The following is a 65,369-nucleotide window of genomic DNA, read 5'->3' on the forward strand; positions in this document are numbered from 1 at the left end:
AGGCAAGAACCTCCAAGGTTGTATTTTCTGAAATACTTCCAGTGCCATGCGCTACTGCAGGGAGACAGTCAGAGATCAGGGAGGTTAATGCATGACTAAGAAAGTGGTGCAGGAAGGAGGGGTTTGGGTTTTTAGAGCACTGGGACTCCTTTTCTGAGAGGTGCCATCTATATTCTAGGGATGGATTGCACCTCAATGAAGAGGGATCTTCTGTGCGAGGGGGGAGAATGCTAAAAAGGTTGGAGGAGATTTTAAACTAGGATGGAGGGGGGAGGGGAATGAAACAGATAATGAACTAAATGGAATAGATGAGGATACAAGGTGGTATGGAGGTAGAATGGGGGCAAGTGCAAGTTTGACAAGCAGTGAGACACCCATAGTTAATACAGATAATACTAGAACACTTCTAAAGACTAAACCAAGTGGGAGCAGAAAGGAAGGAGCAGATAAGATAATAGTACAGGCTGAAAAAAAACTTAAATGCATGGTTGCTAATGCAAGAAGCCTGACAGATAAAATGGGGGAGCTTGAATTAATAGCTGCAAGGGAGCAGTATGATATCATAGGCATTACTGAAACATGGTGGGATGAAACTCATGACTGGACAGTTCATTTAGAGGGGTATTCTCTTTTTCGGAAGGATCGAACAAATAGAAGGGGAGGTGGATTATGTTTATATGTTAAACTGGATCTAAAACCTATTATAAGGGATGATGTCTATGAAGGGAATGATGAAAATGTAGAGACCTTGTGGATAGAAATGAGCAGTGGAGATAAAAGTATAAAGAAAATGTTTGTGGGAATATGCTATAAACCACCAAATATCTGTGAGATTGAGGAAGCTAAAATACTTGTTCAAATGGAGAAAGCATCAAAACTGGGTCATGTTTGCATAATGGGGGATTTTAATTATCCAGACATAGATGGGGCAATGAGATTAGCGTTACAACAAAAGGAAACAGGTTTTTGGGGGTGCTTAAAGACAATTATATGACCCAAATTATTTAGGAACCAAACAGGAGAGGGGCAGTTGTGGATTTGGTCATATCAAACAATGTAGAAGTAATAACAAATATTCAAGTCCTGGAACATTTGTGTAGCAGTGATCATAACATGGTCTCATTTGAAATAAATTATCAAAAAACAGATTACTTGGGTTCAACAAAGACCTTAAACTTTAGAAAGGCAGATTTTAATCAACTGAGGTCTAATCTAGTAGTAATACAGTGGGATTATGCTTTTCAGGGAAAAATGTAGAAGATAAATGGGCAGTCTTTAAAACATTGTTAGAAAAGCATACTTATCAGTGTATACCCGTGGGTAATAAGTTTAAAAGAAATAAGTCAAAACCAATGTGCCTAAATAAACAGGTAGGGGAGGAAATGGACAAGAAGAGGAAGGTGTTTAGATTCTTTAAGTCAGAAGGGACAGAGACATCGTATCAGAATTATAAGGAATGTAACAAAAATTGCAAAAGGGCAATCAAATTAGCAAAAAATGGATAATGAAAAAAGGATTGCAATAGAAAGTAAGGTCAACCCTAAAAAGTTCTTTAAGTACCTTAATAACAAAAAAAAATGAGAAAAGAAAATATAGGACCCTTTCAGTGTGAGATGGGTAGGCAGATTATTGGAGATAAGGAAAAAGCTGAGGTATTAAACAAATTCTTTGCCTCTATTTTTACCAGGGAAGAATCAAGTTCAATAGCAGTGCCGCAGGAGGAAGCCACAACCTCCATATTAATGACCAATTGGTTAACTGAGGAAGAAGTTCATAAGCGACTTGAAAAAATTTAAAGTAAATAAGGCACCTGGCCCCGATGGCATACATCCAAGAGTTCTCAAGGAGTTAAGCTCAGTAATAGCCAAACCATTATATTTAATATTCAAGGACTCAATTTCCACAGGCTCAGTACCACAAGATTGGCGTATAGCAGATGTGGTGCCTATATTTATAAAGGGAGCTAGATCACAACCGGGAAATTACAGACCTGTAAACCTGACTTCAATAGTAGGGAAACTACTTGAAGGTTTAATACGGGATAATATTCAGGAATACCTAATGGAAAACAAAATTATTAGTAATAGTCAGCATGGATTTATGAAGGATAGATCTTGTCAAACTAACCTTATTTGTTTCTTTGAGGAGGTAAGTAGGAATTTAGACCAGGGTAATGCAGTTGAGGTGGTCTACATAGATTTTGCAAAGGCTTTTGATACGGTTCCACACAAGAGGTTGGTGTACAAAATAAAGAAAATTGGACTCAGTAATAATATATGCACCTGGATTGAAAACTGGTTAAAGGACAGACAACAGAGGGTTGTCATAAATGGAACTTTTTCAGGTTGGGCTAAAGTCGTGAGTGGAGTACCTCAGGGATCGGTACTGGGACCCCTGCTTTTTAACTTGTTTATTAATGACCTTGAGGTTGGGATCGAGAGCAAAGTCTCCATCTTTGCTGATGATACTAAATTGTGTAAGGTAATAGAATCAGAGCAGGATGTAATTTCTCTTCATAAGGACTTGGAGAGACGGGAAACGTGGGCATTTGAATGGCAGATGAGGTTTAATACAGATAAATGTAAGGTTATGCATTTGGGATGCAAGAATAAAAAGGCGACTTACAAATTAAATGGAGATATATTGGGGGAATCCTTGATGGAGAATGATTTAGGAGTGCTTGTAGACAGCAGGCTTAGCTGTCTAATCTTTTAGTAATGTTATTTTACATGACTAAATATTATATCGTCTCTTATTTGGTCTCCCATCAAAACAGTTTGGCAAAAGAAGGAGATGTAGCTCAGTGGTAGAGCGCATGCTTTGCATGTATGAGGTCCTGGGTTCAATCCCCAGCATCTCCATTCTTTTTCTTCTTTCAAAACATTGAAATTACACATTTACAATGCAAACACATCCGCTAACTGTATTTACATAGCAGTCCCAGTATCTGTTTTAGGGGTACGGTAACTGCTAAAGACACCATGCATCTGTTAGATTTACTTGTTTAAGAGAAGAGCACAACCTGTTGGCAAGATGGTGATTCATTTGAGAAAAACCATATCTTAGAAAAGAAGTACAATTGCACAGTAACTAGTTGTTTGCTTTGGTCTGAACCCTACTGTAAAATGTCTGAAAGGTTAGCTTCAGCAGACTCTCTGGAACTAACCATAGTTATAGGGTCTTCTATGACTAGTCAACTTAGCAGGATAAATGTACAGAATTACTTAGTCACCTTAATTTTGTGAACCAGCTGAATACAAAGCATCACACTATTAGGTTCACACTTACAGTTGACAATCAACAAATACCCTTTTTAGACTTCGTGTTTAAAGTGGATAACACCGTACAAACTGATAAATACATACAAGCTACTGATTGTAACAACCTTCAATAGTTCTCCAGAATTGGTGAACAATTTCCCCTTGAATCAGCGTCTGCAATTAAAGAGGATTGCAAGTGAACCCAGGAATATTGGAAGACATCTAACAGAAATGGCTGGTACAATTGCTGCTAGAGGGTATTTTGATAACATTTTATACCAACACATAGAAAAGGTTAATACACTTGATATCCCCTTATTCTATCACATCAAATCAGATTAGAAACAGTATATTAAGACAGTGGAAGACATTGAATAGCGATCCTAAGTTCAAAACTATTTCTAAGAACCCATCATTTTTTTCTTTTAAAAATATATATATTTGGATTGTTTGGTTATGTTCTGTGTTACTATAGTAGCTCACAGTTATATTTTTATGTTTTTTCAGTGTCTCCCTGGACCTACTAAATGTTTCACCATTGTAAACTATCAGGGATTCATCACGTCTATTTTTGTTTCATTAGATGTCATGTCCTATTTGTGTGCTTATCACTTAGATGGACTCCAGGATGGTGCTATGAAAATTCGGTTGATGGACTTTGTCCAGACTTTTTTCAAAATTTCTTCCAACCAATCCTTGCTAGTATAATTTCCCACCTATCACGCACAAATAGGGGGATTGATTCCCAAACAGGGAGGTCATTTAAATGTTATTTTACATGACTAAATATTATATCGTCTCTTATTTGGTCTCCTATCAAAACAGTTTGCAAAAGAAGGGGATGTAGCTCAGTGGTAGAGCGCATGCTTCGCATGTATGAGGTCCTGGGTTCAATCCCCAGCATCTCCATTCTTTTTCTTCTTTCAAAACATTGAAATTACACATTTACAATGCTAACACTTCCTCTAACTGTATTTACATAGCAGTCCCAGTAACTGTTTTAGGGGTACGGTAACTGCTAAAGACAACATGCTTCTGTTATATTTGCTTGTGTAAGAGAAGAGCTCAACTTGTTGGCAAGATGGTGATTCATTTGAGAAAAACCATATCTTAGAAAAGAAGTACAATTGCACAATAACTAGTTGTTTGCTTTGTTCTGAACCCTACTGTAAAATGTCTGAAAGTTTAGCTTCAGCAGACTCTCTGGATCTACCCTTTCATAGTTATAGGGTCTTCTATGACTAGACATCTTATCAGGATCAATGTACGGAAGGACTTATTTGCCTTGATTTTGTGAAGCAGCTGAATACAAAGCATCACAATATTACAGATGCAGCAGCCGTTATCCGAACATTTCACGATTTGTATTCATGGGCATACCAAGGTCGTGCTGCATGATTTCTTCAATTTTTCCCATGTTAAGATGCGTGTTCACTAGTGTTTTTATCGGGTGTAGAAAATGGCATTTTAGTTTTGTCTGCAATACTGTAGAGAGACTCAAATGGGCGATCACATGTTGTCTTAAAATCTAAAAATCTAAATGCATTTCAACCTGTCTTTTATTGCCGTACAGTTCTGCAAGTGTGTGTGTGTGTAATTGTAATTTGAAGATTAACTTTAAGAGTGCATAATGTATACTGTACATGGGAAATAAGTCCTTTCTGAGGCTCGTTAGCCATACTCAAATCCTTTAACTTTTGAAGATTAAAAACAATAGCACACACAACAAAAATAATGAATTCTTGTATTTGTTCAGGGTAATAAGGGAAAAGGAGTAATACAACAATACAATGTTGCCTCTTCTTGAGTTATATAAAATATTTATTCAATGCATGCATGTGTGTATGTCAAATTGGAACCTGGTTGAAACGCATATGCGTGTCATCATATTTATGCGCATGCGTGTATGACAAATTGGAACCTGGTTGAAACGCATATGCGTGTCATCAGATTTATGCGCATGTGTGTATGTAATCTCCTTACGGAGTCGCTAGACCAAATCATTTTTGACTGAACCACCTGTGCTCAAGCAGGTATATGGTTAAAACCTGCACTGTTGGGGCTCCTTGAGGACTGGATTTGGGAACCACTGTGCTAGACAGTAGTACAGTACTGTTGTTACTGTATCTAGATAGTTAAAAACACTTTTATTTTTATTTTAATATATTTTATTTATTATTATTTATTTTATTTTCTAGATTTAAATATTATTTTGTATATTCTGTACAGTTTATCAATGACACATTTTTATATATTGAAATGCCCAAAGAACTTTAGGTATACAGTAGTACTACTGTAAGTGTATAGACAGTAAAAACATGAACACTCAAAAAAGTATATTTAAAGAATACAAAGTTTTATTTGTACAGGAGAAAAAAGGAAAAAAAATCATACAAAAATACAACGTCACCTCTTCTTCAAAATGTACAATCTTGTATTTTATCTTCCTTGCAATGGCGGCTGCTTCTTGGACATCTGGTTCTGGAAAGACAGAGACAAAATTCTATATTATCAATCGCGCCGTACATTATGGTTAAAGTATGCCTGCATCTTCTATAGAGTTTACAGCATGATCTACTGTGCGCCAAGAGTCACTGATTTATTGTAATTGGCTACTCATACAGGACTTACTCAACCAGTTTGTATTATTGCTGCTACAGTAAACTGAGTGTCAGACTTTCAAGTTAGCATTGCCATAAAATGATACATTCTATTGGGAAAAATGATTCTGCTCGCTGCCTGCCACCGACCCCTGCTTGCCCACGACGATCCTGCTTGCTGCCTGCTGCCTGCCACCGACCCCTGCTTGCCCACAATAATCCGACCTACTATTTACCACCGACTTCAGCCCGTTACCCCACCAATCTTGCCTGCTCCCGCTTTTCCGGCTACCAAGGTCCTACCCGCCACAGGAGTCTCCCATGACACGCAGGAAGCAAGGTGAGCGGTAAACCTAACTTAGAAACAGAAGTCTTGGGGTTAGAACTGGGTACTTCACGCACTGAAGAATCAGGAAAACACGAACACGGTAGGGGGCCTGGGACACTTGGGTGGGTGGGAGGGAGGGGGCCAGGGACACTTGGGTGGGTGGGAGGGAGGGGGCCAGGGACACTTGGGTGGGTGGGTGGTAGGGAGGGGGCCAGGGACACGTGGGTTTGGGATGGGGCTAGGGACACGTGGGTGGGTGGGACGTTGGGAGGGAGGGGGCCAGGGACACTTGGGTTAGGGAGGGGGCCAGGGACACTTGGGAGGGAGGGAGGTTTGGGGGCCAGGGACACATTAGGGAGGGGGCCAGGGACACTTGGGTGGGTGGAGGGAGGGGGCCAGGGACACTTGGGTGGGTGGGCGGGGGCCAGGGACACTTGGGTGGGTGGGCGGGGGCCAGGGACACTTGGGTGGGAGGCAGTGACTGGGTGGGGTGACTTACCTTGCCGCCGGACGCTTTCCCCTGCTGCCCCCGATATCCCCTGCTGCCCGGGACGGGAGGTGGGCTTGGGGGCACGGGAGGTGGGCACGGGAGGGGGTGCCACGGGAGGTGAGCTCGGGAAGCTGGCCGCGGGGGGAAGCGGGCCGCAGTAGGAGCTTGTACTTCCACTCTCCCCCATGTAACGTGCGGGCCGCAGAGGAGCTGGTACTTCCTCCTCCGTCCCACGTTGGGAGCGGGGGGAGGAAGGGAGCGGGCCCTGCTTGCCCTGCGCAAGCGCGCGGGACCGCGGGGGGAATCGCCGCCATTGTTTTTTAACTTGAGCGGGGGGGACGGGAGACACCGCGCGGCCAGCATCGCTGCGACCCGGCAATTTTGGTGCCGTGGCCCGGTGCCGGGTCGCGACCCACCATTTGGGAAACGCTGCTGTAGAGGAATCAGTGCACATTACATCTGTTTTGAACACAGGGTCCTTTGAATCAGTAGATACATTAGGTACCACAGAAACCACAGAAACCATGAGTTTGAGGAAGAAGTTGAGCAGTCAGTAGGGGGTACGCCAAAAATTGTAGAAGAATCAGAGAAATATAACTCCGTTTTGAACTTGGGTCCTTTGAATCTGTAGAAACATCAGGTACTACAGAATGTTCCATAAGAGATAACCCTGAGTTCGTAGTAGCAGCCATGCAGTCTGTAGCGTATACCTCAAATACTGTGGGAGAGTCAGTGAGAGACAGTATTGTCTGAGGAGTGGGAATCCCAGACTCCAAGGCTACATGAGGAATTGTAGGAGGAGTAGAGAGAGGAAAACTATTCTTTGCTGTGAGGGGCTTGGAGGCATTCTTGGTTACAACTGAAGCTGCGGAATAGTCAGTGAAGATTATGTTTGTTCCTGAAATGGATGTATGAGAAGCAGCAATGGTCACATTAGGTACAGCACAGGAATCTGAGAAAGGTATACTGGTCTCTGAAGTGGGTATTTGAGAAACAGCAGGGGCCAGACTAGGTGCTTCAATTGAATCATAGGACATTGTGCTTGTCTCTGAAGTGGATATTTGTGAAACATCAAGGGCTAGACTAGATACTTCAATTGGATTAGAGAAAGTTGCGCTTGTCTTTGAAGTGGGAACCAGAGGGTTAACAATAGGTATACAAGAACCTGTTGGGGTTTTTATGGCATGAGCCCTAGAAACAGAGACAGGTTTATCTAAACCTGCATGGGGCCCAGCAATAGGGGTATTGGTCATGGAGGAATCAGAAATAGGTAATTTTAACAATGTGGAAACATTAGTGAAAGGTCTGCTAGTCACTGAAGTGGGTGTCTTAGAATACATAGTAGGAATACCAGATTCTATGGAAACCTTTGTGGCAAGAGTTTTAGAATCAATCACGGGAATTCTAGATATTACAGGCACATGAGGGAAGGCACCTTTTAAAGTAGGAGTTTTTGCATTAGTGATAGGCATATCACATACTACAGGGAAATCAGAGGCAGGGGAGTCTGCTTTTACATCAGGAGTCTTATAAGGAGCACAGGTTAACACAGGAACTGCTGGAGAATCATTAGATGCAGTGACAAGGAAGTGAAACCTTGCAAAGGGATCAGAGACAGATAAGCTGATCTCTGAAGTGGTAGATTGAGAAGCAGCAAAAGGGGAACCAATTGCTGTGGGAGGCTCTAAGGAAAAAGGTTTAGAGTCAAAGGCAGAAATGTCAAATATCTGAGAAACTGGAGTGATTACACTAGGCGCTGCAAAGGTTTTAGAGACAGGGACGCTGGTCTCTGGAGTGGGAGTGGAGACTTTATGCTAGGTACTACAAAATGATTAGGAAACTTTGAAAAAGAGAAAATTGACTCAGAAACTGGAGCCTTAGGTGCAGTAGCAGTAAACTCAGATGTGTCACGGGCGGAAGAGAACCCTGTCAGACATGCAGGGGCCGGGGGGCCATCAATTTTAGGGAAAGGTTAACTTGTCCAAAAAGCAGGGATCTTGGGGTTAGACATAGGGGGCTCAGACATGGCAGGAGAATCAGGGAGAGCTGAATGTGCCTTGATGTCTAGGGTTTTAGGACTAGCAAGTGTTACAGCAGGCATAGCATTAGAGTCAGAGAAATGGGAGACAGAGTCAAAACCAGGGGTCATGGCAAACTTCTCTTTAGGCTTCGGATATGCAACGCCAGTTTGGTAATTCCAAGGAGAAAGGGGTACCCCAAAGGGTTTAGTAACAGGACTAGAAGCGCAGAGGGACTGCCTCGTAGCAGAGTGACTGGCCGGTATTTCAGAAAAAGTCTCAGGTAACCCAGTAGCAGGAACTTTAGCTGGGGAAGGGCGATGAAAGCAATGAACCCAACAGGCTCAGCAACTTGAGTGTCAAGGGGGGCATAATGAGCAAGGTCTGTGTAGGAAGACATGTGCAGAGGTACGCAACGGAGACTATTTTAAGGTGAAATTATAACAAGGCTTTATTGTGCCTGTCACTTTAAACACAGCAAAAAAAACAACATAAGAGAAATAGTGAGCCAAAAAAAACCTGCTCCACTTTGGCATATATGTATCCTTATATTCCAGCCCTTTTTAACTGGGTGGCTACCCAAGCTATTCATCAGCCCAAGTCATATAGATATACATATAGACAACAGTCATTTGAAAATAAAGTCTTATCTGTTTGCTGGGTTGCTGCCTTTTCTCTGGCTAATCAGCATCCAGGTTTAGAAGTCTTATTTGTCAGCTCCAGACATCTGTGTCCTCTCGGTCAGTCTCACCTGGGAGACTCAGGAACCTCTGCTCTGTCTCCTAGTTCAGCTCACATGTAAGCTAAGGAGTCTCACTTCCTGTCTCAGAGGCAGGCTTTTTCTAACACCTCTAATCAGCCAGGTGCTGGTCAATTAACCAGCACACTGCTGGATTAGAGACAAGTTTTCTGAACAGGGTAAGTCCCCTGTTACAGTCTGCCTTTAAACCTAGGGGTTTAGAACTAGCAAGGATTAAAGCAGGCAGTGCATGAGAGTCAGAGAAAGGGGAACTTGAGTTTGAAACTGGAGACACAGAAAGTTCATCTTTTGACTCTGGGAATTTAACATTGGCTTGGAGATTCCAGGGGCAAATTCTTCAAAGAGACGGTCGATTCTTTGGTCACGTTCAAGGAACTCTTTCTTAGACAGGGCTCTTACTTCAGACGGGGATAGGAATTCTAACGGGATCCGGCTTTCAGACAGGGACTGGTCCAAACTCACCTCAGCGGGGTCCGGGTTTGTGGGGCTGAGCGTACTGTAACAATCGTGCTCGCCACAAACCGGGACCGGAGCGCGGAGCTGAGGTGGGGATGTGAATACACCGACCTTAGACCACGAAGCCGGTTCTGGGTTTGCGCAGTCCGTAGTCAAACGTAGCCGGGTCAGGGTTGGAGAAAGCAGCGTTAACGTTATCCAGGCTGTGGTCAAGGAAGGCAGCACAGGAGTGGTGGTCGAGGATACAAGCGAGAGTCGGCAACGGGAAGGCAAGTGCGTGGTGCTTCAGTGTAGCAGCTTCAGCGTAGAAAACAGAAACTTGGAGCGGAGCCGCTTCAGCGTAGAAAACAGGAACTTGGAGCGATGCCGCTTCAGCATAGAAAGGGACCCTGTAAGGAGGAAAGGGGTAGGACAGCACGAAGGCTTCTGCTAGGAGGATATGTAGCCAGGCCACATTAACTATGAAGCTTAGCACTGGGGATCCCAGCGCTTCAGCACAGGAAACAGGAATGGCTAAGACTGGGTAGCTTGTGGCAAACACAGTTACATTCAAGTAGACTTTGGTTTATGCTCAGCAACTTCCTGGTCCTCAGCAACTTCCTGGCTATATAGTATAGCCAGCGAATAAGGGCTGGGCTGCACAGGAGGCATGCAGGCTGCAGTGATTCCAGAAGCAGGGAGGGTTTATCTGGAAACTCCACAGCTCTAATGAATAAACTTTGTGAAATCCAATGGGCTTCACATGAAAGAATCCCTCTTAATGTGCACTCTACCTACGTATTGGTAAGTATTGCAGAGATGTCCGCAGAGTGAAATACTCAGAACATGTCAGAACAACAAGGGAGTACATGGATCGCGAGAGACCCCACTAATATAAAACAGAATAACACAATTTTATTAACATCTATATCATATATTAAAAGTGACATACAAGTGAATGTGTTCAATGTCACTGGGCTATCAAATACCTATTAGTAACCACAAGGTGGCGCAATGGCCAAATGAATGGTGGCAGTAACTAACAACCTAGTGAATGACCTATCAAACTAACTACATGCGAGTGGATGCCGAGGGTGAATCAGCCTCACAAGTGAAACTGATTAAACTGTTTGTGTAGAGAACTGTGTGTGCTGAATTGAATCAGTGCATAGCACAATATACTGTAAGTGTCACAGTCCACAATGGCGATCCCTAAATGAATATGGACCCCCACACACAAAGAAGAGTATAGCTGTATGTGGTAGACAATAATATCTTGGCTGATATAGCCAATAACCCCAATAATGAGTCACTGATGTGAGGCTTCAAATATAGCTGCTGCTCAGACTGTAATGCTACAATTACTATATCGTGCTATATTTATTTATAAAATATTTTACCAGGAAGTAATACATTGAGAGTTACCTCTCGTTTTCAAGTATGTCCTGGGCACAGAGTTAAGACAAATAATACATGGTTACAAATACAGTTACATAAATGAACAGGGTATACATTATATACAGGACATTGCATGCACAGTTAAAGAAAATATATATAATGGGCGTATGAAACAGTTACAGACCAGATTAAAATGTGAGACAACCTTAGATTTGAAAGAACTAAAACTGGTGGTGGATGTGAGAGTCTTCGGTAGACTGTTCCAGTTTTGGGGTGCACGGTAAGAGAAGGAGGAGCGGCCGGATACTTTGTTGAGCCTTGGGACCATGAACAGTCTTTTGGAGTCTGATCTCAGATGATAAGTGCTGCATGTAGTAGGGGTGAGGAGCTTGTTCAGGTAGCTGGGTAAGTAAGAAGGAGGGGAGGGACAGGGACTTGGAGCACAGCAAAAAACAGCAGGCTGGCGGCAGTGGCAACGTACAAAAACTTTATTACGGCAACATTGCCATCATAAAAACAGGACAGGTTCTCTGACGCGTTTCGTCTAAGAGACTTTTTCAAAGAGTGCTATACTGCAGCCAGGGATGTTCCCTAAATACCCCCAAACACCCACGTGATCAATTAGAAATCCCCGCCCCTGGCCGGTAGAATACAGGCCACTTGATAATTATGTAAATTTGGAGGGAGTTGCCCATAAAATCTAATGGAGGGGAATTTTAACCATATAGTTCCTGGATATATAATAGGAAACTAATACTGCATGGGTAGCAGGTCTATCCTCTGGCTGCCAAAGCAAACTGATATGTGGAGAACATAACAAGACAGAACATTTAATCTTATATAAAATATACATATTAATATACATTAATAGGTGATGCATCATCTGATAATATTATGCATATTAGAATGACCATTTAGCTTGCAAAAGATTATCCCAGAGAGCTAGGTGTACTTAATTCACCTATTGTGCATATAGTTAAAAACATGTTTAAGACATGTAACAAATCTAAACGTCTAATAAAATAAAATAAGAGCAGCCACACAGAGAGAATATAGAATATCACATAATTCTGAGTGAAAATTCAGGCAGCAGACACTGGATAAGAAAAACATAAGAGACTAACCCTATTGCATTCTATTTTGTATAAGAGCAGCAGACCACCCAATAATTTTGGGCATAACCTCATAATGGTATGTTTTAAAAATTGTATTAATGCATCCAAAGTTACAACAATAATTTTGAAGCCTCTAAGTACAATAAAGGCAAGAAAGCAGAAGAGTAGCAGAACAGCAGCAAATAAACAGCATAAGTAACGATTTTATCTTTTATATTTTTGTAGACCCTAAGTATATCAAACAGGGAATAAACAGTTCACCAATATAGGCATATAGGCATGGAGACTGTCCGTGCAGAAGATCCATGACATCTCTTTTTGGTTCAATATTTTAAGTCTGTTACCACCCCTTATCAGACTAGGGACATGTTCAAGTCCCAAAAAGGAAAAGCCTTGTAGGCCACCTTGTCGACAGGAGGAGAAATGCCGAGAGACCGGATGCAACAAGTCCTTTTTCTTAATTAGCCGTACATGTTCCTGTATTCTAGTTTTTAACGCTCTAATTGTACGGCCAATATAGGTCTTGTTGCATCCGCATCTAATCATGTAGACTACATGACTGCTATTGCAGTTGATAAACGTATGTATAGATTTTTTAGCCTTTGGTTTAAGACAATCAATTACCTTTGTTGGTCTGGCATACTGGCACACATTACACCGTCCACATAGGAAGAACCCTTTAGGTATATTCCTAATTTTATCCACACTTTGGGATGAAAAGAGACTGGGTGACAAATAAGATGATAAGGGTTTTGCTCTACGAAAGACCAATTTGGGCCTTTCCTTTGTAATGTTTTCTAGGTCACAGTCTAGTTTAAGTGTTTCCCAGTGTTTGGCTATAATGGACCTGATGTCATTTGATTGACGGCTCTGTTTAGTAATGAACAGGGGTGCATTTTGGGTGCGATCTCCCTTTTTCACTTTTGTTTTTGACAGAAGTTCTTCCCTTGACATTGCTCTAACCATAGTTAAGGTTTCCACTAGATCCCTTTCAGGATACCCTCTGTCCTTAAATCTATTAATCATCAGATTTGCCTGATTGACGAAATTTTCATCGGTTGAACACAACCTTCTGAGGCGCATGAGTTGCCCCTTTGGTATACCTTTCTTAAGGGGCAATGGGTGGTTGCTATTCGCCATAAGGTAAGTGTTCCTAGAGTTGGGCTTCCTGTACACATCGGTCTGAATCTCTCCCCTTAGATCAACATAAATAAGAATATCCAAAAAGTGTATTTGATTACTACTGTGCTCATGTGTGAATTGCAGGTTATAATTGTTAGAATTTAAAGACTGGATAAAAAGCTCCAGAGTGTGAGTGTCACCCTCCCAAATAAAAAACAGATCATCGATATAGCGGCGATAAAACAAAATGTGTTTCCTAAATAAATTTAAATCACTATAAATAAAAAGTGATTCCCAAAACCCCATGAAAAGATTCGCGTAAGAGGGTGCAAAAGACGTACCCATTGCAGTGCCAGTGAGTTGCAAATAAAATTGTGAATCATAGCTAAAGTAGTTGTGCGTGAGCAGAAATGTGATAGATTCGATCAAAAAAATACAAAGTGCAGGGGAGAGATCAGATTTGTTAAGAAAGTGCTGTACAGCCTCTATGCCCTGCCTGTGGTCTATGATGGAGTACAACGACTTCACATCCATAGTCACCCAGACACAGTTGGTGGTCCAATTTATTGTTTTTAAGTCTTCAATTAGATGTCTGGAATCTTTGGTGTAAGAGGGCAGGCTGAGCACCAGAGGCTGTAGAAAAAAATCAACATAACGTGATAAAGCATCTCCCAAAGATCCAATTCCCGACACAATTGGCCTACCTGGAGGTTGCGTCAGGGTTTTATGGATCTTTGGGAGATGATAAAAAATAGGTATAATTGGGTCTGGTGTGTACAGGAAGCCCAACTCTTTAGGATCCAAGATATAAAGGACCTCACCCAGTTCTAGGTGTGACCTAAGCTGGACGAGGTATCTTTGAGTAGGATCTGAGGTAAGTTTTTTATATGTAGCAACGTCTCCTAGCTGTCTGAGAGCTTCTTTGTTATAATCTTCCGAGGACTGAACAACAATTGCTCCTCCCTTGTCTGCTTTTTTAATGACAAGGGATTTGTCTTGTTGTAAATTTATTAGCTCTTGTCGCTCAGTCCTCGAGAGATTATCCCCTTTGGGGTGACCAATCTTGATCCCCTCCGCCAGTACCCTAAGGTCCCTCTCAACAAGTTTCTCAAATGTAGAGATGAAGGGACCCTTAGAGTTATTGGCGCAGAAGATTGACTTTCTTTTAAAATTTGTATTTTCATGTTGGAAGAAATCCATAGAAAGGTCATATGGGGATAAATTACCAGTTTGGTCACCAAGGAGACCCTCCAGATCTGCAACTGCACAGTGCTCCCTGTAAGAAAGAGTTTCTCTGTTAGTGTCACATACATTCAAATCAACATCTACAGTAGAGCCCAAGGTCTCTCCTGGTTCATTTGGTGAACTCTTGTGTGCTGAAAAGAATTTGGTTAGGGCCAGCTTACGAGTGAAACACTGCAAGTCTATGATGGTATTGAAGAGATCAAAGTTACTTAGCGGAGCAAAATTAAGCCCCTTATTCAGGAGTCCAAGTTGGTCAGTGGTCAATGACGTGTTCGAGATATTAATAACATTGTCCTCCGCTAGTGGTACTTTTTTCTCTTCGTGGCCCCTCTTTGGACTTCCCCTCTTCCTTTTGGACCTCCGCGTCCTAAAAAAGCGGGTACAAAGGAGGAGGTGGATGGTCTTGCATCATCCTCACTGGTATATGTGGTGTGGCTCAATCTATCCGAGGTAGTGGACTCGCGAAATACCCCACCTGGGTTTTTCTTCTTCCAGGGATCATCATATTTCTCTTTTTCAAATGTGATTGAGGTAGATCTATTTTCCCCTTCTGAAAGATCTGAGTCTGCACTAGACGCTTCAGCATATTTATTTTTGAGTATTGATTTTTTAGGGGTTGGTTGGTTAGCACCCTTGTTCTGATTAGATCTATGTTGGGGTGATTTTGATCTACCTCTAAATCTATTTATGTTGGGTTTCGGGGGTAGTTCCCAAAAATATACTTGATGTTTAAGATAATCTTGCTTGTCCCTTTCGAACTTGGATTGTTTCTTTTCCAAGATCGTATTCTCTACCTCGTCTATATTCTGGGACAGGATGAGGTCATTATTAGAAAAATGTTCCATTTTGTTAAATGATTTTAATTTTGTTTTCAAATCCAAAATTTCTTTTTCTAAAGCAGATCTCTCTTCCTTTTTGTGAGTAATAATTAGTCCCATGAGCTTGAAGGAACACTCATCTAAGGCCATCCTCCATTTATTTTCAAATTCTTTGCTAATAAATCCGAAGGTGGGAGATTTTTTGATACGTAACCCCCTTGGAATTCTGTTGACTCTCACATAATTATCCAAGGAGGTTATGTCCCACCATAACCGAATATTAAGTGATAATAATTGTTCTAACTTTTGAAAATAAGTCACCAGGTCGGATGATTCCTCGCAAAACACTTTACCGGTTTCATCAAAAACATGCTCAGCTTTTCTGCTTCTTTTGGTGTGGTCGCTGCATCTAAATACAAATGTATCTGCGCCATCCTCTTGGACACAATCCTCAAATGTGTCATCCATAATGAAAGCGTAAGGTACACAAGTCTCTGTGTGACAGTCTTAAAAAAGAACTCCAAATACTCAGCAACTGTATAAATTTAGTTCATAGAAAAAATAAGTTTTAATTATTATGCACAAAAAAGCCACAAGCCAGCCTGTAAGGGGTTATAATATCATTGTCATAAACCACTGGATGCAAAAAATGAATCCTTACCAAACACAGCAATGAGCTACCACAATGCCAGAGACATAGGTAGTTAAGGGAATTAACCCCTAAGGTGGTGCTTCAAATTGGTGTCGGTTTGAGGACTGTTGTGATCCTCAGTGTAACAGTGGTAGGGCAGATTAGCCAGATTGAAAGTTATAAATGGGAGCGGTGAAATAGGTACCCCTATATAGAGAATGGTAGCATACTGTAATAGCATAATACTTCATTCAGGCACAATAAGGCACAATTCGGATAGCCATTTGATAGGGAAAGTGATCTCTAACCTTACCGGAGTGCTTCTCCCATCCGGCGGTTCCTTCTGTGGCGGGTCACGTGTTCCCGGCGGGTCCTCGAGCAGGGAGTGCAGAGACTCGTATAGCTGGCTCGTTGGTGCCTGCTGGCTATCCGTTCCAGAGAAGGGGACCTCACCGCTGCTCTCCTTGAGGCGTGCATCCGTCCCAGAACAGGTAAGTAAGAAGGAGGGGAGGGACAGGGACTTGGAGCACAGCAAAAAACAGCAGGCTGGCGGCAGTGGCAACGTACAAAAACTTTATTACGGCAACATTGCCATCATAAAAACAGGACAGGTTCTCTGACGCGTTTCGTCTAAGAGACTTTTTCAAAGAGTGCTATACTGCAGCCAGGGATGTTCCCTAAATACCCCCAAACACCCACGTGATCAATTAGAAATCCCCGCCCCTGGCCGGTAGAATACAGGCCACTTGATAATTATGTAAATTTGGAGGGAGTTGCCCATAAAATCTAATGGAGGGGAATTTTAACCATATAGTTCCTGGATATATAATAGGAAACTAATACTGCATGGGTAGCAGGTCTATCCTCTGGCTGCCAAAGCAAACTGATATGTGGAGAACATAACAAGACAGAACATTTAATCTTATATAAAATATACATATTAATATACATTAATAGGTGATGCATCATCTGATAATATTATGCATATTAGAATGACCATTTAGCTTGCAAAAGATTATCCCAGAGAGCTAGGTGTACTTAATTCACCTATTGTGCATATAGTTAAAAACATGTTTAAGACATGTAACAAATCTAAACGTCTAATAAAATAAAATAAGAGCAGCCACACAGAGAGAATATAGAATATCACATAATTCTGAGTGAAAATTCAGGCAGCAGACACTGGATAAGAAAAACATAAGAGACTAACCCTATTGCATTCTATTTTGTATAAGAGCAGCAGACCACCCAATAATTTTGGGCATAACCTCATAATGGTATGTTTTAAAAATTGTATTAATGCATCCAAAGTTACAACAATAATTTTGAAGCCTCTAAGTACAATAAAGGCAAGAAAGCAGAAGAGTAGCAGAACAGCAGCAAATAAACAGCATAAGTAACGATTTTATCTTTTATATTTTTGTAGACCCTAAGTATATCAAACAGGGAATAAACAGTTCACCAATATAGGCATGGCAGGAGGGATAAATAATACCTATATATATAGGATCACAACAGTCCTCAAACCGACACCAATTTGAAGCACCACCTTAGGGGTTAATTCCCTTAACTACCTATGTCAGGTAGCTGGGTAGCTTGCCCATAAAGAATTTAAAGGCAAGACAGGAAAGGTGAACTTTGCGCCTAGACTCGAGTGATGACCAATCTAGTTCTTTGAGCATTTCGCAGTGATGTGTGTTGTAGTTGCATTGGAGAACGAAACGACAAATTGAATTGTAGAGGGTGTCAAGTTTGCTAACGTGGGTTTGAGGAGCCGAGCCATATACTATGTCTCCATAGTCAATAATTGGCATTAGCATCTGCTGTGCAATACGCTTTCTGACCAGGAGACTTAGGGAGGATTTGTTCCTGTAAAGTACCCCTAGTTTGGCATAGGTCTTGGTTGTCAGGGTATCAATGTGCATCCCGATTGTTAAGTGGGAGTCAAACCATATGCCCAGGTATTTAAAACTAGTAACAGGAGTTAGGGTGGTGTTAGTGTTGGTTCTAATCTGGAGCTCAGTCACTGGAAGCTTTAAAAATGTAATCTTGGTCCCAAATACCATTGTTACAGTCTTGTCAGTGTTTAAAAACAGTTTGTTTTGGGAAATCCAGTTTTCGAGTCTCAAAAAGTCAGACTGAAGTATGTGTTGAAGGTCAGAGAGGCTATGGCTGTGCGCATATAGGATTGTGTCATCTGCATACATGTGCATATGAAATCAAATATCTCATTTTACAGCACATCCTCTGAGAGATATTTGATTTCAGATTGTGCACTGTTGTGATACTGGTTGCTCTTACCACATTAATGTTATGACACATGGGGGTTTGTCCCAGGTGATGTTACCTATTACCACATAGGTCATTGTACCCACTAGATTGGCAAGGTGATATACAGATGCAGTCTTTGTATACAGAGAGATATATCCACTACTGTCTAAACCTATAGCACTGTATAGTTAGGGTGACCAGATTTTCAGAGAATAGTGCACCAATAATAGGGATTTCTACTAGTGGTAAGTACTCTATAGTTACAGACCGCTATTCTCTGACATTCTGTCTATCTCCCTGGTAGCACACAACCTCCATACGACCCCTTTAGTAAAACGGTGTTTGGTGTGAGGTAACTCAACCTATTTCATATCTGACCAGATTTTCAAAATGAAAAACCGGGACACTTAAAACAATTATTCATTTATTTATTTATTATTTATAAAAAATCACGTCACGCCCCCCATTGCCATGACAACGAGACACTAACGTCAGTTTGTGTTTGTGTGTATAGAGGTGGGGGCTGCAGTGTGTTTGTGTGTATAGAGGATTTCACTCTCATAAATAAATAAAATAAACCACTTTGCCGCCTGAAATGTACTTTCTAATCTCTACTGTAGTTAATAAAAAATTAACACATTAATTAAAATTACACCTGGGTGAAAAAACGAACCTTTCCTACCTCAAATATTCCATAAAACAAGGTCTTTAGGTTACCGGGGGTCTAGCCCGAAAAGTCCTGGAACTCCAATCGGCAGGCAGTTCCAGGCGCCAGCGCTGTAACTCTTCTGGAGATGACAAAATCCCTTGACCGGGATACAGTACCAGAAGTCCTGGTACTCTTTTTGGCGTGTAGTTCCAGCCACGACCACTACATTCTCTTTTCAGAACTTGGCCCCGAAAAGTGGGACTTAGAAAAGGTCTTGCCTTGAAATTTCTGAAGCCGACTCGCGTCTATTTCTCCAAGAGCATCTTTTGGTGATTCTGAATTTGCCGCTGCTGTCTTGGCGCTTAGATTCTGAGGTCCGGATTGGCTGCTGGCTTTCTTATAGTATTTCAGTCCCATTCATGAAATACTCCAGCCAATCCGAGCATTGGAAAACTCCTACCAGCCAATCAGTCTACTGAAGCCGGGCAAGGATGGATTCGAAATCTGACAGGGGCATGCGCAACTTGGCACCTCTGCCACTCATGGAGTTAGGCATCTCAAGTTCTGGGTTGGCGAATGGCAGTCTGATGACCTCCATTCATTCCAGGACGAGGGTACTTGTGTCTAAATCCTCCGCCCAAATGGCTTTAACCTTGGCAATCTCTTTGGCTTTCAAGTCCGGGACTTGAGCAGACTCAGTGAATCCAGGCTTGGTAGCCACAGGGTCTCCCGAAACCACAGACTTGGAAATCCCCAGCTCATATAAAGTGCATAAATATATACCATTATTAACAATGTCAGAAATAAAATATTTCACATTTTTTCTGTCCTTCTTTGCTTAGCTTTGACTGAAAAGACGCGCACGTTCAGTTTCAGGGCACCTAGACCTTCATATAAGAAAATGTGTAAAAAGTTGAACAAAATAATGTTTAGGTTCAATCTCAGAGTTACTTTTCTAAACACATAGGAGTTTGGACTTAGACATAAAATCAGCTTGCAACCTTATCGATGGCTGAAGCACCTCAGAACCTCTATACTTGGTTCTGGTGATCTGGGCATATACTGGTGGACTCCCATTAACCTAAGGACCCCTCACTGTATCCGGGATACACATATCCCTATGCCCTCATTTACCTTTCTGGTCTGTGCTGAAGCAGGGAAACCTGGCAGTGAGTTGCGCAACTGCATTCTAGGGAGGATTTTGCCCAGAGGTCTGTGTCTACATGTCCCTGGGAATCTGACCTGATTCCCGGATACATTTTTGCGGTGGCCAGCAACTCTGGACCCTTCTACCTAGACACGTTCAACCTATGCTAAATTTAGACAACAGATACTTTATCTTATATCTATACTTACTTATTGATCCAGAGGAAGGCAAACAAAAAATCCCAGAGTCGTATCATCCAAGGATATCTTATAAGGGGAAAAATAAATTCCTTCCTGACTCCAAGAATTGGCAATCGGATTAATCCCTGGATCAACATCCTTCCCATGTATACTTATTTGGTATATCTGCCATCACAGTCTCCATGGGTAATGAATTCCACATTTATTTATTTTTAAACTTAATTTTTATTAAAAAAATTTAGGGAGAGGGGAGGAATGAAGAAAATATAAAATGGGGGGGGAGGGAAGGGTACAAAAAATAGAGATGGGAGAAAGTACACATTAATTTACAATTTTACCTAACAAGACTTCTTAAAATATTCTATCACACATTTAATATAAATATCAATTTTTTTTTTATTACAACAAAATTAAGTGGGTATTAATTTCTGGTTGAGTTTCACTCAGAATCCAAGGTAACCACACCTTCTGAAAATCTGTGTAGGTGTCGTTATTAAGACTAACCAGTTTTTCCATGTAGCAAATCTGCCAGATTTTATTTTTAACTTTGGGAATTGAGGGAATAATTGTGTTTCCATACTGCCGCTAATTCGCGTCTTGCGGCTGAAGATATGCGGCGCAGTAATTTATTTTCATGTCTCGTGAGGAGGTAATATGGTTTGTTTAAAAGAAATAACCAGGGATCCATTGGTAGGTCCAAACCGAAAAACCTTTGTGACCACATTTTGATTTCCAGCCAATAAGCTGCTATGAATGGGCATCCCCGCCACATATGTATAAATGTGGCTTGTGCTCCACATCCTTTTGGACATGTAGTTGGGTACTCTGGGATGAATTTAGCTAGTCTCATGGGGGTTAAATACCACCTCATCATAACTTTATAGGCATTTTCTCTGATTGTGATACACATTGATGATGTGGCAACCTTTTGAAAAATATCATTCCAGTCTTCCATGTCTAATACCTCCCCCAGGTCATCCTCCCATTGTAGCATATATTTCAATTTTTGATTCATTTGTGGAGGGGGGCTAACAAAGTATCCATACAATTTAGATATCAGTCCAGATGTGTTACTATCTGCTAGACAAAGTGACTCAAATCTAGTTAGCAATTCGGGGGGTCGGATTTTGTTATAAAAGGCTTTCCATTGAAGGTGTTGGAGGAACTGATTGTTAGGGATAGCCTTTTCTTTGTGGAAATATTCAAATGTTCTGGGAAATCCTTCTGAACCTACATCTTTTAATCTTGTGATACCTGCTATTTTCCAGTCTATAAACCTATTACGGCCTATTCCTGGACCAAATTCTGGGTTATCATATAGTGGAGTCATAAGTGTATTCCGTGTTGTAAGGAAGTGTCGATTTGCAACTGAGTTCCATAATTTGAGTGAATGGGCTATAATTTGGCTGGATTTCAGTATTTCGGGACTCTTTCTCACTGGGGACCATAGAAGATTATTTAAATCGACTGGGGCAACTAAATCAGTTTCCAATGATACCTAGCGTCTGTGGACTGGATTAGAGTGCCATAGTATTAGTTGGCTTGTGTGGGCTGCTTTGTAATAGGACATAAGGCATGGTAGTCCCAGCCCTCCTGTCTTGTTTGGTATATTTAAGATTTTCTTACCAATTCTTGGTGTTTTATTTTTCCATATAAATTTGTTTATTATAGACTGCAGAGTTTTAATTTCCTCCAATACCAATGGAATGGGTAGAGTTTGGAAAAGATACAGAAGACGGGGCAATATGTTCATTTTTATACTGTGTATTCTGCCTATCCATGATATAGCGTGGCCGGACCACTTCCCAATATCAGACTTAAGAGCTCTTAAGACCTTTGGATAATTCTCCCTATACAGAGAACTATAGTTTTTTGTGATAAATATCCCTAGGTATTTGATCGTATTCGGTTGCCATTTAAAATCAAAGTTTAAAGTAATCAATTAAATTTGATCTTTAGGCAGATTTATATTTAGTGCCTCAGATTTGTTACTATTGATTTTGAAACCTGAGATATCCTTAAAAGAAGACAGAGTGGAGTATAAATTTGGAAGTGAAGTTAGAGGTTTGGTTATTATAAGGATCACATCATCTGCATAAAGTGCGATTTTGTATATCTGACTCTTCACCTGAACTCCTGTTCCATTTGGGTTGTTTCTTATGTTTGCAGCTAGTGGCTCCATACAGAGGGCGAATAGCAGTGGAGATAACGGACATTCCTGTCTGGTTCCATTTTTTATAGGAAAAGTCTCAAAGGAGAAACCTTGGGAGTATATTTTTGCCGATGGTGTAGTGTATAAAGACTCGATGGCTCTAAGGAAAGGGCCTTCCACTCCAAATGCCTGCAATGTTTTTGACATGTATTTCCAATCGATTCGGTCAAACGCCTTTTCTGCGTCAAGGCTCAGGACCATCGATGGTATTTTATTTTTGGTAGCTAATGACACCAACTCAATAATGCATCTGGTATTGTCCGCAGCTTGTCTTCCAGGGATAAATCCCACCTGGTCCGGATGAACAAGAAATGGGAGAACTTTATTTAATCTATTTGCTAATATTTTGGAGAATATTTTTAAGTCAGAGTTTATTAAAGAAATTGGTCTGTAGTTCTTACAGTCTGTAGGGTCTTTTCCATCTTTATGGATTAGTGTTATGGTTGCCTGGAGCATACTGTTGGGAAATTGGGAGTCTATTAGTATAGAGTTGAACATATTTAATAGTACTGGGGCGAGGATATTAGAGAATTTTATATAGTATAAGTTCGAGAAGCCATCGGGCCCCGGAGCCTTAGCCGGTTTGAGATCTTTAATAACCCTGAGAACTTCTTAGAGTGTGAAAATTTGGGCTAATTTGTCTTTATCGTCTGGAGTAATTATGGGGAGATTAGCTGAATCTAGGAAGTTTTCCATTTTGGTTGTTAATTGTTTGCTTTGTTTAGTCTTATTACCGTCATATAATTTGGAATAGAAGGCCTGGAATTCCTTAATTATAAGTGTCGGATTTGTTGAGAGAATACCTGATTTTTGTCTGATTGTGTGGATATTACGGTTTGTTGGAACTGATCTAAGTCTAGCGGCCAGCCTTTTATCAGGTTTATTTGATTTCTCAAAAAAGTTAGCTTTAGTAAAGGTGAGGGATTGTTCTGCCTTAGCCATGAGAAGGAGATTCAGTTCAGTATTGGCCTCCTTTACTTTTTTAGATTTACATGTTGATTCCCTCTTTGGTGTAATTTTGTTATTTCTTCCACTTTTGTTAGGGCCCTCTTTATATTGGCTTGTCTTTCTTTCTTTCTTTCTTTCTTTCTTTCTTTCTTTCTTTCTTTCTTTCTTTCTTTCTTTTTCCTGCAATACTGATTAGCTTTCCTCTAAGGGTGACCTTATGGGCCTCCCAGAGAACAAAGGGGGATGATACAGAGCCTGTATTGGTTTTGAAAAAGAACTCTAGTTCTTCATCCAGTATTTTTTTAATCTCAGGTATTTTGAGTAAGGACTCATTTATTTTCCATTGGGCTGAATGTGGGGGCATGTTAAGATGTGAGCATCTCATCTCCACCTGGGCATGATCCGACCAGGCCACAGCACGTATTTTTGAATATGCACAGTATGGTATTGCTCTAGAGGAAATAAAAATATAGTCTATACGGGAATGTGAACCATGAGGAGAGTAGAAATTTAAATTCCCTATTTGTTGGGTTAAGTTCTCTCCATCCATCTGCCAAATGGAGTTCCTCCAGACCTTTGATCAGGGCCCTACGATCTGCCTTTCTTCGAATGGTTACAGGCCCAGTCCTATCAGTGTTTGGGTCCATCAAATCAAATCACCTCCAATTACAATCCTACCCCTAGCTACTTTTTTAGGGTACAGAAGAATTTAGTGAAGAATTTAGCGCTGGTTTCATTAGGGGCATAAACACTGGTGAAGGTCAGGTTTTGACCATATAGTGATCCTGTTAGGATTAGATATCTTCCATCTCCATCTGATTTACATTGGGAAACTTTAAAAGGAATTTTGTTATTAAAAGATTCGTAACTCCTCTTTTTTTTGCTGGTGCAGTCGAATGAAAAACCTATTTGTATTGTTTATAAATGAATGAAGGGATATTGTTCTTCTTAAAGTGCGTCTCTTGTAGGAGGATTACATCGCTCTTATATCTCTTATATTCTGTCATGGCCATTTTCCTCTTACAGGGTTCGTTAAGAATTCCACATTTTAACTGCCCTTACTTTAAAGAACCCTTTCCTTTGTTGCTGGAGAAATCTCCTTTCCTCCAACCTTAAGGGATGGTGAGTCCTTTGTACTGCTCTTGGGATGAATAGTTCATTTGAAAGTTCCTTGTACTGTCCCCGAATATATTTGTATATTGTTATCATATCCCCTCTTAGATGCCTATTTTCTAATGTATATAAATCTAACTTAGCTAGCCTCTCCTGATAAGTTAGATTGTCCATTCCCTTTATTAATTTGGTGGCTCTTCTTTGCATTCTCTCTAGTTCCATAATGTATTTTCTAAGGTGTGGTGCCCAAAATTGTACTCCATATTCAAGGTGTGGTTTTACTAATGCTTTGTAAAGGGGCATAATTATGGTTACTTCCCTTCCATCCATTGCCCGTTTGATGCAAGATAAGATATTGTTTGCCTTTGCAGCTACTGCATGACTTTGGGCACTATTGCTAAGCCTGCTGTCTACAAGCACTCCTAAATCTTCCATCAAGGATTCCCCCAATTTATCTCCATTTAATTTGTAAGTCGCCTGTTTATTCTTGCATCCCAAATGCATAACCTTACATTTATCTGTATTAAACCTCATCTGCCATTTATCTGCCCACGTTTCCAGTCTCTCCAAGTCCTTCTGAAGAGAAATTACATCCTGCTCTGATTCTATTACCTTACACAATTTAGTATCATCAGCAAAGATGGAGACTTTGCTCTCGGGAAGGGAGATAGCAAAGAGGTGGATGGATGCCCCCCCAAAAGGATTGCTTTTGTGCACGTACACTCTCCCAAGCTTGGCACTTGGGGAGACAAACAAAGTTGACTTTAAAGCACGCTCAGCAGCTGTCAATGCACACACACACACAAACACACACAAAAATAGCCCCGATCCACGCCCCCCGCTCGTGCTTGCAAACTTATGCAGGACACCCTGCGCTCATGCTTAGAGAGTTTGTGATGTCACCGCTCTCAGCAGCAGCGTGGACGCAGCCTAATTTTGCAAGCGCAAGCTGTTGAAATTTAGACATATTTGTATTTACATTGTATACCGTTTAATCAAGGTTTATTTTTTCATTTTGATTACATCAGACAGGGGGGGGGCGAGAAATTTCATGGATGAAAAGGAGGGCTCGGCATAAAAAGATTGCTCACCCCTGCTCTACAGTATCTCGTGAAACCATTAAGTCTGGGACTTCCGTTCCGAAGTCAAGTTCGTGGCTCCCTGCATCTTCGTCAGGGTTTAAAGTACCCAGTTCCAACCTCAAAACTCTTACTCCTAGGTCAAGTTTTCCGCTCACCCAGCTTCCGGCTGGCCCTGGCATAATCGGCACTGATCCAAGTTCTCCCACTTTAAAGATGTATTCACAACCCACTACTTCTAGTGTATTGCCTGAGGTGCCCGTCCTGTTTCTTGTGCTCCTATTGAGGGCACAGGCTTGTTTCTCTCTGTTGACTCTTTGGTGCCCAATGCTACATCCAATTGACAAAACATATAAAGTAATAAGTATAAAGTTTAAATACTTCAATAATAATAATATTATCGGTTATCCGACGCAATGTGTTACTCAAAATGGCGTCGGATAGCGAAGCATCGTAAAGCGAAACCCGTTTTCCCATTGGAACACTGTTTAAATCTAACGTTCCTTTCCTGAAGGCATTTTTAATGCTAAAATAAACAGAAAATGTTACTCAAGCAATAAGATATGCAGCACACACATAGATTATGATGTAAACATTATATTTATTGATTCCAGAAATAAAACAAAACTATAAAAATAAAACTATACTGTATTCTATACAGTAATGTACATGAGCAAAAAAACCCATCAATTATTGGAGGAAGATGATTGGGGGGGATCTTCAACAGACAACGGACTTTTTGGAGGTGATGTAGGTGGACTTGAAGGTTTGGGCCTCTTGAAGAATTTCTTCAATGAAGTCTGGACAGATCCTTTTCTGCGTGTGGATCTCTCTATAGCAGCTGATTTGGTTAGACACTCCACGACTGACTGTTGAACTGAATGTTAGGGTCATTTTCCTCAAATATGGCTAGTGCACTATCAATGTGCTTCAATGCCGCAGTCAACATTTTGGTTGAAAAAGATTTTCGTGGCTGTGCCACTTCAGCAGATTGGTGGGCCTCCTCTTCAGCAATTTTTTGCTCTTCTAATTGCATCAGGTCTTCATTGCTTAACTCGTTAGATTGTGAGGCGAGCAACTCCTCAATATCCTCGGTTTCCACCTCCAAGTTGAGATCTCTGGCCATTTGCACAACAGTTTCTGTAACCTCTGCAACAGTCTCTGTAAGGCCTTGGACATCTGACACAAAATCAGGGCACAAATTACGCCAAACTCCATTTAAATTGGATTATTTGACCTCATTCCATGCCTCTCCGATGTTTCTTACTGCATGGAGAATGTTGTAACCCTTCCAAAATTCTTTCAACGTTGGACCTCTTTCCACATCAGTTGCTCTGATGGCCTGGGCAAATGTTTGCCTAAGGTAGTAGGCCTTGAAGGAAGCAATAACCCCCTGGTCCATCGTCTGTATCAATGAGGTGGTATTGGGAGGCATGAACCATGACGTTTGGATGATGGTCATCCAGGTACACGGGATGGCCAGGAGCATTGTCCAGGAGCAGCAATGCTTTAAAATCAAGGTTCTGGCTTATGCAATATAATTGCACAGCTGGGATAAATTGATGCTGGAACCAGTTCTCAAAAAGGCTCCCTGTTACCCATGCCTAACGGTTGGACTTCGAAATCACTGGAAGTGTGCTCTTTGCATAACCAAAGAATGCCCAAGGGTTTTCTGCATTATAAACAAGCAAAGGTTTTAGCTTGAAATCACCTGCAGCATTTGATCCAAGCAGAAGAGTCAGCCTGTCCTTTGCAACTTTAAAACCAGGCATAGATTTTTCCTCTTTTGCAATGTAGCTTCTACTGGGCATTTTTTTCCAGTAGAGCCCTGACAAAGTGAGAATATGACGTACGTGGGGGAGGTCTGGCATAAACAGCACTGGGATCTAAGCCGCCATTTTGAGTCAGCATCCATCTTAGGTGCCTGATATTGTCTATTGTCTGTATGAAAGTTGGTATGGAAGTTAGTTTAAAAGACATTTTTTTCTGCTGAAGTTCCAATTGATATTGAGTGGTTCAGCTAAGCCACAAGACCTTGAAGAGAAGTGCAATGTGCCAATGTTATGAAAATAAGAGACAGATAGGCACTGTTTCGCATTCCGAGGGAGGTGCCCATGAAGTTCTGTATACGGCTTGTATAAGGAATATTAGCTGAGTCATTTCATTTCATTTATGCATCCCATAATAATGCTTTAACTCAATGTGTTCATATTCATATTTTGTTTACGTAGTGATGACACGCAACCTCGTATAGGGGGCGTGGGCTTAGTATTTTGTGTATAAATAAGGCCTGTATGCCACCATGTCGTTGGGAGAGTTTTATTTTGAAACTCTCCTCTGCGTGTGCACCGTACACTGCAATAAACTTATTTGTCATTCTGCAAGACATATCCTCAGACTTGTGTTTTTTATTCACAACTTTCACAGCCCAGTCTCATCAACATTGAACACTTGACATGCGCAATAGCCACCGTCCTCTATAATTTTGGCCAATGTAACAGGGAAGGTTTTAGCTGCCTCCTCATCAGCACTAGCAGCTTCACCGGTCACTTTAATGTTATGCAAGTTTGCCCTCTCTTTAAACCGCATAAACCAGCCATTACTTGCAGTGAATGTTTCCTCGGTGGTCCCTTCTCCATACTGGTGCTTAATGTAATCATAAAGACTCAAAGCCTTCGCCTGAATTAAGGCTAAACTAATGGGCACATGATGCTGGGATTGATCTTCCAGCCATATGATGAGGAGTTTTTCTACCTCAGCAATATGCCCAGCACGTTGCCTTATTGTCGTACCTTGCATAGGTGCTGAGACCTTGATCTGTTCCAAGATTCTTGCCTTGTCTTTGATTATTGTCACAATAGTTGTGCGAGGTATATCCAAGTCACGTCCAATTTTTGTGTTCGTCTCTCCTTTCTCAGAGCGCTTTATAATGTTTTGTTTGGTCTCCAAAGTAATAGATTTTCTAATCCTTTTTGGAGTAACAGCACTTTGCTTTTTGCTTTTATCAGACATATTTAAAACCAGAGACATAACATAAAACACAGACAAAGCTCAGTGCACATCCAGAAAAACTTATATACGGTACAGTGCCTAAATATACATGTATAAATAACTAATAAATAAAATGGTCTTTTAGTTTAACATTTTGGCCAAATTGTTGTAAGCCCTTGAGCCAAACTTCACGGCAGACCACGTTCAAGGGTCCCTACACTAATATAAATTCTTAATAACCTGTGCATTGCCAGGAAGAATGATTTATAATAAATCTGTCAATATGAGTTGCAAAAGTTCTAAGTCTGATTGAAGCTTTTATTAACCTGCTTTTCCTGGTAATGTACAGGTTAATAAAAGCTTCAATCAGACTTAGAATTTTTGCAACTCATATTGACAGATTTATTATAAATCATTCTTCCTGGCAATGCACAGGTTATTAAGAATTTATATTAGTGTAGGGACCCTTGAACGTGGTCTGCCGTGAAGTTTGGCTCAAGGGCTTACAACAATTTGGCCAAAATGTTAAACTAAAAGACCATTTTATTTATTAGTTATTTATACATGTATATTTAGGCACTGTACCGTATATAAGTTTTTCTGGATGTGCACTGAGCTTTGTCTGTGTTTTATGTTATGTCTCTGGTTTTAAATATAAATTGCCATGCTCAGTAGCACTCCTCTGTGAAACTTATATGCTTATATATATGTTGTGGGTATTTTGGGGGTTCAATTTGAGCTTGTAGGTGTTCTGTATGTTTTATCAGACATAGTTAGGGCCTAAAATACACCACTAAACCTTCACACAGACTGTTCAGAATGATTTCCCTAACCTGCAGCCTTCTGATTGGGCAATTATAGCAATTTTGTAAAGCATCCTAAGAGCGACAGATAAGCTGTTTGGGGCGTCGTAAAACGGGCCACAGGGATGCATTGACTAGCGTTGGATAAGCCGTTCATCGTAAAACGAAACGTCGTAAAACGAGGACCGCCTGTATAACCAAAATGAATGCAGGTCCTACACTACACTGTGACCCCTTCCCTTTACCTCTGTATGAGGGGAAAGAACCATCGTAGATCCTGTTCTTTGCAGCAAGCACTGTTGCTGGGCCCGCTTTGCCTTCTTGTACCGCAGCCCCTGTGCCAAAGTTCCCTGCTCCTAGCAGACTTTGCCTATAACGCGCTGAAGCGTCTACACTGAAGTCCTCAGTGTTTCCGTGGCCGTCTGCATTCTTCCTGCTTCCAGAAGCCTCTACTACTCACAGCTCCTACCTGGCTAGGGAGAGCTGTTCTGTGCTGAAGCGCTGGATACTCTGTCCTTCTCCAACCCTAACCCGTCTATGCATGACCACGGAATAAGCAATCTGGACCCGGCTTCCTGGTCCAAGGTCATTGTTTATCTTTCCCCACCTCAGCCCAGCAGTCCGGTCCAGGTTTGAGGTGAGTATGAATGTTACAAGTTCTAACTGAATCGAGTATTGGTTAAAAAACCCTCTACAAGAAATGGGGTCCCCTCCATAACGATGAGGCTTCGGGATCCGTGGTTCCCTGGGCATAGCTGGTAATGGGACTGGTGCCGGAGAAGCTTCCGGTAAGGGCAGTGCAGTGGTATAACCCACCTGGACTGTGTACAGCTGGGTAATAATGTCCTGAAGTCTGCTTGAAATAAGTGCCAGCTGTTGGTTTTGCAGGGTGAGGTGTGTCTCATGATCTCAGAGTAGTTCCCCTTGGAGAGATACGCTCGCTCTACCACAGCGGAGCCCATGTTTGGCCGAGGAAAATGTGACGGTGATTGTCTCACATCAGGAGGCGGACCCGCAGGGCTGAGGTAGGGATACAAATATACTGACCACAACGCAGGGACAGAGTCCTGTGAGAGTATCCGTAGTCGGTATGGAAGCAGGGGTCAGGGCTGGCGGCAGAGTTGCAAAGTCCAGGGGACAGGCAGAGGGCTGGCGGCAGAGGTGCAAAGTCAAGGAGGCATGCGGAGGTCAGAGCAGGCGGAAGGCAGTGAGGTCGGGGTCACGGTCCAGGGTCTGCAACAGGAATTCAAAACAGGCAAGAGGGTAAGGCGTAACTGCAAAGACCGACAGGAGCTGAAAACACACAGAACTTTGCTCAACGACTACCTATGGTAACTGTAGCCTTATAAAGCAGGCTGTCAGTACCCAAAATGGCCACAGAGAGCAGAAAGGGCAGGAGAGACAGAAAACCTGGACCAAAGGGAAAACCCGACACGGATCGAGCAGAATCCTTAGGCGTGTAATATAGAGTGCGCGCGTTAATTAGAATTGGCTTTTTTAATGTTGTGCAAATCGAGCTCTTAGCAGCTGCTGTTGCAATTTGGGTCCACTCGTCTAAATCTAGGGTCTCCCCTAAGTCCGTTTCCCATTTTAGCATGTAACCTAGCTTGTGGGTGACTTTAATTCCAGAACCGATCACTTCTTTATACATCTGCGATGTGAGTCCCTTCGTGTTAGTCTCTTTCAGACAGAGCTTTTTGAATGTTGTCAAAGGTGGGTATGGGGTTGATTTATTGTAGAAGGCTCTGATCTGGAGGTATCTATAAAATTCTGAATTTGCACAACATTAAAGGAGAACGCATATAAGGTCCTAATGAGGTGGTACCTCACCCCGCTTAGACTATCCAAATTTGTAAACGGTAGTTCTCCACTCTGTCCTAGACAGTGTGGAGAACCCGCTGATCTGTTACATATGCTGTGGTCCTGCCCCCGGCTGATTCCATTATGGAAAAAAATCATTAATTGGCTTCAGAGGCTTTTAGGCCTCGACATCCCATTTGATCCCGGTCTCTTCCTTCTGGGAAGAGCACGACAGGGCTTCTCGAAAGCAACTCTTAAACTAATAGCACATTTTGCTACAGCCGTGCGGTGCGAGATTGCAGCATTATGGAAACAAAGTGAAATTCCTGTTATCCCCAAAATCCGGAATAGAATTTGGTTCGTATGCCAGATGGAAAAATTGACAAGTTTAGTCAATGACACTGGCGAAAATTTCCTAAAAGTCTGGACGCCTTGGCTGGCCCAGACAGACATCCCTGGGGTGGAGAGAGCCACCATTTTGCTTTAATAGTAGTTAGATGCGTTCTCCGGTAATGGAGTAGCCCACCCAGCAGCAACAAATTAATCCAGACATCGGTCCCTGAAGCGTTGATCAGAGTCGCGGCCTCCCACCCTTCCTCTCCCCCTCCCCACCCTCTTCCTCTTCCCCCCCCACCTAATTTTACTTTATGATTATTTATTATTTAAGTTTATGTCATTGCTTTTAACTCTGTTTTGATGACAATGTTTGTGTACAGCTACCATACATAAGAGATATGAATAATGCATGTCACAGTACTGGAAATAAGATGTATATATGCTGTATTTTCACAAAAATAAAAAATACAAGTTATAAAAAAAAAAAAAAAGAATGGCTTTGACCAGGCCTGACGTTCTATACTTCGACCGCGCGCGCATACGGCAGTGAGCGTTGAGCCGGCAGATCGGGGGAAAGACCTGAAAAGTATCTTTTTCTCGCTGCTGCTGTTGCACATCACGCTCTGAAGCCAATCACAGTGCGGCTGCAATTCAGATTGAGAAAAACTAGCTGAATTGCGCATAGATTCGCTCCTATGTTTCCATTAAAATTACAACTATTTGAATAATTTAAAGTTTTAAAACCACAATACACTTTAAATGTTTTTTTTTTTTTATACACAACAACGTCACCGCTTACAACTATATAAACGAAATGCGCGCGCCACGTGCATGCTCAACGCTTGGGCGCGGGTCCGCACACGCACTAGCGCCAACTATAAAACAAGCCTTACAGTCACCAATCCCCAGCTGATTCTGAAACTGTAACGCTTGCGCTGCCCACGAGCAAGACAGGACCTGGGGAAGTACAGAACCACGCACCCACAGCAACGGAAGCGTTCCTGGCAGGCGGATTGTCCACGTAGCCGGGTCTGGGTTGGAGAGAATGGGTTAGTCCAGATACTTGCCAAGGTCTTGGAATGGAGAGGTCAGAATAGTCCGTTAAGCCGTGGTCTGGGGTTGGAGATGTCAGAGTAGTAGAAGTCTGTTTAGCCATGGTCAGGGTTGGAGAGGTACACAGAGTCGAGGGTAAGCCGAGGGCGTTCAGTAGTCAAGCCGGGTCAGTACATGTAGAATCCAAAAACTGCAAGAGAGACTGAGGCAGGAGCAAGGCACAACAGACGCAGGAGCACAAGGCTACAACTAGTTATGCTCAGCAAAGTTTAGAAGTGAGAGCAGGGTATTTAACAGGAACAGGAACCAATAGCCAAGTAGGCGGGGCAGAGGCACAGCCTCTGCGGAGACTGGGATAGGCTGCAGGAGACAAGTGGGAATTAGGAGATCTTGGCATGCAGCTGGGGAGCGGTGCACAGGAGAAGTGCAGCGCCTCCGAGTGGGCAGGGGCGGGGATAAGCTCCATGGTGACATTAGATGAACTGCGTATGCGCTCTGTAAACAGAGCGGGGGTGCGCGCATGCGTTGGTGCCACAGCAGAGGTCCGGGTCTCCCTGTGGGACTGAAACCTTGGCTTTCGTGTAACTGTTTGTTTTTTGAATACAATTACTTTTTGGATTACTCCTTGCTGTATGCTGTCTCCTTTACCGGTTCTTGGACTGGTAACTATACTGTATATATATTGATAGAAGTCATCCTAAACAAAAATTTCTTTAGGTTTGAAAATTCATACTATCTCCAACTCAGTGGGACAGCCATGGGCTCAAACATGGCTCCATCATATGCTAACCTCTACATGGACATGTATGAGCAAACCCACATCTTATGCGATGCGCCCAATGCACACTACATCAGAAAGTTTTTACGCTACATTGACGATATTTTTATTGTTTGGAGTGGCTCTACTGTGGAATTACAGGACTTTGTGAACCGTCTTAACGATATTCCATCAAAGATACGTTTTACGCTGTGTTACAGTGAACTTGAGATTCCATTCTTGGATACGATGGTGTACAAAGCAGGTGACAAATTGGCCACAAGGCTATATCAAAAAATAACTGATAAAAACACACTGCTCTATGCCACAAGCCACCACCCGGCCCCGTTGAAAAAGGGTCTTCCGTATTCACAACTACTAAGAGTGAAGCGAATCACCAGCGATCATAATGAGTTGGAACCTGCTCTTATCAACATGGCTAGTAGGTTCCTTGAGCGAGGTTATAGTCCGGTCGACGTCAAAGATGCACTTGATCGTGTGATCCAATTGGACAATTTAGATCGTGCTAATACTGATCTGGGAGAGCAAACAAATAGCTCAAGATTTAATGTTATAAGCACATTCAGCACTGCATCCCCATGCATACAACGTGGCATTAGAGATAATTGGCACGTCTTGGCAAATGACGACAAAATAGGCAAATTCTTTCGTGAACCCCCCTTGTTTTGTTTCCGCCGTGGTCCGTCAATTGGGGACATGATCACGCAAGCAGATCCAGCTGACAAATATAGCAAGGACAAAACTTGGTTAGCCCAAAAACCTGGGGCCTACAGGTGCAAGGGTTGCACAAACTGCCAATATATGCAGGTGGGGCCTTTCTATTGCCATCCACACAGTGGGACCAAAATCAAAATTCACCAACATCTGAATTGTGAATCAAAATTTGTCATATATTTGATTAAATGTCCCTGTGGCTTACTTTATATCGGGAAGACAGTGCGAATGCTTAAAGAGCGCATAGCTATCCATCGTTCAACAATTCGTAAAGCATTATCTACAGACGCCAAGGATTTGGAGTTTAAATGTCTCCCTGTTGCCAAACATTTCAGGGACTTCAAACATTCATTGGCAACGTTTAGGTGCATGCCAATCTCGCAGATCCGAGCGCCCGCACGAGGGGGTGATAGAAACAGACTTTTATTGCAAAGCGAAGCGAGGCACATCTTGAATTAAAAACAGTGGCCCCTTTTGGCTTAAACGAAGATTTTTCGTTAGGATGTTTCTTATGAATGAAATCAGGACTATGACATTTTGCGTTGCTGAACAATTGTTTACTGTTTTGTTGTTTTGTGTTTTTTCCTGTCAGTGTTCCTTTTTCAATATTTCTTCATCACTTCGTCATGTGTTATTTCTATATGTGCCCTTGTACTGTTATTTTCACAAAATCACCCTATGGTTATGGTGTGTGCATCAGGATTGTTCACAATGTCCCGCTTCGAGATCTTAGATACTGCATGTTGCATTTGAGACTACAAAATATCTGACATGTTGTTAAAATACGTCGTGTCGGTTACAAGCTGTCTCAGGACAGAGATTGCTAACGGAGTGCAATATGCACATTGGCTCCGGGTAGACATACTCTTGTCCATTACAAGTTGTCTTGTTAGGCGTATATGCCATATGCTCATTGGTCCCTCTATTTAAGAATAGATTGGCTTGACCACACATGGTATCTTGTTTTCGATTTTAGACTCTAGTAGTCATTGTAGTTATAGTATTTATTATAGTGGGACATTGATAACAATATACCTCACTGTGATGCACACAGTGTTTCACATGTTTGTTGTTTAATTGGTTTTTGTATGTTTGCTGTGTGTGCCATGCGTTCTCGTGCTGGAACAGGTCCTTTTGCTTATTTTTTCAAGCAAATAACTACACACATAACAATACGCTTTATTGTGCTATCATATTAGAGCCTCCCTAAAGCGGTCCCAATTGCTAGGTGCCCCTCTTCATAGAGCTTGGGCATTCATAATATCAGATCCACATATATGTCCTTTGGGTTGTGTCTGTGTGCGGGCGCCTTGATGCGCGTAGTGGGGGCAGATTTAGGGTTGTAAAGATCCTGCATTCTACTGCATTCTGCTCATTGAGTGGCCTGGGGAGGTTCGCGCATGCGTGAACCGCCACTGTAGTGGCTACATGCATCATTCGGGCCACCGTAGTTGTGTTAGCTATGCAGAAGCATTGGATACAATATGACGATGCGTTCCAGCAGTTCATTGCGGGTCACGGCATAAGGGGCAATGAGGAGTCCGCGCATGCGCGATCCTGCCAATAGGTAGACCATAGAGGCCACCGTAGTTCAATAGGACGATCCACATTAGTAAATCCAAGATGGCGATGCGTTCCAGCATTTGCATGCGTGACACAGCGGCGCAGTTTCGCGGGCAATGTTGCCCCTACACGGGTGAGTTCATTTTAATTTTGATTTGTTTGGGTATATAAGGGGGTGGATTAGCATTCACTTATTGCACGTCCCTGAGGAAGGTCACGTTGAGTGGACCGAAACGTTGGAGGTGGTGCCATGTTACTTTGAATACAGCTTCATTGGAACTACTGGACTGTGTGCTGTCTCGTTTTTTCCGGACTCCAATCTGGTAAAATCTATTTTTTACATGTGCATATGGGGCAAGCATCAGCAACTTACTATTGTTTACAGTGTGCCAACTGAGCGTGATTTTTTCATATATATATATATATATATACAGTGTTCGACAAATCACCCAAAAATCTACTAGCCCAACCAAAAAATCTACTCGCCACCTAGTCCCGCCCCCAACCCCGCCCCTAACCCCGCTCTAGTCCCGCCCCCAAACCCCACTTTAAAATAAAATATATAAATAAAATACATTTAATAAATTCCTAGCCAGAACAACATTCGTTTTTGACATAAATGAATTTATTGTATTACATTATACTACAATTAGTCCTTGTTACGTGTGTGTGTGTGTGTGTGTGTGTGTGTGTGTGTGTGTGTGTGTGTGTGTGTGTGTGTGTGTGTGTGTGTGTGTGTGTGTGTGTGTGTGTGTAAATGTCGATCTAGAAATAAAAGCCAGGTGTGAATGATTAGTTTCCTGAACCCCTTAACCAGTGTCTGGATGCCCCTGCTTCACAATATCTAAAGCAGCAATCCCGCCTGGGATCTTACCTGATCCGCAGTCCCTCAATGTCCAGGTACCTCATTCCCGCAATGTAATACATTGGAGGGGAGGTGTTCCCTACCTGTCTTCTGGGTTAGGGGGGTTCCGATGTCTTCCGTGTGAAGCTTGAGTCAGATCTGGAAGAAAGCAGTATAGGTTATTGCGGTGTAGTATAGGGCTGTTAAGTATATAGGGTAAATAAGAGATCCAGAGTGTGAGAGACAGAGACACAGACAGAGACACAGAGAGAGACACAGAGAGAGAGACAGAGAAAGAGAGACAGAGAGAGAGAGACAGAGAGAGAGACAGAGAGAGAGAGAGAGAGAGACAGAGAGAGAAACAGAGAGAGAGACAGAGAGAGAGACAGAGAGAGAGAGACAGAGAGAGAGACAGAGAGAGACAGAGAGAGAGAGACAGAGAGAGAGACAGACACACAGAGAGAGACACAGAGAGAGAGACACAGAGAAAGAGACAGAGAGACAGAGAGACAGAGAGACAGAGAGAGAGGAGGGAGAGGGAAGGGGAGAGAGGGAGGGGGAGAGAGGGAGGGGTAGAGAGGGAGGGGTAGAGAGGGACACACACACAGAGAGAGAGAGAGAGAGAGAGAGAGAGAGAGAGAGAGAGAGAGAGAGAGAGAGATATGAGACACACAGAGAAAGAGAGACACACAGAGAAAGAGAGACACACAGAGAAAGAGAGATACACAGAGAAAGAGAGACACACAGAGAAAGAGAGACACACAGAGAAAGAGAGACACACAGAGAGACACACAGAGAAAGAGAGACACATAGAGAAAGAGAGACACACAGAGAACGAGAGACACACAGAGAAAGAGAGACACACAGAGAAAGAGAAACACAGAACGAGAGAGAACGAGAGAGACACAGAGAGATAGAGAGAACACACACAGAGAGAATGAGAGACAAAGACAGAGAGAGTGCGGCAGAGAGAGGGCGGCAGAGAGAGGGCGGCAGGGAAAGGGCGACAGGGAGAGGGTGAGGGCGACAGGGAGAGGGTGACACAGGGAGAGGGCGACAGGGAAAGGGTGAGGGCGAAAGGGTGAGGGTGACACAGGGAGAGGGTGACACAGGGAGAGGGTGACACAGGGGAGGGTGACACAGGGAGAGGGTGACACAAGGAGAGGGTGACACAGGGAGAGGGTGACACCGGGAGAGGGTGACACCGGGAGAGGGTGACACCGGGAGAGGGTGACACACACTCACAGACACACACAAACACTCACAGACACCCACAAACACTCACAGACACACACACTCACTCAAACACTCACAGACACACATATACTCACAGACACATACACTCACAGACACATACACTCACAGACACATACACTCACAGACACATACACTCACAGACACACTCAGACACACTCACAGACTCAAACACACACAAACACTCACAGACACACTCACAGACACACACAAACACTCAGACACACAAACACTCACAGACACACACACTCACTCAAACACTCACAGACACACATACACTCACAGACACTCACTCAAACACTCACAGACACACATACACTCACAGACACACATACACTCACAGACACATACACTCACAGACACATACACTCACAGACACACTCAGACACACTCACAGACTCAAACACACACAAACACTCACAGACACACTCACAGACTCAAACACACAAACACTCACAGAAACACTCACAGACACACAAACTCTCACTCACACAAACACTCACTCACACAAACACTCACTCACACAAACACTCACTCACACAAACACTCACGGACACATACACTCACAGACACATACACTCACAGACACACACTCACAGACACATACACTCACAGACACATACACTCACAGACACATACACTCACAGACACATACAGACACACACACACTCACACAAACACATACACTCACAGACAGATACACACACAGACAGATACACACACACACACACACACACACACACACACACACACACACACACACACACACACACTCACACCCACCCACACTCAGACACACTCACAGACACCCACACTCACAGACACCCACACTCACAGACACCCACACTCACACACACACACACACACACACACACACACACACACACACACACACACACACACACACACACACACACACACACACACACACACACACACACACACACACAGACACTCAGACACACACTCAGACACACACCTGGGTGACTGGGTTGGTATTCATTGGAAGGGTGGGGGCCTACCTGTTCCTCCAGGGCCTGCTTGTCCTCCACATGCTGCTCCACATGCCAGGGGATCGGTCAGGAGTTGCGGGAGGATGGGGGGGCCAGCGGGGGGATGGGGGGGCCAGCGGGAGGATGGGGGGGCCAGCGCGAGGATCGGGGGGCCAGCGGGAGGATGGGGGGGGCCAGCGGGAGGATGGGGGGGCCAGCGGGAGGATCGGGGGTCAGCGCGAGAATGGGGGGGCCAGCGCGAGGATCGGGGGGCTAGCGGGAGGATCGGGGACCAGCGGGGGGACAGCCGGACAGGCGCACGGCCACCAACCTCCCCGATGGGAAACGTGGCAAGCCGCGCGTGCACCCAGGCTGCAGCCAGGAGGGGGGTCAGGCAGCCATGCTGGAAAAGCCGCACGGGCCACACCAACCTCCCCGATGGGAAACGTGGCCGGGAACATTGCCAACCCCCCCCTCCAGCGCGTGCGCACGTGCACCCCCCTCCCTCTACCTCCCGCCAGGCTGCTTCCCTTCTTCCCCGCTCCTATTACCCTGCCCGCGCGGTTGCCAAAGGAGCGTGGGACGGAGGGGAAGCGCCTACCTTGTCTTCCAGCCCTGGGCAGCAGCAGCAGCTGGAGGGGTACCCCCCCCCCAGCCTACATCCGGGGACGAGGACGGGGACCCCCCCCCAGCCTACATCCGGGGACCCCCCCTCCCAGCCTACATCCGGGGACCTGAGGGGACCCAGAGCTGCCAGCCGGCCCTCTTCCTCCAATCAGGGAGGGAGATTACTTATTTATTTATTTATTTTTTAAAAATTGGCGCGAACGGGGGAAATTTGAGCTCGAACGGGGGAAATTTAACAAAAAACACGTGTGCTGCTTGGGCCAATATTTACTCGCCCGGGGGTTAAATCCACACGCCCCGGCGTGTAAATGTATAGGATTGTCGAACACTGTGTATATATATATATATATATATATATATATATATATATATATATATATATATATATATATATATATATATATATATATATATATATACAGTGTTCGACAATCCTATACATTATATATATATAGCCAATACAGTGCTCCCACTGCAGCAAGGGATTCTGGGAAATGACATGCATATGAGCACACAATGTGTCACCTACCTTTTGCCTGGAAAATCCATTCATATGGAGCCCATTTAAGCAAATGCAACGGTGTTCACACAGCTTTTAAGCACAGCATGGGACTAGCAAAGCAAGTCAAACAACTCACAGACATGTTTCAACCTTGATGGGTATCATCAGTGTGAGGTTGGTTTGTACTTGCTTTGCAATATTTCTAGGCTGGGTAGGTTACCATATACAATTTAAGTTATGGTGTGTGCTCATTTGCATGTCATTTCCCAGAATTCCTTGCTGCAGGGGGAGCACTGTATGCAAGTTGATAATGGTTGAGAGGCAGGGTTGCAGACCTGTCTAAGACATGTGAATGTGCTCACAAGTGATATTCTTAATTGACTATATGCTAACGGTGGAGGTTTTTTGTTGCCTTTTTCACCCACCATAATTTAAAATGTATATACACACATGCGTCACGTAATACAAATATATTGTTATACAGATACACACAGACCCACACTTGCTTATATACTGTTCTATAGATAGACACAGACACACACTGATTGATTGATTGATACCCATATATACGTACTGCTATATAGATATAAACATACATTATATACTATTATATACTGCCGACATTGTAAGCCCAGGGTTTTTAGTCTATATGGCTCATCACTGATGAATGCTTGAAACGTTTAGGCAGAAACTGAATGATATCGGTTGAGGGTAACAGTAGGTTAACAAGTCACTGAGTTATAAAACCGTGAAATATGAGAAAGCTACAAAACATGATTTCAAAGGGCGGGCGGTTATGCAATATCACTTGACCTTCCCCACACGAGAATCACGAGGGGAGAGCTGTATTTTCTCTAGAGAGAGCGAGGAAAGACAGGAACAGATGCAGGATGGCTACGCTAAAGGCTACAAGTATTCTAGTAACTGGATGCAACAGAGGAATTGGACTGGAACTGGTAACACAGTTACTGAACCTTCCAAATCCACCGCAAAAGGTCTTCGCAACTTGCCGAGATCCAGACGCACCACAATCCCAGGTGAGCGGCACCTTCAAAGGCTTTCAGGGGACATCGTATACAGTCCGGCACGGCAACTTGAGGACATTTTTTGATGAAAATCCTCATTGAAATCCAAGGGGAGTTTGGTCCTGGGGAGGCATCTTCAGATTATATAATATTTACCCTTTAATCTCAGTGAATAAAACACCACCTGTGAGCACACTCATATGTCTCAGAGAGGTCTGCAACCCTGCCTTTCCCCATCATCTCTTAGCATACAATGGTTCCACTGCAGCCAGGGATTCTGGGTAATGAATTTATTTAGCATTTTATCCATTTTCACATGGACCTCTAAAAACCCAAGCCTGCCACAGTACACAGCTTTTACAACACCGGACAGCTTAATCTCATAACCGCAGGCTTGTCATCATAGCTCAAAGATAACCCTACTTTACATCCATTTGTTTTTTTGTGGGTGTTTTTAAGGTGCAATTAGCGCCAACTCTGATAATTTGACCTATTGTTGTAAAGACCCGAGGTCTGGTTTGTAAAAAGATGTTAAAGATATTTTATATGAAGGAATTGCTGTGTATGCCCTTTGCGGTCAGATCGATCGGGACATGGCTCTGGGACAATGTTTGCACGGGGGCTATTGATGAATGAAAAGTTATCTCTGGGAGAGGAATATGAGAAGGGCATCTGTACGCCGTGAAAATGTTTTATCTGAAAATGGTCCAAACAGGGCAGACTGCCAGGAGTTCTGTAGTAACACATATTGACGCTGCTTTTTATGGCATTGTCACTGCAGACAGGTATCTCCAATCTCACCTACTTTCTGTGTCTCATTTGGAGTCAGCCTCTGATTTTCACGGTCAGGGGCTCAGCATCAACACATTAAATCTTATCTGGTTTTTTTTTTTTTTTAATAAATTAGTTCTGTAGTATTAGATAATAGTGACTGTGACAGAGTGAATTCAGTATGCCTGGGAGACCTATGTATAGGCCTGCAACCCACCAGTGAGCCGGTTAATCACAGCTTGGGCTAATTAACCAGGTCGCAGCTGCCTCCTTAAGGGGCTTGAAAAACGCAGACTCTGGACCTGTTCAGGGTTCTTCTTCCTGACGGAACCAGAGGGGGACATGCTGAAGGGGGAAAGCCTGCAATAAGGCCTGTTCATATTGGAACTCTTGCTGTTCTGTATCATGGACATGAGAAACCCTTGCGGGGAAAAGGACTTATGTTTTTGTTAGCTCTTTATATGCTGAAGATAGGCTCTGCTTTGTGTCACCTTCTTGGGTGAAATAAAAAGCCTATACTAGGAACACCCACGTGTCGTCGCGTTGTCCCTGTAACAGTGAGGTTTTTTTGTTTTTTTAATTCAATTCTTAAAGCCATTTTTAATGCGTTTTATTATACTGAGCATCCTTTGATCCCTATAGCAGATATTAGCACACTTCCCCAGCAGTGCAAGATCTTTGCATCCCTTTCTTGTTTGTGATAATTTGTTGCCAATGTTCCCAACAGTTTGAGCTGCAAACTGTAACAATAGTCAATGTTACCTTCGTAATAGCAGGATACATTGTAGCTGCTGAGTTACACTGGCTGATGCAGTCATTATGTTAGGCACATCAGCAGGATTTTTTTTACAGATTTATAACAAGAGCACCAAACGATTGCCAGCTTAGGTGAGAATGTAGAATTATACATTGTCACATGCTTTACATATACAAATAAGAAAGGAAGAGGAACCTGTATTGCTGCTTTAATAGCCTCTGAAATAAAATCAGGACATTTCCATGAAAATTATATTACTTTGGTCCTAATGCCCCAAATCTTTAGGGATCCTTTAAAAAAAACAATTCTTCCCCACAGGGTATCTGATTTCCCTTCCCAGTTTGCACAGCATTGTATTATATTCCCCAACAAACAGGCTGAAAATCTAAATGAATATGGATGCTAATCTTCTTTCACTTTCTCGAGGATCCGTCGAAGCAGGATATGCCCCTCCCCCCCCCCCCCCCCCCCCGATCCCACATTAACTGCCATTGACTTGAATGGCAGCTATCGGTCCGGATCTGAGTGTGATTCTCCGCAATGCAGCTTGTTGTATCTGCTCCTTAGGGACATCATGCGGCTTCAAAGAACCTCATTAGAGATGCTCACGATAAGACGGTTCCTCTGATAAAGCCTCTGAATTCTGCAGGGAAAACAGCTCTCCCCTGTTTGTGTGGATTAAGTGAGAACAGAAAGCAGCAGTTGCCCATGCGAATACGCTTTGGGCCTTCTAAAATAAAACCCAGAATAGTTAGAATTGTTATGTATGATAGGCCAATTGCTGGACCAAATGATTAAGTGCCATCCTTTCAAATATTGGTAACCCATTCTCTGCCAGAGACGAGGCCAACACAGCATTGAGTAACCATATTGTTCCCGGGAACAAAACCGGGCCATTTGCACATACGCAGACGGCGCGGGCTATACGCATTTGACGTAAGCTGTTCGGGCATGCACAGCCGGCGATTGCGGACCTGGCATGCGTGGGCGGCGCCTGGTGAGCATGCATGAGTGTGCGCCAATTGAAAAAAAAAAAGTGACAGTTACTTATGTAGCCCCTCTTCCTGGGGCCAATCGCAGATTGGGCCCCCCCTCTGTACTAGGGTCTGGCTACGTGTCTGTGGGTGGTGCATACCTGTAGGTAACAGAAGGGCCTGAGTCTCCCGCGATGGTATGGGGGTGACAGGACCAGGTTTCTGGGGTGAATGCCTCCGTTCTATACTCAGTGGTGCAACGCCTCCATCTCTGTTAAGCCCCAGGGATGTGGGGTGGAACCCTTACAGAGAGTCCCCCTCTCAGGGACGAGAGATTCCAGTCTCAGACAGTCTTTATGTAAAATCAGCAGCAGCTCTTTATTCAGTGCAGGAATGGCAGCAGGATCACAGAGAGTCAGGTACAGCTTGTCCCCCTCCTCCAGACTGCTCTTCTCAGGATGATATCTCTTCTCCCTGCCTCCACCCCAAGCCACGGGCACTCAGGGTGGGGCTAGCTCTTCCCTCCCCTCTAAACAGGGCGAGAGGAATTGGTCCATCCATAGCTCACTAGGCCCTACTCCTCAGGAACTTAGCTAGCTCACATACTCTGACTGTCCAGTCAGACACTCCAACACTAACTCATCAGGGCTCAACCCAGGACTGAACCCAGGACTGAACTGTCACTGACAGGAACAGGCACACTCTAAATAGAGACAGCCCTCCCCTTCATGACATCAGCAGGCACCGCCCCTGTGTCTATGCCTTCCACACAGGGTCCGGTGACCTACTTCCACCACTCAGAGCAGGGCTTGTTGTGGGGGAAACCCATGATAACTACTGGCAGCCTGCCCTTAACATGGCTTATACCAGTAGGAGGAAAGACATATAGCCCCATTTCTTACCAGGGCTACACTTAACAAATTTCGGGACACCGGGACAAACAACAAAAAGAAACGGGACAGTCCCCGCTAAACCAGGTCGTTTGCTCACCCTATTGAAAGTGTCCTCATTAAATAGGGTATAAATGCAAGAAGCCTTTAACTCAGACTATTGATATCCCATGTTCCTGCATTTATTATAACGGATCTCCCTTACATATTTGTTTTATCATTTTGATTTTTTTTCTCAATTAAATAAAGATAGGCCACAGTGAAAACTGAGATTCATGGTTTCATGGGTAATATAAATGTGTCAATCTCTAACGCTTAACAAACTTTTGAAGAAATAGTTATAAATAATAAAATAATTTGAGATAACTGCCGGGATTCCCTTGTTCTAGACCTAAATGCTATTATTTCTAAGAAACCAACAACTAATAAATCAAATGAAAAACGTGCAAATCCACAATTCACCTTCAGTAAGTGTGCTTGTACCTACAGGATCATTACATAATCATACTAATGTATTACAAACAACAAATTTGTGTGTATATAGTTTACAAATGTGTGTGTGTATATATGTGTGTATATATATATGTATGTATGTATGTATATATGTATATATGCAGTGGTCGACAAATCAAATAAAAAAAAACTACTCGCCACCTAGTACCACAAGTGTGCTGCTTGGGCCAATAGGAGCTCGCCACAATGTTAAATCCACTCGCCCGGGGCGTGCAAATGTATAGGTTTGTCGAACACTGTATATATGTATATATGTATATGTATATATGTATATATATATATATATATATATATATATACACACACACACACTTTTTTTTTTTTCTTTTTTTTTAAATCAAGAACTAACATTCAATATAAATGGCCAAAATATGTCATGGTTATAATGAAAAATAATATTTAAATGTGTATATGACATAGTCCCGAAATGGTTCCACCAGGTGCTACGTCTTCAAACAGAGACTCAGTCCAACCTCAAAATCACAAGAAAAATCTAGAAAACAAACAGAAAGCGCACAACCTCCCCAGTGCAGAACACACACCCGCGATTTCTGACAAGTCTGTGAGTGTATCTCTACATGATCGTCTGTGTTTGACATGTTTTTTCCTATTAAATACTGTGGATGTTGCAGTTTTGCTATTATTTCTAAGCCCTCTCGTGTGTTTGCATTTCTAGAGGTTGAAGGACCTGGCATCTCGGCATTCCAACCTGGAGGTGGTGACACTAGGTGAGTCTGCTCTGAGAAGTCTATCACTCGCACACAGACTCACATGCATTGTGCTTACTAAGTAGGTAATGGAAAAGGGGGAAGGGGGAGATAGGGAAAGAGGAACATTCTAGCTACTGTCTGGGATAAAGTTGGGGTGCTGGGACTATTAATTAATATGAAAGGAATTCCTATGTAGAGACATAGGTTGGGGAAGAAGGCCCCTAGTGTAGCACTCCCAACTGATGTAAAGATTATATAATTAAAATAAAAACTTTATTAGTATAATGTTAAAATATTGGTGGACTATACAACACAAAAGTTGTCTTCGTAGGAATTCCTTTCATATTGTCTTACTAAACCTGCATTGTAATAGTGTTAAACACACACACTGCCAACACTGCAGAGTGTTTTGCAATCAAGGGCATTTCTTTTTCTTTCTATCTTTCGCTCGCTTTTATTCACTCTCTTTTGCACTTTCATGCTCTCTCCTGTGCACTTTCTATATCGTGCTGTCACACACACACTCTAGCTCTCATGCACACACTCTAGCTCTCTTGCTCATACTCTTGCAGAGATGTGTGAACCTGCTGAGATTTGCTTCACCACAGTTGCAATCGCACTTTCCAAAAAGTTCATTTTGAGCCAACTTTAGGCACCAAAAATTCTAAGGAAATGGCACTGACAAATAAGCAATGACTTTGAGTGTGAATCAAGGGAACCTGGTTCAATTTCTGGTGTCAGCTTCTGGTGACCTAGGGCACGTCACTTTATCTCTTTAATTCTTGACTGGGGGGAAATAATATGGCCACTAAGATCAGCGGCCAATAGGAAGCCGTTACATCATCACATGATGACATTGCAGCTTCCCACAGCCATATTTGTTTTTCTATGCAACTAAAGAATTAAATATCTCCACAATCGGGGGATTCCCGGAGCTTTTAGTGGCGCAGTTAAGATCCATGAGAATCCCTGATTCATAAGGTAAAAAACACTTTATTTTGGTGGAATTCCTGCTTTAACATAAGAATAGTTTTTTCTTGTATGACACAGCTAGCATACCCAGCGCTGTACAGAGGAATGTTGCAGGCACATGTATGTCCCTGCCAAGTAAAGCTTACAATCTATTTGCTGGTGCTTGAGGCACAGGGCAATAAAGTGACTTTCCCAAGGTAAAAGGAGCTGATAATAGGATTTTAACCCCTAAATCTAAATGTCATTGCTCACAAAGACAGTCCCTTTACTCACTGAGCCACCCTCAGCCATGTTAGACCTATCACTGTCACCACGGACCTGTCAACTCTTTATTGTGCATGCCACTAATTTAAGGTCCCTCTCACTGATGTTTAGCATAGTTGGTCTCACTGATAGAAAATCAGCACTTTCTCACTGATTCCCCAGCCCTGACACAGACCTCAATCCTACGCAAGGGACGTCACCCTAGCCTGTTTTCTAGATTTGAACTGAAAACCCATCCTTTATCAGGACCAGATATTGACTTTGTAAATAACGATATCTCACATGAACATCCAGACACATCAACATGTTCTGCCTGCCTTCTGTTGTGTAGAAGTGACTGATCCCGCCAGCATCGCAGCAGCTGTGGGGGTTGTGGAGAGACAGCTAGATGGATCCGGTCTGAACGTTCTGGTTAATAATGCTGGAATTATGTCGCGTAACGGAACTCTGGAGTCTGAGGATTCTAAGGATATGCTGCACGTTTACTCTACGAATGTGGTCGGGCCACTGTTAATAGCCAAGGTAGGTTTCATTCCATTACACACAGAAATACTGGCGTAAAGGGGTCTTTAAAGCAGAAACCGTGCTATGCTGATCAATTTTCAATTGATCAAAATCTTCATTTTTTGGCATCATTTTCAGCTGTTACAATCTCTGCCATTTTAAACCCCATGGAGGCAAGTTTAACATAACTGATCCAGAATTCAACTACTGAATTTAAAATGGGGTGAGGCTGCTTAAAAACGGCAGCAGAAAGGACTTTCCAATAGGTGTAGTAGGGTAACCAGAGGCCAGACCAGGGCTCATCGACTAGTTCTCCAAAGGGGTCAGATCAGAAAACATTTAGGAGTAGGAGGGCCACAAGCTTATTGTATTTCAACATTTTGCCAGCATTTATTCCAGCCGTACCATATATATTTACATGACCTTAACTTACAAATGAGTTTCAGTGTGTAATTTCATTTTTATTGTTAATTAAAGAACATACAGTTGAGAGCATAAATACAGTAAAATATGATATATCATTTTGAAGCAAAATCATTTCAGTAATACAGAGGGGTGTAGCTAGTGTAGGGCCTTTTAAAAAATAGAAAATTCCCCACCTAAAAATCCTTGCTCCCCCCGCCCGTGCTGCAATTCCTGCGTTCAGCGCCATGTAAATGAAACTGCGCAAGAATTACAGCACACTGAGAGGCAGGAGGACAACTTCGACGTGCCATGCTTGGACTCCCTCCCCTCCCTCAGCCACCTTACCTGCTGATGCAGGAAGAACCTCAGAGGGCCGCACTCCCAACGACGTACTGAGTCACCCCATCCCATGTCACCCCACGGCATCCACATCATCCACTACCTCCCCCAATGTTACACACTACTGCCTACCCATGTAATTCACTGCCCCCCATCTTTCCCCCTAATGTCACCACAACCCCCTGAAATGTTACCCATTGCACCCCTAATACTCATCCCTAATGCCATCCACTGCACTGCAAATGCCACCCACTTCCCCCATGTCACCCCCACTACCTATACATGTAACACCATACTGCCTTCCCCATGTCACCCACCTACTTCTTCCCCATGTCAGCCCCATACTGCCTCCCCCATAGCACCCCTTCTAGTGCCTCCCCCATGTCCCCCACTTCCACCCTATGTGTGTCATACTCTGTTTCTCCCCCACCCCCTACCCCCCTCAGCCATGTGGGTCACACTAGGGTCCCGCCTCGATAGAATAGGAAGGGATTGCTCTGATAAAGCAGATGGATGAGCCTAGTATTGTATTGTATGTCTTGATTTATATAGCGCCATAAATGTACATAGCGCTTCACAGTAGTAATAAATATCATATAAATAACAAATAATATAAATATAAATAACAGATCATGGGAATAAGTGCTTCAGACTTAAAAGTAACATTAAGGAAGAGGAGTCCCTGCTCCGAGGAGCTTACAATCTAATTGGTAGGTAGGGAGAACATACAGAGACAGTAGGAGGGAATTCTAGTAAGTGCGTCTGCAGGGTGCCAAGCTTTATGTATCATGTGTCCATGATTATCCAGTGCTATTCGTATGCTTCTTTAAGCAGATGTGCCTTAAGGTGGGTCTTAAAGGTGGATAGCGTGGGGGCTAGTCGGATATTGAGGGGAAGGGCATTCCAGAGGTGTGGGGCAGAAAGTGAGAAAGGTTTAAGGCGGGAGAGAGCTTTAGATACAAAGGGGGTAGAAAGAAGACATCCTTGAGAAGAACACAAGAGTCGGGATGGTGCATAACGAGAAATTAGGGCTGAGATGTAAGGAGGGGCAGAAGAATGTAAAGCTTTAAAAGTGAGGAGGAGAATTGAGTGTGAGATATGGGATTTGATCGGAAGCCAGGAGAGGGATTTCAGGAGGGGAGATGCGGAGACAGATTTAGGAAAGAGTAGAGTGATTCTGGCAGCAGCGTTTAGGATAGATTGTAGGGGAGACAGGTGAGAGGCAGGAAGGCCAGACAGCAGGAGGTTGCAGTAATCGAGACGTGAGAGAATGAGGGCCTGAGTCAGAGTTTTAGCAGTCGAGTAACAGAGGAAAGGGCGTATCTTTGTGATATTGCGGAGGAAAAAGCGACAAGTTTTAGAAACATTTTGAATATGAGAGGAGAATGAGAGAGAGGAATCAAGTGTAACCCCTAGGCAGCGTGCTTGGGCTACTGGGTGAATGATCGTATTTCCAATAGCAATGTGGAAGGAGGTAGTAGGGCCAGGTTTGGGAGGAAGTATAAGGAGCTCTGTTTTTGCCATGTTAAGTTTCAGTCGGCGGATGGCCATCCAGGATGATATTGGTCTGTATAGCAGGTGTAAGGTCAGGGGTTGAAAGGTAAATTTGTGTGTCATCAGCATAGAGGTGATATTTAAACCCAAAAGATGTGAATAGGTCACCTAGCGAGAGTGTGTAAAGAGAAAAGAGAAGGGGTCCCAGGACAGAGCCCTGGGGTACCCCCACAGAGAGATCAGTAGAGGAGGAGGAGGTTTTAGCCAAAGAGACACTGAAAGTACGATGGGAGAGGTAAGAGGAGATCCAGAATAGAGCTTTATTCCGAATACCAAGAGTATGGAGAATGTGAAGGGGAAGAGGGTGGTCCACGGTGTCGAATGCTGCAGAGAGGTCGAGTAATATGAGCAGAGTGTAATGACCTCTGTCTTTGGCAGCATGGAGGTCGTCAGTTATTTTAGTAAGGGCTGTTTCAGTAGAGTGAGCAGTGCGGAAGCCAGATTGTAGAGGGTCTAGAAGAGAATAGGTGTTGAGAAACTGTAGCAATCGAGAGAATACAAGACGTTCAAGGAGTTTGGAGGCAAAAGGCAGGAGGGAGACAGGTCGATAGTTAGAAGGACAGGTAGGGTCAAGCTTGCTGTTTTTGAGTAATGGTATAACGGTTGCATGCTTGAAGGAGGATGGAAAGGTACCAGAGCAGAGGGAAGAGTTAAAGATCTGTGTGAGCATAGGGATTATAGAAGGAGCAAGAGGTTTTAGGAGATGGGAGGGAATGGGATCAAGAGGGCAAGTGGTAGAGGGAGAAGAGGAGATCAGCAGTGATACATCCTCCTCCGAGATAGCGGAAAAAGAGTCAATAAAGGCAAGAGGAGAGTTGGGAAGCAGTGTGGGATGGGAGGAGGCAACAGATGGGATGTTCTGACGTATGGATTCCACCTTTTCCTTAAAAAAGTCAGCAAAGTCCTGAGGTGAGATGGAGGAAAAAGAGGAGGCAGCTGAGAGTGGTCTGAGTAGAGAGTCAAAGACAGAAAAGAGTCGGCGTGGGTTAGACTTGTGTGTGTTGATTAGTGATTAAAAGTAGGTGTGTTTAGTTTGGGAGAGGGCAGAGTTGAAACAGGACAGCATAAATTTGTAGTGAATGAAGTCTGCGAGCGTATGAGATTTCCTCCAGAGGCGTTCAGAGGAACGAGTGGAGGAACGCAGCATGCGTGTGTGGGAGTTTAGCCAGGGTCTGGGGTTAAAAGGGCGAGGACGGCAGAGAGAACGCGGGGCATGAAGATCAGGAGAGGAAGATAAGGCAGAGTTGTAGTTCCTGACCAGGTTGTCAGGGTCTGAAGCAGAACTGAGAGAGGAGAGAGAGGAACGTAAAGTGGAATCAAGAGCTGGTAGGTTAATAGAGCGCAGGTTTCTGCAAAAACAAGGGCGAGATGGAGATGGAGATGGAGAGAAGCGAGAGAGAGAAAATGAGATGAGGTGATGGTCAGAGAGAAGAAAAGGGGAAATGGAGAAATCGGAGAGAGAGAAGTTTTTAGTGAAAACCAGGTCTAGGTAGTGTCCATCCTTGTGGGTGCTGGCTTCAGTCCACTGTTGAAGGCCAAAAGAAGAGGTTAGAGAGAGAAAGCGGGAAGCCCAAGTGAGAGAGGGGTCATCAATGTGGCAGTTGAAGCCCCCCAGGAGAAGAACAGGGGAGTCTGAGGAGAGAAAGGAAGAGAGCCAGGATTCAAAGTGAGAGAGAAAGGCAGAAGGGGGATGAGTAGAGGAAGGTGGGCGATAGATGACCGCCACATGGACCGGGAGAGGAGAGAAGATCTGGACTGTGTGAACCTCAAAAGGAGGGAAAAGCAAGAGAGGGAGGAATAGGAAGGGCACGGTAGCGGCAGAGAGAGGAGAGCAGGAGCCCCACACCTCCACCCCTGCCATCGGGGCGCGGAGTGTGGGAGAAGGAAAGGCCACCATAAGAGAGGGCAGCTTCCAGAGCAGAGTCAGTCTGAGTGAGCCAGGTCTCAGTTATGGCAAATAGGAGCAGAGAGTGAGAGAGAAATAAGTCATGCACAGAGAGGAACTTGTTAGAAAGGGAGCGAGCATTCCAAAGGGCACAGGAGAAAGGAAGAGAGGAGGGAGGGTGGCAGGGGATGGGTATGAAGTTGGAGGGGTTGAAATCAGAAGGAGTAGAAGTTGCATGTGGAAGGCGAGGATGAGAGCAAGTAGAAATAAGGCAGGGACCAGGATTGGGAGAGATATCCCCAGAAACCTCCTAACACCCATAAGGACTGTGCCACTGGTTAACAAGACCCGGGACTGGACTTGCCTGGCCAGGTTAACTGTGTAGACCTTTTTGTAATGTTTGTTTTGCATGCCTTCCTTGCGCTGCCCTGTCTGACAGCTCCATGTTACTGCCAGTCTTCTAGTGGCCGCATACTTTTGTTTCTTCTGGGTTGATTCAGTACCCTCTTGCTCAGTGGATAGTGACATTAGAGCTCTTCTAGTTTTACTTCAGTCTGCAGTGTATTCATTCCTTACACTTACGTGTGTTTTCCAGGCATTTTATCCCCTATTGAAGAAGGCAGCACAGCATAATATCAAGGAACCTCTGGGCTGCGGCAAAGCTGCCCTGGTGAATGTGTCCACTCTGCTGGGGTCCATAGAAAGAACTCCCGAGACCTTCTTCATACAAGTGATCTCATACCGCTGCAGCAAGGTACTCTAAATGTTCTCTGCCAGTGCCTCTCAACACTCTATTTGGGGAAGCCCACTAGTTGGGAATAACCAACCAGACATCCATTGACAAAGAAGATGAATGTACAGTATACATGGATTCTAAAATCTAATCCAACCAGGGTTCACCAATGGTTGGGAAACACTATAACCTCAGGATGTTTCTTAGTGAAGTCGCTTCCCGGTGCTGGAGAAGAGATCAGTTCCAGTCAGATGGATGGAATGAAAGTCTTCTGCAGTACTGGGAAGTGGCTTCACAACAGATAGCATTATACAGGGTGGCAAGTCCTGTGGGTAAGGCCTTGTGTGACTTTATATATATGGAAGAAACATGCCATTTGGTAAACCAGACCTGCCGATTTTCCAACAAGCCACACAACCATAAACTGCATCAGATATCTAGCCTTCGGTTTGTACGTTCTATCCCCGTACATGTCCCTTGTGTGTGTCATACAGACAGCTTGTACCATTATACTGTAGCTTCCCGTTATAAACTTCCAGTGGCAAACTAGGGTATCAAGGGCTAACAGGGGAAAACAACAATTGTAGGGCCATAGTGGAGATAAAAAATATATAATGGGGCTTGTACCTAGTATACATACACATGCTTGTATATGCATTCACTAGTGCATACATTAAGTACATGAACACATTTATTGATACTGTAAATACACTTATACATTCAAAAGGTACATAAATACATATATATGTACATATACATATAGATGCATTTGCAAACTGACCAAAATACAGGTGCTCCGACAAGTATTCTAAAACTTGCCTTGGAAAATCTGGGACTATCACCAACAAGATCCAGCTACATGCTGGGTACATGCTGGGTACATGCTGGGTACATGCTGGGTACATGCTGGGTACATGCTGGGTACATGCTTGGTACATGCTGCAAACATTTCAGTGACATTTCTGCAGAGGCTAAGGGCCCATCGGATTAACACAGCAGGGGTCCCTGGCAGTCCAATTCAGTTTGAATGGGACTGCCAGGGACCCCCGCTGTTAATCCGATGGGCCATTAGTCTGTCTGCAGAAATGTCACTGAAATGTTGCAGCATGTACCCAGCATGTACCCAGCATGTACCCAGCATGTACCCAGCATGTACCCGGGTCTTGTTGGTGATTGCCCGAGATTTGTTTTAGAATACTCGTCAGCCCTACAGTAGATACATAGTGTACACGCACTGATACACACAGAGCAGACTGACTGAGATACATGCACACACTGATACACACAGAGCAGGTGGTGTCAGATATACACACAGAGCAGACTGACTGAGATACATGCACACACACACACACACACACACACACACACATAGCAGACGACGTCAGATACATGTGTACACACACACACACTCCCTGATACACAGGGACACACACTGATACACAGACAGCAGACAGACCCAGGGCTGGCCTTAGGCTTGCGGGGCCCAAAACAGCACGCTGGCAGACCCCTTGTAAAGGGACATACCTTGGCGAGTGACTCTCCTTTGGTAGCATTGCGTCGTCATTTGACATCAGTCACCATGGCAACGTGACTCTACAGGAGGCAGCCCGCTCCGTTAAAAGTAAGACCCCACTCACAAAGAAAAGACACACACACTCACACCTACCTCTGGGAGAGAAGCGGTCCTGCCGGCCGGGGGCCACGCTCTCACTCCTCCTGTCAGTGCTGGGAGCCAACTTCCACCCAACTGGAGGGGGGATCTGGAGATTGGGGGGCCCCTCCTTCAGCTCCCCCCTCGGGTTGAATGGATTGTTGGATCACGGCGCCGTCAGGATACACACAGAGCAAACTGACTCAGATACACACACACAGACACACACACCCACACTAATACACACAGAGCAAACTGACTCAGATACACTGATACACACAGAGCAAACTGACTCAGATACACACACACAGACACACACTGATACACACTGATACACACTGATACACACAGAGCAAACTGACTCAGATACACACACACAGACACACACTGATACACACAGAGCAAACTGACTCAGACACACACACACACAGACACACACACACACTGATACACACAGAGTAAACTGACTCAGATACACACACACAGACACACACACACTGATACACACAGAGTAAACTGACTCAGATACACACACACAGACACACACACACTGATACACACAGAGTAAACTGACTCAGATACACACACACAGACACACACACACACGGATACACACAGAGTAAACTGACTCAGATACACACACACAGACACACACACACTGATACACACAGAGTAAACTGACTCAGATACACACACACAGACACACACACACACTGATACACACAGAGTAAACTGACTCAGATACACACACACAGACACACACACACTGATACACACAGAGTAAACTGACTCAGACACACACACACAGACACACACACACTGATACACACAGAGTAAACTGACTCAGATACACACACACACACACAGACACACACTGATACACACAGAGTAAACTGACTCAGATACACACACACAGACACACACACACACTGATACACACAGAGTAAACTGACTCAGATACACACACACAGACACACACACACACTGATACACACAGAGTAAACTGACTCTGACACACACTGATATACAGAGCAGACTGACTCACATACACTGATACACATGGAGCAAAGTGCCTCAGATACACACACACACACACACACACACACACACACACACACACACACACACACACACACAGTGACACACACAGAGCAGACTGACTCACATACACTGATACACATGGAGCAAAGTGACTCAGATACACACACACAGTGACACACACAGAGCAGACTGACTCACATACACTGATACACATGGAGCGAACTGACTCAGATACACACACACACACACACAGTGACACACACAGAGCAGACTGACTCACATACACTGATACACATGGAGCAAACTGACTCAGATACACACACACACACACACACACACACACACACACACACACACACACACACAGTGACACACACAGAGCAGACTGACTCACATACACTGATACACATGGAGCACAGTGACTCAGATACACACACACACACACACACACACACAGTGACACACACAGAGCAGACTGACTCACATACACTGATACACATGGAGCAAAGTGACTCAGATACACACACACACACACACACACAGTGACACACACAGAGCAGACTGACTCACATACACTGATACACACAAAGCAAACTGACTCAGATACACACACACACACACACAGAGCAGACTGACTCACATACACTGATACACACAAAGCAAACTGACTCAGATACACACACACACACAGAGCAGACTGACTCACATACACTGATACACACGGAGCAAACTGACTCAGATACACACACACACACACACACACACAGTGACACACACAGAGCAGACTGACTCACATACACTGATACACATGGAGCAAAGTGACTCAGATACACACACACACACACAGTGACACACACAGAGCAGACTGACTCACATACACTGATACACATGGAGCGAACTGACTCAGATACACACACACACACACACACACACAGTGACACACACAGAGCAGACTGACTCACATACACTGATACACATGGAGCAAAGTGACTCAGATACACACACACACACACACACACAGTGACACACACAGAGCAGACTGACTCACATACACTGATACACATGGAGCAAAGTGACTCAGATACACACACACACACACACACACACACACACACACAGTGACACACACAGAGCAGACTGACTCACATACACTGATACACATGGAGCGAACTGACTCAGATACACACACACACACAGTGACACACACAGAGCAGACTGACTCACATACACTGATACACATGGAGCAAACTGACTCAGATACACACACACACACAGTGACACACACAGTGACACACACAGTGACACACACAGAGCAGACTGACTCACATACACTGATACACATGGAGCGAACTGACTCAGATACAGACACACACACACACACACACACACACACACACACACACACACACACAGTGACACACACAGAGCAGACTGACTCATACACTGATACACATGGAGCAAACTGACTGATACACACACACACACACACACACACACACACACACACACAGTGACCACACAGAGCAGACTGACTCACATACACTGATACACATGGAGCAAACTGACTCAGATACACACACACACACATACACACACACACAGAGCAGACTGACTCACATACACTGATACACACAAAGCAAACTGACTCAGATACACACACACACACACACACACCACAGTGACCACACAGAGCAGACTGACTCACATACACTGATACACATGGAGCAAACTGACTCAGATACACACACACACACATACACACACACACAGAGCAGACTGACTCACATACACTGATACACACAAAGCAAACTGACTCAGATACACACACACACACACACACACACACACATACACACACAGAGCAGACTGACTCACATACACTGATACACACAAAGCAAACTGACTCAGATACACACACACACACACACACACACACACACAGTGACACACACAGAGCAGACTGACTCACATACACTGATACACACGGAGCAAACTGACTCAGATACACACACACACACATACACACACAGAGCAGACTGACTCACATACACTGATACACACAAAGCAAACTGACTCAGATACACACACACACACACACACACACACACACACACACACACACACACACACAGAGGAGACTGACTCACATACACTGATACACACGGAGCAAACTGACTCAGATACACACACACACACAGTGACACACACAGAGCAGACTGACTCACATACACTGATACACATGGAGCAAACTGACTCAGATACACACACACACACACATACACACACAGAGCAGACTGACTCACATACCCTGATACACACAAAGCAAACTGACCCAGATACATACATGAAGTTCTCACTCCAGCACTCTTTCAGAAAAGCTCACAAACTAAATCATTGCTTAACCTTTTCAGTGCTGGGGTCTGGCTGCTCAGGCTGTCACCTGGACCTCTGTCACTTTTGGGATAGGCACCAGATGCCACAAATTAAAGTGGAAGGCTCTCCACTTCCGGTTCAATCAGTCTGGCTGCTCCGTTACCCATGATGTACCCCGAGGTTGGAGAATACGTTTGATAACCTCTCTTGTGTGTGTGTGTGTGTGTGTGTGTTTTGATCCTTTTTTTCCCAGGCTGCTCTGAATATGCTCACCAAATGCCAGTCAGAAGGTTACAAAGAAGATGGGATTGTATGCACTGCTCTTCATCCAGGCTGGGTTCAGACAGACTTGGGCGGTGCAGAGGTAGGATCAAATGATGTTTACCCAACATGCACATGGCCAACCGTCATACTTGTGTAGCCCCCTTTCCCCGTGTCTAAGGGAACTATGCGCGCTGAGATCCTGTTTAGCATACAGGAGGCCTAATCCTCTGCCACTGGGAGCCTGGGGTGATTGCGTTCTCTCTAGTTACAGCACCTCCACCTGGGAGGGATCCTAACGCAGTAGGATAACCCCTCACAGGAGCCAATACACTCAGTGCATAAAGAAACACACACTGGAATAACTACTTACCTTTACTAACATATATAGGATAACATAACAACAATACTGGCCCCCACAATACAATACCCACACAACACATATATACCACCCCAATGTTCAGAGTCAAGCCCTCTGAAGTGTGTGGAGTAGCGCTACCTCCTGTGTGTGGCCATTGGTGCACGTTGGGTACCTTCCTGGTCTTAGGCCAGACCAGGCCGACTTTGGTTAGTGGATCCGCAGAACCGCAACATGATCCCACGACGCGGTCTACTGGATCCTCTCCTGTTCGTAGGCATCTGCCTCTTGAGGGAGCTCCAGCTGGAGTGTGTCCCTTAATGTCTATGGTTGCATGTGGTCTGGTCCCAGACCGCAGGCCGCGCACACCGTGTGGCGTCTGTCACCGGTGTACTAATACCAGATAGGGTCGTTTCCCCAGTAGCACTTAGCTACCTATGGGCCTTCCCTGCAACACCCACAAGCTAAGGTGAGTCGGGGCCTAGCTGGGATCTATGGGGATATCTGGCCTACTTAAGGGGACACTGGCACCCTGAACACATCCTCACCCCTTGCTGTCCCTGCTCCGACTGGCAAGCAGTCCCTAGCGCGCCAAATGTATCTTTCTTGTCTCCCGTGATTCCCGCATTGGCTATAACTTCCCATGTGCTGAACAGCCCTTGGGGCTGCTGGGACATGTAGTCCCATGTGAGCCTTTCTCTAATGGCCGTCGCACTAACTTCTACTGCGCATGCGCAAGGATCGCACTGCGCATGCGCTAAGACCCAACATGGCGGTGCCCTGCACCGGCGATCCGCCGTGGAGCTCCGTCGCTCCGGACAAGCTGCAGACTCCGCCGCACCCGCTACTGAGGTGAGCAGGGACCCAGCTAAACTTGGCAATGTATGTTGGAGCTTCAGTATAGTGACAGCCCTCAGTCATGTAACAATATTTGAGCGACATTCATACAGTAGAGGAAATTCTAGTGTACATAGCTTTGCAGACCTTGCAGGTCTCCAAGTACAGGAGAAATGGGAACAATCCCCTAACTGGGGCTACAAAATATCACAGCTTGGAGAGAGATAATGAACAAGTCCGGGACTCATATGTAGTATAACAATAATCCATCCGAGTAGCTCAAGGCAGTGTATACAATGAAGAATCTACCGCACTAATAAGCCCCATAAGATAAGACCAAAGGCAGGAGAAAAGACTGTATCATCAAGGGTAAGTAGTGTATAAAACAACACTCCCCCTGAATTGGAGCACACGTCACTATCCGGCAGTCTAGGCGGCTGGATCAAATAGAAAACACACACTGGCTGCCGGAGAAAGGTCAGTGAGAACAAATAATGAATGAAACTCACAGTGTAGGAGTCAGCTTGTCCCGGCGAGGCATGCTTCAGTCCGGGGGTAAGTATAAAAAAATCGGGTGTAGGGCTGATCACTGCAGAGAATAGGGCTGGAGGCAGATGTCCAATAAAAAGTGTTTATTAAAGCATCAAAACAAAAAATACAGGGTCCTCTGACCAAGTACACCTGAGTTTTGAAAAGGTCATCTACACTTGAATGGTATCTGTGAAGAACCCATAAAAGTATCAGAACATCCCACAAATCCGCACTGCTCCAGGACCAATAGATGTACAAGAAATCCAATACTAATTTGAGAAATGAGTAATGAGACCAAATCTATGGAAAGCCACAATCCAATGTGTGTCGGGTTACGAGCATCTCACAACATCGTAAAGCAGCCACAATGGATGCAAAGTACATTGATATACTGTGTGCAGGTATATTTTTGTCTTTGTCTAGTGCAGTGTGTAATTTTTTTTTTAATTCAAATGTACTGGAATACGCATTAAGAAATAGGGACTTGAAGTAGGTATTGGGTGGATATTTAGTGGGCTGTACGAAAGGAGGTTTAAAGCTGAGTTTAGAGAAGTATTCTCAAAGCACCACTTTTGATGTAAATGTGTTATTTGGATATGGGCAATTGAACATATGAATATATTTGGTTTTAGCTGTCCATAGAATCTTTAGACACAAGTTTCTGTAGATATTATCTAATTTTGTGTCTGAGGCAGAGGGACATAAATTGACTTCCTCAAGGTCGCAATAAGGTGACACTTCAAAAGCGATGACATTGCCATTAGATCTCACTTTCTCCACATTTGTTCTGTACGGCTCTTAGTTCATTTACTTCTGATGCTTTTATAGTAATTCACTGAAGATGTTTCCACTTTGGTTGGAATACGCCCTGCGTACAGTACATTTCTGGGTGTTCTCAAGTGATCAGATTAGTAATTGACCCGTATTCTTTCCTGCAGGCATCTCTTACAGTGGGTGACAGTGTGAGGGGGATCGTGCAGGTCCTGTCCACGCTTTCTGAGAAGCACAATGGCATCCTGGTAGATTGGGAAGGTAACACCATACCTTGGTGAAGCAAAAATGCCCCGTGAAGGATCACCGTGAAGAAATGAACAGAAAGACCTGTGAGCAGTTCTTGAAATAAAACAATTTGAATAGAAATGTGTGATTTTTTTTTTGTTTTTTTTTTTAAAACGTATATTATTATAAATTATAGTCTAAAGCAGTAATATTCAGGGCATTAATGAAAACCCTGCTCTCTGATTGGTTACAATTCCGGGCATTATCCACAGTAATGCCCTGAATTTCAGCAGCTTGCAAAATGCAGTTTTCAATCTGTTTATTTCCAGCCAATCAGCTTTCAGAACAGCTGAGACAGGGCAGGGGATTGGTTTGAATTAAGTAAAAGCTCTGAGACATGGCAGGGGATTGGTCAAAAAGTATCAGCCACGGTTTGACTCCTCCCCCTCCCGAGCTGACAGATTTTCTGAGCAGATTCAGTTGAATTGGGGGAGGGGGGAGGGGGGAGGGAGGGGGGAGGGGAGGGAGGAGGGGAGGGGGGAGGGAGGGGAGGGGGGAGGGAGGGGAGGGGGGAGAGGGGGGAGGGGAGGGGGGAGAGGGGGGAGGGGGGAGGGGAGGGGGGGAGGGAGGGGGGGAGGGAGGGGAGGGAGGGGGGGGGAGGGAGGGGAGGGAGGGGAGGGAGGGGGGGGGAGGGAGGGGAGGGAGGGGAGGGGAGGGAGGGGGGGGGAGGGAGGGGAGGGGGGGGGGGGGAGGGAGGGGAGGGGGGGGAGGGAGGGGGGGAGAGAGACTGCAATGAAGTAAGTTGTTGTGTATAGAGGTGCAGTGTTGTGTGTGTGTGTGGGGGGGGGGGTGTAGAGGTGCTGTGTTGTGTGTAGAGCTGGGGGGGGAGTGTGCAAAGTTTAGTAAGTGGCTTCATTTTGTATTGTGGCAGCAGTGTGTGTGTTGTGCTGTTGTATGTGTAGCAGCAGTTTGTGTGAGTGTAGAGCTGGTGTGTGTGTGTGTCAGTAGCAGTGTTTATGGGTGTAGCATGTGTGTGTAGCAGTAGAGTTTGTGTGTGTGTAGAGCTGCTGTGTAGTGAGTGTAGAGGAGGTGCTGTGTTGTGTGACTAGAGCTCCAGTGTGTGTGTGTGTGTGTGTGTGTGTGTGTGTGTGTGTGTGTGTGTGTGTGTGTGTGTGTGTGTGTGTGTGTGTGTGTGTGTGTGTGTGTGTGTGTGTGTGTGTGTGTGTGTGTGTGTGTGTGTGTGTGTGTATAGATATCTGCAGTGTAAGAGTATATAGAGGTGGTTTCATGTATTTACCATTTTATTTTAATAGAAAAATCTATATAACTATACAAAAGTGTCTATTATTTATGAAATAAGCCTATATTTAGCCTATAATAGTAATAATAATAATGCCCTGGCTGGGGCTTCAACTCTTCCAGCCAGGGCATTACTGGCCAGTAATGCCCTGTTCTTCAGGGATTATTAATTAAATAGTATCTGGTAATTAAACCCCTAAACTGCCAGTGGCCACAAAAATTGCAGAGCAAAAGATTTAAAGGTTCAATCTCACTTATTTTATAGAAACATATTAGTTTGACACCTGATAAAACTAATAGTAACTAATAGTTAAAGTGGCAATCCTGCTTCACTTAGATTTTTTTGTTTTTGAAGTGAAACTTCTTTAGTGGCACCTCTGATGGGATAAAACTGGATGGATGGGGGGCGAAATGTGAAACGGAATGGACGCCGCTCCGCTCACACCGCCCCTGTCACATGTTGCGGCGGCGGTGGCTATCGCTGCCAGCGCCGCTCCTAATTGCTCCTAATCAACCCCCCCCCCCCAGAGCCCCCCCCCCGAGCCCCACACCCCCCACACACCGTGACATATGCGGCGGCAATAGCCGCCGCTCCTAACGGCCGCTGCCATGCCGCGCAGCCTCTCTCCTCCCTACCTCCGCTTTCCTGCGTCCCGCTGACTGAACGCCGCCGGGGTCGGAGGAGGAGAGGAGCCCAGGGATCATGGAGGGTAACCGGGAGGAAGCAGAGCGGTGTGTGCGGATCGGGCGGGCAGCGCTGGAGGCCGGAGATTGGAAGAGAGAGCCCGCCGCTTCCTGAGTGTGAGGGCATTTGTGGGTGAAGGGGGAGGGAGCTGCTTACCTTATGGCAGACCGCAGCAGCTCCCTCCCGCAGCCCGAGCCGAGAGGAGGGGGGGGAGGAAGGGGAAGAGTAGCATGTCCCGGGTCCCTTCGCTCAAGCCACGCCCTCCCGCTCACTGAGGGAGCGGGGCCTGATTAGCCTCACCGAGCAGAGCAGGAGGAGGCCGGCGTTCTGCTCTGCCGCCGTGATCTGATGTGCAGGGGTGAGGGGAGGTGATGTGAGCTGAGGTGGTGCAGGGGGGGATGTAAGGTGCAGGGGGGGTGATGTAAGGTGCAGGAGGGGTGATGTAAGGTGCAGGGGGGGGGGTGATGTGCAGGGGGGGATATGTGATGTGCAGGGGGGGGATGTGTGATGTGCAGGGGGGGATGTGTGATGTGCAGGGGGGATGTGTGATGTGCAGGGGGGATGTGTGATGTGCAGGGGGGATGTGTGATGTGCAGGGGGGATGTGTGATGTGCAAGGGGATATATAAGGTGAAGGAGGGTGATGTGGAGGAGGGGTGATGTGGAGGAGGGGTGATGTGCAGGAGGGGTGATGTGCAGGAGGGGTGATGTGCAAGGGGATATGTAAGGTCACACTCAGTCACAGTCACACGCACAGTCGCACGCTCGGTTACACGCGCAAACTCGGTCACACGCGCGCACACTCGGTCACACGCGCGCACACTCGGTCACACGCGCGCACTCAGTCACACGCGCGCGCACTCGGTCACACGCGCGCACACTCGGTCACACGCGCGCACTCTCGTTCACACGCGCGCACTCTCGGTCACACGCGCGCACACTCGGTCACACGCGAACAATCAGTGCAAATATCTAATACAGGGGATGTGTGCCGAGCACGCGCATTCTGTCAAATTTATTTGCGTTTTGTCAATGAACTTGTATTTTGATTTTTAATTAAAACATCACCAACACAAATACAATTTCTGTGACAAAAGTCAAAGAAGTTTCACTTACTATGCGCCTGCACCGCACACACAGCTTTTTTTAGTAGTTACAGGATTGAAGCAGGGGGGCATGGGGGTTTAATGAACCCCATTCATTTCAGCTTCAGTGACCCCCTGCTTCCAGAGATACTGGCACCCCCTAAGGAGGTAAGTATCTCTCTGCAGGTTTAAATGCCTCGAACATGCTGGCCAATAGGAAGCCGCAAGGGATGATGTCACAGCTTCCTATGGGCCCATGTGATGCGGAACATTTAAACGCCGCCATTTTGATGTGTGTTTGTGTGTGTGCGCTGAGCATGTGCATTTTACGTGAAACTTCTGTCTTTTATCACTGTTTTGTCACAGAAAGTGTATTTGTGATGGTGATGTTTTTAATTAAAAATCAAAACACAATTTCAATGCCAAAATGCAATGAAGTTTGACTTAGAACACGTGTTTTAGCTATTTGCACATCTATATTTATAATAACAGTGTGTCAGCGTATGTGTGTGTCTCTCTGTGTGGTGGGTGTGTTATTCTCAGGGTCCTGCCCCCCCCCCCCCTCTCTCCTGACTCTCTTTACCCGCACAGAGCTGCAGACATGGCTCTGTGTGCTGGTGCCTTCTGCCAGAGCAGCTCTCCCCCCCCCCCCCCCTTGCAGCAGGGGTATGGGGGTCTTTCTGAGTGCCCTGGACACGGTGGCTGACTGGAGGGGTGTGTTCGGTGGCTCACTGGGTCGGGAGTGTGCTCGGCGGCTCACTGGCTGCGAGGGTGTGCTCGGTGGCTCACACTTGTGCTCGGCGTCTCACTGGGTGGGGGGGGGGGGGGAGGGTGTGCTCGGCAGGGCTGTACAGGGAATACAGTCACCAAGCTGGCGCAGGTGAGCTCCATTTCCCCGCTGCTGTCTGAGTCCCGGAGCAGACCCCACTTTCTCCCCCTCGGCGGAGCTGCGGCGTGTGTGCGTGTCCCCGTCCATGTCCGTCCAGCGCTGCCTCCTCCTGGTGGAAGCTGGCAACACTGACGGCCTCTTCTGCCAGGAGTGATGTCCCTTCCGTCACCACTGACGTCCGTCTCCAATCAACTGCATTCACGCCGCTAAGGAAGTTTAACTTCAAAAGGGAAATTAGGAGTGCTGCTTTAAGAGTAAAAACAGAGAGCGTGAAACAGTATTAAAGAGCCCAGGGGAATCAGTCAGTAAAGAAAAGCTGCAGTGTGAGATCGTATCGCAGTAAGACGAGTATAGTCAGTGGTTAACAATGGATGATGTTGACTGTACAGCAAGCATGTCAAACTCGCGGCCGGCGGGCATCATGCGGCCCACAACGAACATACAGTATTTGCGGCCCAGCCCAGTGGTTCCCAATCTGCGCGCCGCGGCGCCCTGGTGCGCCGTGGCTTGCCTAGAGGGGCGCCGCGATTATCCCTCCCCATTATCCCTCCTTCATGCCGGCCGGGCCGCAGGGGATTGTGTGTGTGTGTGTGTATGTGTGTGTGTGTATGTGTGTGTGTGTATGTGTATCTGTGTGTGTATGTGTATATCTGTGTGTGTATGTGTGTATCTATGTGTGTGTGTGTATGTGTGTATGTGTATATCTGTGTGTGTATGTGTGTATCTATGTGTGTGTGTGTATGTGTGTATGTGTGTATCTATGTGTGTGTGTATGTTTGTGTGTGTGTGTATCTGTGTGTGTGTGTGTGTATCTGTGTGTGTGTGTGTATCTGTGTGTGTGTGTGTATCTGTGTGTGTGTGTGTGTGTGTGTGTGTATCAGTGTGTGTGTGTACCTGTGTGTGTGTGTGTGTGTATCTGTGTGTTTGTGTGTGTGTGTGTGTGTGTGTATCTGTGTGTGTGTGTGAGTA

The 65,369-nt window shown here is 44.4% G+C and overlaps 1 protein-coding gene and 2 non-coding genes across 3 annotated transcripts; all 3 read left to right on the forward strand.

Moving 5' to 3' along the window:
* The first annotated feature begins 2,789 nt into the window (after positions 1-2,789).
* Positions 2,790-2,861, forward strand: TRNAA-UGC (transfer RNA alanine (anticodon UGC)). Its single transcript has one exon. It is a non-coding gene; the product is annotated as a tRNA-Ala (tRNA).
* Positions 2,862-4,097: 1,236 nt separating this feature from the next.
* TRNAA-CGC (transfer RNA alanine (anticodon CGC)) lies at positions 4,098-4,169 on the forward strand. Its single transcript has one exon. It is a non-coding gene; the product is annotated as a tRNA-Ala (tRNA).
* Positions 4,170-40,918: 36,749 nt separating this feature from the next.
* On the forward strand, positions 40,919-60,584 carry LOC142470149 (C-signal-like). Its single transcript, XM_075577105.1, has 6 exons — positions 40,919-41,133; positions 45,703-45,754; positions 47,304-47,494; positions 52,255-52,413; positions 57,711-57,821; positions 60,383-60,584. The coding sequence occupies exons 1-6, from the start codon at positions 40,987-40,989 to the stop codon at positions 60,494-60,496; spliced, it is 774 nt and encodes a 257-aa protein (XP_075433220.1). The 5' UTR covers positions 40,919-40,986; the 3' UTR covers positions 60,497-60,584.
* Positions 60,585-65,369: the final 4,785 nt, after the last annotated feature.

The sequence above is a fragment of the Ascaphus truei genome, chromosome 19, assembly GCF_040206685.1.
Source record: "Ascaphus truei isolate aAscTru1 chromosome 19, aAscTru1.hap1, whole genome shotgun sequence".
NCBI classification, from domain to species: domain Eukaryota; kingdom Metazoa; phylum Chordata; class Amphibia; order Anura; family Ascaphidae; genus Ascaphus; species Ascaphus truei.

Coding starts and splice junctions, on each gene's coding strand:
- LOC142470149 (XM_075577105.1), top strand. CDS start 40,987: ATGGCTACGCTAAAGGCTACAAGTATTCTAGTAACTGGATGCAACAGA. Junction 52,414..57,710: donor TCTCATACCGCTGCAGCAAG/GTACTCTAAATG, acceptor TTTTTTTCCCAG/GCTGCTCTGAATATGCTCAC. Junction 57,822..60,382: donor CAGACTTGGGCGGTGCAGAG/GTAGGATCAAAT, acceptor TCTTTCCTGCAG/GCATCTCTTACAGTGGGTGA.